This window comes from Odontesthes bonariensis, chromosome 19 (genome assembly GCF_027942865.1).
Source record: "Odontesthes bonariensis isolate fOdoBon6 chromosome 19, fOdoBon6.hap1, whole genome shotgun sequence".
Classification (NCBI taxonomy): domain Eukaryota; kingdom Metazoa; phylum Chordata; class Actinopteri; order Atheriniformes; family Atherinopsidae; genus Odontesthes; species Odontesthes bonariensis.
Genome location: NC_134524.1, coordinates 10,427,730 through 10,496,732, shown reverse-complemented (window position 1 = coordinate 10,496,732; position 69,003 = coordinate 10,427,730). Strand labels below are relative to the sequence as shown.

General features: G+C 42.5%; 6 protein-coding genes across 10 annotated transcripts in view; 3 read left to right on the top strand and 3 right to left on the bottom strand.

The window, feature by feature from the left end:
- Positions 1–11,415, top strand: part of LOC142369245 (active breakpoint cluster region-related protein) — a 17,473-nt gene extending 6,058 nt beyond the window's left edge. For 2 of the 4 annotated variants that reach the window (XM_075451559.1, XM_075451558.1), the window contains exons 9-22: positions 1–20; positions 1,116–1,284; positions 1,367–1,486; positions 1,569–1,644; positions 3,829–3,924; positions 4,149–4,223; positions 4,307–4,404; positions 4,728–4,829; positions 7,600–7,763; positions 8,015–8,154; positions 9,589–9,723; positions 10,582–10,687; positions 10,847–10,988; positions 11,197–11,415. The exon at positions 1–20 is cut by the window's left edge and continues 102 nt beyond it. In XM_075451559.1, coding sequence (XP_075307674.1) covers positions 1–20; positions 1,116–1,284; positions 1,367–1,486; positions 1,569–1,644; positions 3,829–3,924; positions 4,149–4,223; positions 4,307–4,404; positions 4,728–4,829; positions 7,600–7,763; positions 8,015–8,154; positions 9,589–9,723; positions 10,582–10,687; positions 10,847–10,988; positions 11,197–11,298 — 1,545 coding nt within the window. In that variant the 3' untranslated portion in view covers positions 11,299–11,415. Of the gene's footprint in view, positions 21–1,115; positions 1,285–1,366; positions 1,487–1,568; positions 1,645–3,828; positions 3,925–4,148; positions 4,224–4,306; positions 4,405–4,727; positions 4,830–7,599; positions 7,764–8,014; positions 8,155–9,588; positions 9,724–10,581; positions 10,688–10,846; positions 10,989–11,196 lie in introns of those variants that run through there. The other 2 variants (XM_075451560.1, XM_075451561.1) reach the window with 2 other exon arrangements.
- A 6,127-nt stretch (positions 11,416–17,542) lies between these two features.
- ntn5 (netrin 5) lies at positions 17,543–33,066 on the bottom strand. The gene is made up of 7 exons (XM_075451452.1): positions 32,992–33,066; positions 26,160–27,649; positions 25,068–25,256; positions 23,104–23,253; positions 20,038–20,088; positions 18,776–18,856; positions 17,543–18,505 (listed from the first exon to the last, which is right to left on the bottom strand). Exons 2-7 carry the CDS (start codon positions 27,637–27,639, stop codon positions 17,928–17,930), a joined length of 2,529 nt encoding a protein of 842 aa, XP_075307567.1. The 5' UTR covers positions 27,640–27,649; positions 32,992–33,066; the 3' UTR covers positions 17,543–17,927.
- A 5,610-nt stretch (positions 33,067–38,676) lies between these two features.
- On the bottom strand, positions 38,677–42,952 carry LOC142368671 (zona pellucida sperm-binding protein 3-like). The gene is made up of 8 exons (XM_075450873.1): positions 42,559–42,952; positions 42,361–42,473; positions 41,226–41,329; positions 40,567–40,744; positions 39,947–40,064; positions 39,780–39,862; positions 39,572–39,704; positions 38,677–38,697 (listed from the first exon to the last, which is right to left on the bottom strand). Exons 1-8 carry the CDS (start codon positions 42,937–42,939, stop codon positions 38,677–38,679), a joined length of 1,131 nt encoding a protein of 376 aa, XP_075306988.1. The 5' UTR covers positions 42,940–42,952.
- Positions 42,953–43,122: 170 nt separating this feature from the next.
- Positions 43,123–46,030, bottom strand: cnpy4 (canopy FGF signaling regulator 4). The gene is made up of 6 exons (XM_075451032.1): positions 45,868–46,030; positions 45,396–45,522; positions 45,083–45,179; positions 44,810–44,932; positions 44,135–44,252; positions 43,123–43,566 (listed from the first exon to the last, which is right to left on the bottom strand). The coding sequence occupies exons 1-6, from the start codon at positions 45,950–45,952 to the stop codon at positions 43,475–43,477; spliced, it is 642 nt and encodes a 213-aa protein (XP_075307147.1). The 5' UTR covers positions 45,953–46,030; the 3' UTR covers positions 43,123–43,474.
- A 1,187-nt stretch (positions 46,031–47,217) lies between these two features.
- LOC142368544 (calpain-5) lies at positions 47,218–63,272 on the top strand. Of its 2 annotated transcripts, XM_075450744.1 has the most exons (13): positions 47,218–47,838; positions 52,267–52,442; positions 54,583–54,714; positions 54,813–55,024; positions 56,930–57,122; positions 57,211–57,404; positions 57,756–57,833; positions 57,922–58,345; positions 59,311–59,433; positions 59,518–59,714; positions 60,633–60,751; positions 62,417–62,553; positions 62,724–63,272. In XM_075450744.1, the coding sequence occupies exons 2-13, from the start codon at positions 52,278–52,280 to the stop codon at positions 62,898–62,900; spliced, it is 2,151 nt and encodes a 716-aa protein (XP_075306859.1). In that variant the 5' UTR covers positions 47,218–47,838; positions 52,267–52,277; the 3' UTR covers positions 62,901–63,272. The 2 variants fall into 2 exon arrangements, with proteins under 2 accessions (XP_075306859.1, XP_075306860.1); XM_075450745.1 differs by lacking the exon at positions 62,724–63,272 and having other exon boundaries at positions 60,633–60,842; positions 62,417–62,484.
- A 1,782-nt stretch (positions 63,273–65,054) lies between these two features.
- On the top strand, positions 65,055–68,776 carry LOC142369064 (transmembrane protein 272). The gene is made up of 5 exons (XM_075451303.1): positions 65,055–65,316; positions 65,577–65,661; positions 65,754–65,804; positions 65,909–66,115; positions 67,284–68,776. Exons 2-5 carry the CDS (start codon positions 65,598–65,600, stop codon positions 67,484–67,486), a joined length of 525 nt encoding a protein of 174 aa, XP_075307418.1. The 5' UTR covers positions 65,055–65,316; positions 65,577–65,597; the 3' UTR covers positions 67,487–68,776.
- The last annotated feature ends 227 nt before the right edge of the window (positions 68,777–69,003 follow it).

Below are 69,003 nucleotides of genomic sequence, written 5' to 3'. Positions count from 1 at the left end.
TTCAAACACGCAGGAAGAGGGTGAGAGAAAAACACAGGGCATTATGGGAAATGTGGTCGGCATTTTTAGCTTGTAACAGATACAGTATGCATCAGGCTTGTTCTCAGCTGTTAGAACACGTTAGGATGGTCAAATCATCCTTGTTTAACCCTAATCCCTGATAGGGGACATTTTTGTCCACTGTGTGTGTGTGTGTGTGTGTGTGTGTGTGTGTGTGTGTGTGTGTGTGTGTGTGTGTGTGTGTGCGGGTGCCATAGTCTAATGCTGCATTCATTATAATGGATGTCTATGGGAGCCGTTTCTGTAATCTGCCATTGCAGAAAAACTAAAAAGCTGATAAAACTGATGTTGTAGCTCATCAATGACATATCCCAGACCTAATAATTCTCCATAGAATATTTCACTTTGCATTGCATATATTGAAAATACAGCAGTTTTTCTCTGTGTTTTTTAACAGAAATTGGTGTTTACCTCATATACACTAGTATTTAAAGGGTTGATTTTTTTTTTTTTTTTTTTTTTTTTTTTTTTTAAATAATTGAAAACTTGGTGGTTATGATCAGAACTGAAGTGGAAGAAAAGATTTCTGAAAAAAAAGTGGAAAAAAATATTAACATATGGTATTTTGGGGATCATCTTAGAAGGGGATAAAAATGTCCCTTTTCAGAAATTAAGGTGTTTTTTTTTTTTTTTTAAATCAGACATAGCAAAAAAATTAAAAATCCCTAAAAATCAATGTTGTTGCTAATCATTGAGATATCCCAGACCATAATTATCCCTACTCAATAATTCCACTTTGCATTCTATATATTGAAAATATAGCAGTTTTTGTGTTTTGTTTTTTTACAGAAATTGGCCTTTACGTCATATAAACCAGTATTTAAAGGGTTAAATTTTTGAAAATAATTGAAAACTTGGTAGTTATGATCAGAACTGAAGTGGAATAAAAGTTCTACGGGGAAAAAAGCGGAAAAAAATATTAATATGTGATGTTTTTAGGTCGTTTTAAAAGGGGACAAAAATGTCCCTTTTCAGAAATTAAGTTATGTTTTAAATCAGGTATGAGGGTTAAACACATAAAAGAGTCAAATAATTTTGTCTCTTTTCAACATTAGTGTTTCTTCCAGGAAGCAGGACCAGTACAGGTTCTGCTGGTATCTCCCTCTGGCTGGTCTCAGGCTTCGCTGTGTTGCAGACCAGGAACGACCACCGGACACAAACGTCCGCTTACACACCATAAGAACCAAGATGTACCTGCTGTGGCAGCAGCTGCAGCAGCATTTGGTGCGTTACTGAGACACAGAGGACAGTCTGACTCCTTTTTTTAAACCACGTGTGTGAAATATAAACATTTCTCTGTTTAAAGAAAGGTTCCAAGAGTCTGTCTATGGCAGCCCGTAGCAGGAAGAAACTGGAACAAATGGAGCTGATGATGCTCACACACTCTCCTGTTTACAGACTGGAGCTGCACAGCCCCAGTGGCAAGGTACACAAGCACGCTCACACATCCAATTTGATCAGTACCGTCGCACAGACCATAGTTAAAACAGGCTTTGTTTATCCTACAGAGTCACACTTTCCTCTTCTCCTCCCTGTACGAACTACAAGAATGGAGGGAAGCCATCCACAAACTCACCACAGACAGTGAGTTCACAGCTAATCTGGAGGCCTCCCGTATAATTACTCTTACTGTTTTCACAGATAAATCTTAAGAATCCATGAAAATGGATGGATATTTTTCTCTTTTAACTCATTTAAAAGACATTTTTTCTCAATTCAGACCAAGAGCAGGAACATTTTTGCTTTTTAATCACAGAAGCAACTTGCTCTGTTGTACTCGGAGGACTCCAACAGTTTCTCCAACATGTTTTCCTCATGCGCGGACATTTCCCAAATAGTATCGATCTCTCACTGTGCAGTTGGGCAAAGATACATCAACGAGAAGCCGACAATCGCAGACTTTTTCTACAAGCTCGTCTTCAAAGCTTCCCGCTGCCAAACCCGTGACTACACGGCAGTTTGTGAACGCTTGGCGTTAATATTTGAGGACGTGCACAAACGACGCTCTAAACAAACGCTGGATATGCGAGGCAGCCGTGATAAACACCCCTATTTATTAAAAGCAGCTCGTCTCAGAGGCAGTGCATCAACTTTCATACCATAAACACAGACGTAATGAAGGTCCAACACTCCTGTGCTCAGCTGTAATAAAAGTTAAATGTCGCCTCTCGACAGACATTCTTAAAGCTCATATAATTTAAACTTTTAACTAGTTGCCATGTGCAACAAAAGTTAATAACTAGCTGCTTTCAGCTGTTTTCTGGAGCAACTTCAGCTACTGTAGCATCGCTCACTGGTTTGTGGACGGCCATTATGAAGACTTGAGTTGGGCTGTCACAATCTTTTTTGACCACGTTTTAATACAAGCGAGTGCTAAGCTAACTTCTGGAGGAGAATATCAGGGTTAACGAGGTGCGTGTGTAATTCACTTTAACCGATATTTAAATGTGATGCTTAATTCTCATACTTCCTACACATTCTACAAAATTCTACTTAAAAGTGAGGAACAACAAGCTTCAGAACATTTAGGAAATACGTTAGTTCCGATGGGATTCCAGTAAACCAAAGAAGAAGAGGAAGCCGTGTACAACAGTAAATTTAAACCTGTCTGAAACAAGCTCATGAACAAAGCAAAGTTTATAGTTGGAGGCTTGATATTTGCTTCACTGATTGTGGAACACGTTTTCCTGATGAAACACTAGATCCTTGATATAGGGACTTGTTTGAAGACAATACATCTTGAATATCTTGTTAAATGAAAAAGTCTTGAAAACAAATTGTTTTGAGTCAAATATCATATGAAACAAGCTTTTTTTTCATTTGAAGAGGTTTTTAAGCTAATTTCAAGATCACTTTTATCTCAAAAGTCCTAAATATCACATCTTATTTCAAGAAATCTTGACAAGCCGATTTTCACTAGTTCCATTGGCAGATTTTTTTTGCTTATTCAAGCAAAAACGTCTTGTATTTGCTGTTTGTTTTACTTATTTTTGGAGGGGCATTTTTTCCAGTGAACCACCATGTTCCCATCAGTGTTAATGAATTCCAGCTGCTGTCTTGTTGGATTTTAGAGACCCGAAGAGGTTATAGGATCTGGTGTTTTTATCAGTTTTGCTGTTATCTCTTTAATCCTGTTGGGGCTCCTTATACTTTAAACATTTCCCTTTTCACACAAAAGCTGCATTTCTAAAACTTTCCCAGAGATTAGGAACTTTTGTGCTTTTCCATCAAAAGAACCAGGGTTCAAATGACATCATCTTGCCTATCAAAAGGTCTTCGAACTTGTCGGGCTGTGCAGTGATTGCAGCGTTTTATCTCAGTCGTCTCACAGTCAATCTCAACAATGGCTTTGAAATCAGTTTACTTTCAGCCAAGCATCCTTCATAATTGAATTGGCTGTGCTTTGGCTGTTGTAGTCTTTCCTCCGTTTGCAAAGCAGTAAACCACAGCTGAACTTTAGCCTCTGCTGCGCTTGCAGTTGCTGCAGAATGTCGTACAGTCCTCTGCATAACCGCTGCCTGCCAGACAGGATGGTTGGGTTTTTTTGTATATGCGTGTGTAAACGTTAGCCAAACATATTTCATGTTTCAGACTAATTTGCTCAGTCTTCACAGATCTTTAGTCTGAGGTGGAAACACAGAAACCAGCAGCCTGAAGAAACATTTTTAGTCCTTCGAAAAGACGTTTCTGAGGCTGAAAGTTCATCGGTTTTATTGTAATTTGTCTTTCTTTCAATGATCGCTGCCGATATCTGCCGTGTGTTGTCAGATATCGAAACCGTCCCTCCAGACCTGCTCACCCTCACCAGTGCCTGTGTGAAACTGAGAATGACCCAGCATCCACCTCTTCACAGCTCCAACGCTGGTAAAACCACCGTCTCAGCCGCTCCTCCTCTGTCCTCCTCTTCCTCGCCACGGAATCACATCCCGTGTTCGAAATATAATACACTCAAAGCCTGAAGTCTTAACTTTGATCTCTTCATGCCACCGGCTACCATTTTCAGGTGTTTCCCTCCTTATGTTCTTCCTCATGTCTGTGCTGGAGTGCTGTTACGTTTTCAGTCAGCCTGGTTTGGTGTCTCCCAACAGCAGGGGACGACATGTCGCTGTGTGGGACTCTGAGTGTGGCGATCCATTCAGCCTCTGGCCTCCAGGAACCAGCCTGTATTTACATTTGACACAACAACGTTTACATTTTTGAATTGTATTAATGAACAAAGGGGTCATTGGATCATTTTGGGTTTCAGGTGTGTATGTGTGCGTGGAAGTGGACGGCTTCGAGTTTTATGACAGACTGGCTCAGACGCACTCTTCAGTCCGCAGCCTCGACCCACACTGGGACCAGGTGTGTATGTGTCTGAGATTCAATCCAAATCATTTCAGTGAATGTTTTATTATTCTATAGCTGCAATAAAGAGGGCCGGCGGAAAGGCTGCGAATGACTTCTGCATGTCTAGACGGCATCTTACAGGCTTTGCTGCAACTCAGAGGATTAAAACAGTCGGCACTGTTTGATCACACACTGCTTTAAACAATGGCAGGAACACACACACTAAACCTAACCAGAAGCCACCACTGCAGGACCTGAAATAAGGAACAAATACGAACAGATTTAGGAAGTCTGTTGTTCCGTGTCAGTGTTAATGACCGGATCTTTCTTTCAAACAGGAGCTGTCTTTCCAGGTGGATGGAGCACAGAGCATGAAGGTGCTGTGTGTGAGTCAGTCGGACGGACAGGATGAAACCGTTCTGGGAAGAAATGCTGTAAAGGTACAAAGATACCAAATGCAAAACAAATGCTTCAAACAGGGTTAAAAACATGTAAAGTACAGCAGTAAAAAAAAATTCCCACAAAGTTAGCTGATCTCCAGAGGACAGAATGTTTACGCACAGTAAGTGAATCATTGTTGTTTTGTTTTTACACCGTTCATTCAGTTAATTCAGTTGTTTTCTATGTTTTTTTTTTACACAAAACTGTTTGATTTCACAGCTCAACATAACTCATGAAATCCTGAAGCAAAAAGGAAGAAAAATGAGCACTTTGTCACTCCTCCTCCGGCTTTTCTGACAGCTTAAATTCTTTTAGGACACGAATGAAAAAACAATATTCTTCTTCCTCTGCAGGATGAAGTCATTGACCAGTTTTTCTATTTCCACCATTAATTTTCAAGCAGATTGAGATCCAGTCTGTTTGCTGGCCACGTCATTGAGTTATGCTCTCCTGCACAAAGCTTTGAACGCTCTTGGCTTCATGATGTACGATCATCCTGAAGAACGACCTCAGCTTCACCAAAACCTACTTTCAGTTGACAGAATGAGAAAAGTCTCCAGAAAAGTTTCTAACGTCCACCTGTACGTGTTCTGTAGAGGAAATGGCATCAACCTCCCTACCCTCAATAGCCCCTTTCACACTGAGGAAGAACCGGCGTTTAATCCGCGAATTTAGCGTGTCCGCTGTTCCGTTCACACTGACGATCCGGTCTGGCGTGTCAACTCAACTCGACTCGCCATTCGACCCGCGTCGGACCCTAGTCTTTTTGCCGAGCCGAGTTTGATGTGAAAGCAATTGACGCGGGATGGACGTGGGCGTGGCGTGACGTTGTCGATGGATTTCCTCAACTTGGACATTATAGTGCTCTTGTATTCTCTGCATATATTCTTCGGCGGCATCCCACGTTGTGACCATCCACACCCCGTAAAATAACATCTCCATGAACTGCATATACACTTGCGTGACCGAACAAACAGCCAGCAACAAAAACAAGTCCTCAAGGTGTCCCACCATCGTTGGTTTGAAAAATTTGATCCAGACAGGTGTATTTAGGCTTACCTCCGACGCATGGCTTGTGCCTACGTCATTGTACACGCCCAGCATTTTCTGTGTTTCGTGTGACGCTCTGCCACTAGGGAACGCCCCCTGAACTCGGCTTCAGGCAACACGGGTCACCCTGACACGCCAAGCGTTCACATTGCTCGACGCGGGATGAAGTGGCAATTTGGACCCGCGATGGTGGATCTCAGTGTGAAAACAGCTAAAGATTCAGGCACTCGTCTTTATTCTTATCATTAGACCTGCACCAAACTAATGTTCCAGCATCATCTCCTTCAGCTGCTTCTTACAGATCAGTCACAAACATTGACTCCTGTTTCTGCCCATTTCTTCACATTTGGACATCTTCCTCGGTCGACCTGTACGTTTCCCATTTAGTTTGTACTTGCTCCACATTTTAAACCCAGCTGACTGGAAACAACCTCCATCTTGAGGTAATTACCTTCTTTAATCGTCTTTTCCATAATATCCACTGACAGCTCTCTTGCCGCGGCCATGTTTTCCTGCCAAGCAATCCGGTGAAACAGCTTTTTAAACCATTTTTTTTGTTAAACAAAACAAAACAATTGAATGGAAATCCTCAAAGAGGAGCCAGGGAGTGTGGAGTGGAAAATGGGCTCCTCAAAATGACTTTTACAAAGATCCCAGACCTTGATTAGCTTTTTAGGGTTATGGCTTGTTCAAATAATTATTAGGAAAAGTCAGTTGATGCTTTATGAATACTGGTGGAACAATTAGCTGCAGTGAGCACTCAGACAATTCAGATTATTTATACCCTGAAAGCAGGAGAAGATGGACAAGATCAAAAGAAGAAAGCCACACTTTTTCAGGTAGTTCTTACCTTAGATGTTAATTTGATGAAGAAAGAATAGTCGACAGGGATGGAGAAGGTCAAGTTCACGTTTGAAAGACCAAGAAAACTTCCTGAGAGAGCTGCGAGGATTTCTAGAAAGCCCGTGATCATAAAGCCTCTAAGAATCCTCTCAGAGGGCTCCTAGCATTTCTCTGGTGGAGGGAATAATGGATTCAGTCAATTCTGGCTAGCACAGAAAGATGAAGTTAAAAAGAAGATATAGTCCCTGACCAAAACTTAACTGAAAATCTGTGAAATAACCTAAATGACCTAACAGTAAATGAGCAGCGCTTGAAACAGGACCAGAGCCCTTTTTTTTCCAGGAAGAATGGGCAAAAATCCCCCAAACAAGAACTGAAAGAGTCTAACGGCTACAATAAATATATAAATAAATATAAATACTTTCGTTGTATTTCACAATTGTAAAAGATGGAAATGAGACCAACTTTGACTCATTTATCTACTGACAGCATCACAGATTCGGACCTTTGATGCCCAGATCTTGTGCTTTGTGCATGCTGCGTATTATTCACCTTTAAGTTGTCGGGCAGCTGATGAGCCAGAAAAGACTCTCAGGGAGGGGACATATTGAACTGCGGGGAGTTATTAAATGTGAAGATGGCCTTTGATGATGGCAGATGTTGCTCTGAATCTACTCCATGTGTTCACTCGAACGTATGATGATAATCTGGATTGATTTTAGCCTGATGAACATGTGTCTGCGGAGCAGGGCGGGTGCTATTTCACATGAGAGGCATTTAACCGATCCTTCAACTCTTGTATAAGTCTGAGGCTGTTTTTAAATATCCTGCCAAGTTGTTTTCTTACATGCTTACATGTAATTTGTTCGTTATCAGCTTGAGTCTAAAACCGTGAGTAAGCGATGGAGAAGACAGACGCTACAGCTGGGCCAGGTGGAGGTGACGCTCTCGCTGAAGTTCTGCCCACACCCGCTCGAACCACCCGGCTCCACAGCTCAACAGCTGCCTGTATTTGGCGTCTCCATGGAAACAGTGGCACAGTAAGTATCTGCCGACCCCATCTGGGCGACACGAACCCGTCTAGACGCGTTGAAACTGAAAGCCACGGCTCCGTTCAGTTTTATTTCCCTCGTGTGTCGGTTTTGCGACCCCTGCATTTCAAAGGAGAAGCAGTTTGTGTTGTGGGGAAAAGGGCAAAGCAGAAGTGTGGTAAAAGTGGAGGCTGACAGAAAGTGAAACGACTAACTTTAGAAAGACCCGACCGGCTTCTTAACTTTCAATCCTCTGTCAGACAGGAGGGAGTGCTGGTTCCTCATGTGGTGCGATGCTGCGTGGAGGAGGTGGAGAGGAGGGGCATGGATGAGGTGGGAATCTACCGGCTCTCAGGAAGCACCACTGACATCAACATGCTCAAAGCTGCGTTCAACAGCGGTAAGAAAACACGGCAAAAAAACAGCTGTGAGGCAGGCCAAGAGTTGGAAGGAGTATGAGAAAGGAGAAGAGGATAATTATTCTTAAGCCACGAGTGACTGACACACTGAAACGCTGCCAAAGCTGCAAGCAGCTTAACTGAAGGTGCTTTAAAATACTCGATTAGTTTCTCATTCTGGAACCATAAAGGTTTGTATGAAGGAAGCACAGCCTATTTTAATTCTGAGGTTTTACATTTCAGAGTGGAAATATAATCTAGTCTTTACCGGGTCTTAAAATATTTCAGGTCATTGGTTATTAAAGAAAAACTGAGACAAAATGCAGAAGCAGTGTGTGAAAAACTAACCCTAACCCCACGATTCTCAAACTTTAACTGATGGTTTTCTGTGTGACGTCATCGGTGTCTCACATGGTGGTGGAGGAACTTATAGGAAGACGCAGATATTTTCCTGCGGTTTGGCCTCTCATTTACACCAAAACCCCGTTTTTAATCACAGAAAACGATTATTTCTAAAACCTCCGGCCAAAGTGGAGATTTCTGATAACGCCGGTTATATGTTGCCGTGTCAACTGGGAGAAACGGCGTTTTAGGTTCTTAAACATCACATTATGCGCCAGAAAATGCTTAACGTCATGCGAGCGCCTTATGTTTACAGTTTGTTTGGCTACTGATCAGGATTATCATGGATGATGTTAAAGTTCTACTCATTTTTACGTTTGTGCAAACGATTCTGGCCTTATTGCATTTGCCACCCCAAACCTGCTCGCACAGTTCAAAATAGAGGAGCACCACTCTTCCGTGGCCGCTCCTGCGTCCAGTATGCACTGACTGTCTATATTTCCCTCTTATTGCCTTCAGTTTTGTTGTGATATTTGCTCGCGTTATCTCCTCCTTCGATTCTGAGGATTTTTATTGGCTTGCATGGCTTTATTCCTTTCCCTACACTGCCGCCAATAGGTTTGGCATAGTTATTATGGCGCTTGATGGCGTATTTATGCGGGTTGATGTAAATGACAAGTTTTTTGAAAACGATGTTGTGTGCACGATGTTATTATTGAAAACGGAGGGGGGGAAATATGCGTTTCTCTAAATAAATGTGGCCTCAGTTAAGCTGAGGTCTGGACTTTGGACCGTTGATCAGTAGCACCTGGCTACTACTTAGCGTCCTAATTTAGAAGCTATAAAGGTGCACTTTATCATTTACACTCAGCTTCTGTGTGTTGACTTGGTTTTTGAGAGATAAATAAATGACAGTGTGTTATGTGATAATATTTTGTCTGATAGAAATTGAGATGTAATCTATCACCTGCTGCTGGACAAACTCAGTGGACTGAATACTCAGATAGTTTCTTGGCCTCATTGGGAAGGGAGTGTCTATTCGAAAGAAGATGAGGGAATACTGATCATAATCATCATCTGTTGCCTCTGCTCAGGTCTGCGGGAGGCAGTAACCAGGCTGAGAAATACAGAAGTGAACGCCGTCTCTGGTGTTCTCAAACTGTACTTCAGAGAGCTGCCCGAGCCTCTCATACCTACTGTGCTGTTTCAGAGTCTGACGAGAGCTCTGGGTAAGACGAACACCTCCCCAACATAACTGCCTACTTCACTGGAACCTCCAAGGTTCACCCAGGAGGTCACTTTGAAGTTTTCACCAGTTAAACACAGCGGTGGAAAGTGACCAAGTGCACTGTATTGTACATATTTGTGTTATATGTACATTTGTAGAGTATTTCCCTTTTTTTTTTTACACACATTTCACCACATTTCAGGTGGAAATCTTTCTGCTTCATTCTGTCAGATACTGAATTGGTGCATTCAAACATTTTTGGCTTCTGACGTCTCAAAAAAGTCAATCAAATCATTTGAGAATTAATTCGTGTGGGTCGTTAAGACCGCCATCAAACGGTAAAAATCTGTGAAACTTCTCACGTGGTTTTATTGCTTTAAATGCTCAAACGATCTGGCGTCTCAACAAAAATCAAAAATCAAAGACCAAACTAATGCATTTACTGCATATGCTGGTGTACTTTGTGGAATTTAACATGCTGAACGTGTAGTGGTGTAATTTTACTGAACACTTCACTATCTGCAGCTGGTCAAATCTTTTTTCGTCCTTCTCGGCCCGTTTTATTTTCAAACATTCAGAGGTTACCTGCTGATTCTAATTATAATAAAATATAGTTTAAAAAAGTAAGACTTTGATATTGATATGTGGCTTTTTCTAATCCTCGACTTCCTGTCACAAATAACAAATAGAAAACAGAAAATCACATAGATTTTAACCTCTTTGATCCTTTTATTCATATTAATGAGGCTTATCTGCCATCAAATCTAACTATACAGTTAGGTTAATGGTTCACGAACCTCTCTAAACTTCCCACAGAGTGTTCAGTCTAACTGCATGTTTTCTGATACCTCCCCCGCAGACATCCAGGACATAAACTCACGGCTGGACTCCATGTTGTCTCTGCTGCAGTCCTGTCCTGATGTCAACCACCACACCTTCTTCTACCTCCTGCGTCACCTCCAACGGTCTGAAACCACACACACGCCTCCGCCATATTTCAGTTCTTCTGAAAGCTGCCATTGTTACCCCGAATGCTGTGAAATGACACAACTGATAACATTAAACCAAACAGCCTCAGAAACTGTGCTGCTGCCTCCTCATGTTTGCTTTCTATCATTCTTTAGAGTTGCACAAAGGCAAGACGTTAACAAGATGTCTCTCCTAAACCTGGCCACAGTGTTCGGTCCCAGCCTCTTACGCGCCCCTGTGGCCGGACTGGACCACGACGGGCCCACGGTGGACATCTCTCAGGAGGTGGTGGTGCAGGTGAGCGTAGAGATGTGGACACGAGTAAAAGCAGTGCAGAAAAGAGATTCTAGTGCTAAAATTCTAGCCAAAGACGTTAAAAAATGATGGAGAGTGAGAGTTGAGGCGTGGACAAGATATATTTACATTTAGATGTTGTGTTAAGGTTCGGACTCGTGCCACTTTCAGTGTGAACGTGTGGCTCGTCTCTCGGTGTGTTTGCTTTCAGGTCCAAGTGATTTCCTGCTACCTGCAGTGCAACAACCTCCCTGAAGCCCAGACCTCTCTGCCATACACCGAAGACCCCGAAGATGAGACCACCCACAAGTGAGACCACCATCTGTGAGGCGGCTGGCAGGAGATTTAAATAGCGAGAGTGGAGACATCTGAGTGGGGACTTTAAGACAATAAAGGTATTTATTGATAAAAGAGATGTCCACTGTGTGTTTTGGGGATTTTTCACGATATTTTAGAGCAGTCTTGGAACATTTTTCTGGATTATTTGTCAGAAAATATAGTCCCGTCACACTGGTTTGATATTATAAATAAACCTTCAAATAGCTGCAACTGAAGGCAGAGCAGTAATTATGTTTAGAGTACATAAGACACAGGTTCAAAACCTTTTTTTTTTTAACTTGCTTGAAGAAGTCGAATCATAGTTCGACTGCCATTAAAACCCAAAATCACAAGGAGTCCAGTTTGTGCGTTATTACCTGGAATTAATGCTCATTTAAAGCAAATAAGTCAGTAATCTAGACACAAGTACATGAGACTGATTTTATTGTCTTTAGTTTTACTTCAAAGACCAACTCTGCACTTCTTGGAATCCATAAATTATTTATATATATATATCCTGATTAAATTAAGTAAATTAGATTAACAACTTACTAAACTTCTGTCCGATCTGAGGCGTCCCACAAATGCTGTAGAGAAGAAAAAGAGTAGCTCAGTTCAGGTATAAACTTCAGCACATAACCGGGTGGCACACAGAGTGATGTGCAGCTGAAATGTGCTTAAAGAAGAATCAGGGGTGGGGGGGCACATGCTGTAAAAAGGTCACGGGTCACTTCTCCGAGCCTGAAATCCAATCGGTCACGGTTCAAATCCAACTAGACAAGTTCACCAAAAAAAAGTGCACGCCCCATAAATGTCAGGCACAACACACACCCGGCCCATGTTCGACCCGTCCACGCCGCAGATGGGGGTCTCTTTTCAGCCGCACCACCTGGACAGACCGGGCTAGTGTTTCCTTTTACCCGAAAACGCCCCCATCGGCCTTTTGATCGCTAATCCTGAGCCCAGAATCCAGCTAATAGACTTGAGCGGTGGGTGCAGACACCATAACAACATCCAGGGCATGCCCCGCCCCCCCCTCCTCAAAGAAAAGAAGAAACAAATGTTGGAATCGCCCCATTTCCCCCCCGCAGCATAAATCACCTGTCCCCTCTAACGCGGTGCCTGACGACTACAAAGACAGAACCAGGTTCCTGTTGCCGACTATAAAGAGGACGGAGCTGAAGGTCTGAGACATCCCAGACGTTTGTGGTCAAACGCGAGGCCGGGCGGCTGGTCGACACCTGGGACCGCTGGGAAAACGTTTAATGGGTCGAGTTGTGGCCGTGTGACGGCAGCCTGGGACCGTTTATCACACAGTGGCAGAATCACATGGAAAGTTTAGGTCATTTGTATAAAATACTGAAAGACGAAGCTCGTGGCTTCAGATTTACCTCCTGACCTAAATTCTGTTAAAGTCTCCATTTTCCTTTTTCTCTCATCACGTAAAGTTTTTATTTATCTGAGCAGTCAGACGACTTTTAGAAGTTTTTGAAGAGTCAAACCCAGCCCTGGTGTACGTGTTCTGGTTTAAAAATAAAGTGAAAGTGTTGAGACAAAGAAAAATTAAGAATTCTTCTCTTTAATCTTTTTTTGATTTAGTGGAACTGAGGATCTATTCTTCAACTTCCTTTTTTTTTTCTTTTGCTCCATTTTGTGGTTTTACATTCAGTCTGAAATAGATTTAAATACTAATACTACAGTCGTAGTAACATTTAAAACTTACCACATATGTATTTTTTAGATCACGCTAATATTTAGAATTAAAAGGGAGGGACTGTGGCACATGACTCTGGATCTCTGCAACAAGAATGATAATTTTACATCTGTATTTGCACGTTAATTCATTCATGTAACTACATAAGTCAGTGGGGTTACATGGCACTGAAAGGATCGGATTATTGGCTAAATTACAAAAACTGAGTTGCTCCTTTTTTGAGCAAGGGTAATTATCCTTGGATATATGGCGGTGAATGAATCGAATCAGAGGCACAAAGCGTGTCATACCCCGATATGATAGGTGGCGCTGTACCCATTTCAACTATCGCTAATAGAGCCACTTCCTGTTGACCTCTTCAACAACAACAACAACAAACTCAGGTATTCGAGAAAATGGCGAACGAAGAGCAAGATGAAGCTTCGTCCCTCTACATTTGGTTTGTGATGAACAAAACGTGATGCACAACGACGGCGGCAACAACAGTAATATCGTCTCTTCCGACTTCCGGTTCACGATCCCGGGAAAAAAATCTCGAGCATTCGCAGAACCCAAAGTCTACTTCACCACGTGCTTCACCTACAAGCGCGTTTAGTTTGACTTTCAACCGAGTCATCTCGGGGTCTTAATCCAATCCGATCCAATTTCTTGTCAGATTAAGGTTTCTACATGAACTTAATAACTCAATCTTAATGTAATTTAGCCAATTATCCGATCCTTTCAGTGCCATCATGGCAATGCCCAAACCGTTTGAGCCATAGCCGGGGCCTTCATTGAGCTTTGTTTAATACAATAGGCCCTACATTGTTTTATAGTTTTTGATGAGTTTACAAAAACAGGATGCATTTCTATAAAGTAACTTTCAAAAAACAGTTCATATAATGTTGTTTGGGCCTAACTTGCTGTACTTGATAGCAAATGCATTTCATTACATTTTCTGTAATGATTTGCCAAAGTCACCAAATCACCAATGTCATACTTTCTTTTTCCCTACATTTTCAAATAGGCCAATAGGTTTATTCAGATACATTTTGTTTTCCCATCCTCATTCTGTCAGCTTTGTCAACACTACTGCAATGATAATAAAGCTACCCTTGAATTGAAATAAATTGAATTGAAGTGAATTGAATTGAAATCATATTACCAGTTCACTTTAAACGGTAGTCTGTCATAGATTGGTACTGTGTACGCTGATGTGTCAGTGGGTTTGTGTGAGGTCATGCGTCAGAACATGATATGAAGGGCCTCATCCTGGTAATTAGCCCCGGGCCTCAGAAAGTGTTAATCTGGCCCTGGTGCCATGTAACCCCACTCAGTGGGGAGTTGTGCCTCAAAGGAAGAAAGAAAAATGGCAAAACAACATGTTCTACTTGCTCACAAAGCACGGCGGCTTAAACCGCCAGCAGGGGGCGACCTCTTATTTTCATTAACGAGTGTAAAATCGATGCTCGGACAGGTTGCGCTTCAGGGAAAAGATGTGATGAACAAACCACCCTGTGGATAGTTTCTGCAGCTCGCCGTACGCTCTCTCCGACGCCGCGTTTTAAATGGTGTCGCCCAAAAATGTTGAGCTGGAATAAAAGCCTCCCAATCACACACGATGCCACGACGGCTGCGATCTCGCTCCGTTTGTCGTGAGTTGCAGAAAAAAACGAGAAGTGGAAACGCTGCACATGCTCGTATGAGGAAATGTCTTTGTTGTAGATGTGTGAGTCGCCGTGTGTGCGTCATGGCGTTGCTGCCGGAGCTGTGCCATGCTTGATTAGTCCTAATCTGGCAGGGAGTCGGGTTGCCGTGTCGGCGGCGTGTCTGTATGGAAGGCATGCAGGCTGCAGATCACAGGGATTGACCCTGAGCCTCTCAGGTTAACAGAAGCCCTGTGTGTGTGTGCATGTCCTGAGAAAAGGGTGATGGGGCGACCTTTCAGAAAGTAGAAAGTTTGACTTGTGAGGAGGTGATGAACTTAAAGCGAAATGTGTGCGAGGAAGAAGGGCCACAAGGTAGAGATGAGCGTGTTTGCAGGAAGTCTCGTTGAACTTTGGAGGAGTCACCCCTCGTAAAACGTCCCCCGGTCAGGCCGTAAACATAATGCCACACACTCACAGCTGGCCTGTCACCTTTTTCCGTAAACATCGGGCCTGCTGCGCCGCGGAGCAGAAAGCGTCCGGGGCCGCGGGCGCCGTGCTACCCCGCAGCAGGGCGAGCCGCCGGCTTAAGCTGTCTGTTAGTGTCTGTGTAAGTGTGTGTGTTCGGGGAGTTTCAGGATCAAACCGACATGTCGACAGAGCCAGCACCGAGGAGACGACCACCGACAGGTGCTTCCTGCAGCAACGCAGCAGGTGCTTCATACTCAAACACACACACGGGCAGATACTTTACCACCAAGACATGATTGTACATGCACTGACACACACACTTTCCCCCCTCCCCCATCCTTTCCCCTCTGACAAACACAAGTTGTGTGCTTCAGGCTAAACTTAACTCTTATAGCTGCTGTGTGTGCGCCCGGCTGTTTTTACGAGTTTGTTTCCTGTTGCAAACCATCTTAAAGGTGCTCGTCTCACTGGTTTGTTTTTAAACAAAATGAGCTGAGCATTTTGTCTATTTATTCTTCTGCTTATTTCTTATTCCTGCAACAAAAAATTGATTTAAGCAGTTTTTGCATCCAGCTGATAAATTAGTCTTCTTTTTTTTTTTTTAAGCTCTGTTTTGGTCCTCATTTCTGTTCCACTGCTAAATGCAGCGCTTAGTTCACCAGATAGTTGTTAGATTTGTGCGTTTGCTGTGTTACAGATAGGGTTGAATCCCTTTGAACAGCTGCCTCGCTTTGAAAGCGATACTGAGAGAAGTGAGAGTGAACCGAAACAGTCACAGGCCTTAAAACCAGAAACACTGAGCTGAAAAATGGCAAAAACTATTCCTATTTCTCTCTGTAAAAGCCCACATTTACACATAATCTGTTCCCAAATGAAAAAGAATTACAGTTAAATTTCTTTATTAAAGAAAAAATTATGTTTTTTTACCTTTTTAAAATACAGCTGTTATAAACGATAGTGTACAGGATGACAGCGAATCAGCTCGTAATCTCATCAGGATTTGATCAGATGCTTTCACCCAAAAACTGAGACAAAACATGCTGTTAAAAGTCTTGGGGGGGGTAAACTTTTATGGAGGCTATGTGTGGTTTCAGTGCCAGTAATTTAATATCCAGAATCTTAATTTTTGGTGTTTGTAACTTTCTGCTTTTTGTCCCTTCATCCTAAATCAGCGCATATTTAATAGATAATAACTGATTTTGGTATTTTACGCCTGGATGTTGTTAAACATTTGTTTTAAGGTAATTAATCAAGTTGATTTTTACTTTATTAGACATAGTTTGTTTCCTTTAAGTAGATATTTTCCTGTTAAAAGTGAGTATTTTTGGCCATAAAATATATAGAGTTTGATTCATTCTGGTAATTTATTGTTTTTTTCTTTTCTTTTTAGCGGCTTTCGTTGAGTTTTTGCTTCGGTGAAGTTGTATTTGAATGAAACAACATGATCAATAAAGCAGAATAAATTCTCAGAATCTTATCTAATTATTGGGACCCGCTCTCTGTAAAAGTGACAGTAACTCGTCTTTTTCCTGGAATATTAATTAAACACAGGTACTGAGAATTAAACATGGACGCGTCACTCGTTCCTAAACTGATTTCCCATCTTAATTTTCTTTGGCTGAAAATTCTTCCGGAAAAAACAGAGGAGCTGAGCCTTTGTGATCTGCTCGTCAGGAGGCCCCGATCAGCTGCCAGCTGGTTGTTAGGATACACGGACCTCATAACTGCAGAAAGAGAGGCTCGAAAAGCACATTCCCACCCTCCCCGGTGCGCTGTATGCTCAGCCCTGCTCCGAGGTCATCACTCAGCAAGTCTATTTCTCTCTTTTTATTTTCAATCACAGGCTTCAACACGGCACCACAGCCAATCGCTGACACAGGCGCTACCATAACAACATGGCCGCTCAACAAATAGGAGCTCCTCCATCTGTCTTTAATGCACCCCACCGCCATTTCCCCTGAGCTATGACGCCACATCTCCCAAATGGAAACAGAAGTCATGACGACAGGATGGACGGATGTTTTTTAGATCTGTATCAGGGGTCCTAACAGGCTTATCTGAGGATTCCTGCACGGTTAGAAAATGAGGCTGAAGGTTTGTTTGGTCTCTTTGTCAGCTGTTCAGACAAAGATAAAGTCAATTTATCCAAATATTGTGCTGTGAACGCCAGGTGTGAGCCAATTATTTTCAATCAATGGAAAGTACTGTGCAGCTGTCGATAAATCCGCCGTTTTGGGCTTTAAAAATTAAAAACAGAAACATTTTGTATGTTCACAAAGTCGAAAAAAAGCAGATCTCAAGCTATTTTAATTTAATAAACAGAATGTTTTTCATTTGAATTAACACAAAAGTCAAAGATGCTGAATCCGTTCTGCAGCTAACGTGAGGAAAAACATGTCTAATTCTCATCATGGTGAACCTGCACAAAGTGTTTATCGTGTCCTTTTATTCTCAAATCTTCCCTCTCCACATAAAATAATTCAAATAAATAAATACGACTCAAACAATCTTTTTTTTTTAAATCTATAAGACGAAAAAAATACTGCAAGACTGTTCAGACTTTAATTCTCAAAACGGGACTTTAGATAAAAATATTAGATTTCTAATATTTATATGTCACATGATTACTGTTGGTGGAATATTTGATAACGGTCCTCTGAGAACACGCAGCCGCCGCCACCAGGACACGGTTCTGTGTTCTCTGTGGATGATGCAGACGAATCCGCTTGTTTCCACTCAGTGTTCCTGCTCGGCGTGCTGAAAGACGAAGCACAAGTCACGGGTTCTTTGTGTTCTTGTTGTATTTTTTTGTTTTCATTCAGGAGTTTGAGTCGAACACACCAGACCAGGAGCAGTGGAAGTGGTAGTAGTAGTAGAAGAAGAAGAGAGTGGCGTCTGTGTGGCTGTGACGTCACCATCTTTGTTTACCGCTGTGGTCAGACGCTCATCCATTTTCACAGAGCGTGGCTCGGTGTGTTTCTCAGTCAGCAGGTGAGGGGGGATGTACCCCGTCTGGGCCTTCGTGGGCTCCCTGCGGTGGCTGACTGGAGACTTCGGAGGGCAGCGGCCCCTTTTGTCCTGTCCCCGGAAGCCCCTGAGTTTGGGGCTCCAGTGTTCCCGCCACTGGAGGGCCAAAGTGGAGCGATCCGCCACCAGGCGACTCTCACTGGGGCCCCAGCCGCGCTCGCCTTCCTCCGCGCCGATTAGGAGGAATGTCCGGCCCACGTGGAGGGCGGGGCAGCCGCAGCTGAGGTCGCGGTCGGGGACCCAGAGGGACTGCAAGCCCCTGCGAACACGGGAGGTAGACCCTGTGCGGAAGACAGTTTGTACAGAGATGGAGAACTGCCACCAGGGACCCGAACGCTCCATCCCTTTCACGAGAACCTTCAGCACTGTTTGTTTGACACAAACACAACACGATTAGACTTTTTAAATTATAACATTGATTTATTTATTCTTCACTTTGAATTAAGCACCAAAAAATAACAAATAAGCTGGATTCAACTTCAATTTTCTCTTTTGAAAAAACAAATTACCTGATTAACATTGCTCGAGTTTTTAAATAATTTTGAATCGGCGATAAAATCTATTAGAAACTGAGAAAAGTAGAGAAAAAAAGCTTTAATTTTTTAAAAGATGTTTTAAAGAACTCAGGAACCAACCGTAATCCTTCAGACAATAGGTCTCCAAGTTCATCCTGACTTTAACCTGAGAGGGCTGGCAGTATGAAACGCACTCCTCCGCTGCAGGACAGAGGGAGAAAGCAGCAAAATGAGAGGGTATCATTTCACAGCACGCATATCAGCACATGTCTTTTACCCTAATTACAATATGGCCGCTTCTATTTGTCATCACAGTATCTTTTGCCAAACACATGATCCCAGCTGCAGCAGGTGGGACATTCCTCGAGCTGCCGCTAGGAGGAAGTGGTCAGCCACCTCATGCAGAGTGAGAGCAGCGGCTCCCGAAGCACTTCAAGGACCAATCTGTTCAACAATGTGCCCACAGCGTGCCTTCAGAGAAAGTGATCGTAAGAGCCGGGACTCTAAACGCTGTACACGAGGTGATATCAATCAGAAAAGGAAGACTTGATCGTTCAATCTGTCTTATCTTTCAGCAGCTGGAACATTCCCAGCTTTAATAATCAGACATCTTATAGTAAAAATGGTTAAATAGTAGTGAGCTGAACTTAAATCTGATTATGTTTTATTTTCTATGTCATTTCATGTTTGTTTTTCAATGACTTAACACATCATATCATTGCTTATAAAAAGCTAAATGTCCTCTCAGTTTTGCTTAATTTCTCAAGCAGTTCTCGTTTGAATTAATTAATTAATCAAATCGAAGAAGATAAACTGATGAATAAAAACATAGGATTGGGATAACCTAAAGCTATAGTTTTTAAACTTTTATACAAAAATGGGCGATTATCTCTCTGGATGAAACTAATAAACATTTAATTTCTATTTTACATATTAGAAATGTAAAATGTATTTACATTTACAAAATGTAAATACATTTTATATAAATACATTTTTAAAAAATTTATCTGTAAAATAACCAGCCAGGAATTTCAGAATGGGTTTAATTAATGGGTTGCCTGCTTTAACCCTTTAATATCCTGCTTAGTGGAAGTGAACCTACATAAACCAACTCTAAAACTTGGTTCAGATGTGAAATGCAGCTAAAACTATGTTTTTGTTTTGTTTTAAAATCTGATACTTTTACCATAAATCGTCACCCCAGAAATTTGTGAAAAAGCAATGATTCTGATAAATAGATTGTTAGATAATTATATAATAAGTGCTCTCAATAAATGGAGAAAAGGCAAAAAAAATCTCCAGGATTCCCGTGAATCAGGCTACAGATATTAGAGATAACTTGCACTGCTTACATATGATGATAATAATAGTGGAAAACTTACCTATGCTGTATTGAGGTTGGTACACGGGGGTCGGAGCAGCCTCCTGATTCTCTGTAAGCAGAAACATCACATCACTTTCAGGCCGGAGAAACTTCAGGCCTCGCTGTCAGTTTGTTGCAGTTGTGTTTTATACGCGTTGCGTCTGAACGCCTCGAACGTGGGCATGCCCGCACAGAAGATAAGCAAATGTCAAAAGGACTGAGTGTGTGGCCCTTTTATGGTTATGACGCACCCTGCGAGGTTTGCTTGAACGCATACTCAGACACTAACTTTACTTTTAGTAATTTAATGAGGTCAGACCGTCGCTTCTTGTATGGGTTTTGTCTCAAAACATGAAACAGATTGTCGTAAAGTTGCTCCCTCCCTGTATATCCGCGGGTGTCGGTGAACTTGGGGAATGAAAATGAACAACCTGGTTGGCTGCACATACGTTACCCAGGCCTCCTGTAAAAGTGTGTGCGTGTAGCTCATAAGCGAACGCTGCGTCCTCTGTCCACGTCGTGTTTTCTCTGACACAGCTGGGACATCGACACCGAGCACCCCCACCCAGCTGACAGTCCAACACATTTAAAACACAAGGACGTGGTGTGTTTTTGTCCGTATTTTCAGTAAATGAAGGGTCATAATGAGGCCGCTTCACTTCCCACATTTAGCATATTATACTTCTAACTTATGTACAGCTTATATTTTACTTTGTGGATTTTAAAAGAAGTAAAACAAAAGAAAATGTGGAAAAACAATTAAACAAATACACACTGTAATTTGTGTTGGCACCAACATGAAAGATAAATTTTGCATCTTTGATTTATTTATCCAAAGTTTTCAATGTGATTCTTAAAATTAACATAATTTAATCAGTACAATAATAACAGCTCAGTCCTCTTTTAAGTAAAATGTTTTAGGGTTTCTCTAAGATTTGTGCCCACGTTGGACATAATCCAGCAAGCAAGAATAAAATGACTGAAGTATAACAGCATCAGTCCAAGTGAACTGGTCTCCATTCAGATGCCACAACTCATCCAAATCCTGTATCTGTCACCACTAAATGGTCCTGAATTTGGTCCTGAATTTGCCATTTTTCCATTTCAACCCACACAACAACAAAGTCTCATCAAATCCAGCTACCAGTAGCTACTGAGCCAAAGGTCATAGCTCAGTGTGCCAATGTTTGCCAGTGATTTTCTCAGACAATTTCAATCTATTCGGTCCCTGTTTATGAAGAGAAATTATAAATCCATCCATAAATTTGATTTCTATTAAGGTTGAGCGTTTGAGCTCTGACCTCTGGATCAGCCCTTGGTTCTGGAAGAACAATCCAAGATGGCTTTTATCATTTCTTTCAACCCCCCACATTAAGCTTCCTTCTTAGAATTTGCCTGTACAGATTATACTTAGTGTTAACAGAAGAGTAATATACTATTTTCTGAACGCACGCCATGAATTGGCATCATTACGCCTGACTCAAACTAATAAAAGGTGAAAGAAATTATTATTTAAACCAATGAATATCGAATAAAAATTAAGTAAACAACCCTGCAGTGATTGTGAAGATAAAGTGTAATATTGTGTCCAAATAAACGTTATTTTAACTGGCAGATTCAGAGTGAATGAATTTAAGATGGTAAAAATATATAATGTGTTACAAAAAACATATGTACTTGTTATTTAAAGGTAACTAAAGTTTATGACTTTCTCTTGGAGCGAAAATCAGATCAGAATGCAAAATTTGAACTTGAAAATTTGAACTTAAATTAGCAGAAATTAGCAGTTTAGCTAGTTTTTTCTACACGTGGAAGAATTAAGTTATGCTTGATTTAGTTATGAGGACTTAACTTTTCTTACAAGTTTAAATACAAATTTATCTTGTTGCACATAATAGTCGTAACAAGTGAATTTATGTTTCAGTATTAGCAAAGGCTAGTGGTGGCTAACTCACCAGCTAGCTTTTTTTTTTTAGCTTTAGCTGTGTGTCTAAATTAAACAATATGCAACCATTGTAAGGCAGGATAGTAAAAATAAACTTAGTAGTTGGAACCTCTTGGTCTGTTCTGGGCTCAGTTAAGACATTTTAGTAGGAGCTAACTTGGGTTTTAGCCCGGCTGCTACTTTGCTTTTTATCTGTCTGATAGGAGAGGAAGCGAGGTGTTGGAGGTGGTGGTAAGGGTAGAGAGATGCTATACATAGCCTGAGATGGTCTGGCAGTAAAAACAAACAAGGTTTTCTTTCACTCACTCCTTTCACTGGGAGAGTTATGAGTCTGGGCCCTATGATGGGGGAGTTTTGAGCAGTGCAACAGGTGTGAAGCTCCCTGCTTCTGGCTCCCCATATCACCTGATTGGGGCTTACAAAGCGTCAGTGTCGGTGTAATTGTCGGCACTCGTGTAATTAGCCTGTGATGTACATGTGGATTAGTGCTCATAGCGGATTTTTTCTATCAGGCATAGAGATCTGAGTAGCAACAATCTTCTTGATCCCTGATCAGTGGGAGATGAGGTTTCCTTACATTGGTCAGCTCATATTAACGCTGCTATGGAGACTGTCTCTAGGGACGATAAAAAGGAGACCTGATGAATAATTGAGTTAAATTAGCCTTGAGAGCAGCGGCACCTTTTATGTCCAGCTAATATTTTATAAAAGGTTTAAAGACCTCGATGCGATGCTTTAATTAATTTAGGCCACGACTAAAGAAAGCTGAAGAAGTCACTTTGTCACGACCGACAGCAAACTACTACAAAGTTTAGGCAAAGAACACCACTTTACTTTGTTTAGGGACTGTTTTTCACCCAGTTAGCAGACACATTTGGGTCAAATCTGGGCCCATGTCGGCACCCATGGCTCAATGATGGCCCAGATTAGGCGAAAAATTATCATCTATTACGGTAATTGTCAAAAAAAAGAAAAAAAAAAAAAGTTAAATAATCTTAGTTGATGTTTTACCTTTAGGTTCTTAAAATATTCTAAGTTAATAAGCGGCAAGATTCTTAAAAGCTTTAGCAAACTAATTTTCCAAGCTACTTTGTCTAAATTGGCATTTTTCCCTCCATTTCACCAGACTGGTGGACTTACTTATACATGGCCTCAGAGGGGATTTGCCCTGTTTGTATCCGGGGGCACAGCGGTTACACCTGAGGCCCGTCACTCCTTCTCGACATAGACATTGACCTGATGTCTGGTTACACCAGCGACCCACAGCCCCCAAAGGATGGCACTGGCACGCTGGAAAAGAAAATAACAAGATTCAACAGGTGATACGTTTGATTTAATTGACACCTATTGGTTAAAGCACTTTTTTGGACCTTAACTGGAGTTGGCAAACAAGCTAAATGAGCTTATTTTAACATGTCGTCGCCATAAGGGGAATTCCCGGTAGCTGCAGAAGCCATTTGGGAACCACTTGGGTGTCTACCATGTGGTTCTATTCATACTGCATTCTGGGTAAACTGGACTAAAGCTTTCCATGCAATGACATTTGATTGGTCTAGAGTCCTTGTGGTCTGTTTCTCCACATAACGATTGTCCATATGATTTTTCTTCTGCTTGTCTGGTGGTTTAAATTTATCGCACCGCTCTCAGTTTGTGTGGTTCAAATTTTTTGGGTTGCACACTGTGGATCCCACATAACGGTGCAGATGACAACATTTAGGTGACAATGGCATTTCCAGAGAAGAAGACGAGGTACAACACCAGCATTAACTTCAAAATCGTTCATCTGACACATGTATCTCAAGGGTTCAGCCCTTTTTGCCTCAGTTCTGTTCTCCACACACTTCCTGTGAAGAGATTTATCTGGAACTAAAACTAAAACTTTGTGTCCTGAAGCCAATATCAGCAGAAATAGTCAACCGAAATAATCAGGCCGTAAAACTGAACAATGAGCTGAAAGATTAAAGAGGATCTCTCATCATCTCTTAGTGGACACGTGGCTTAGTGGAGGCGTATATTTAAAAAAAGTATGTATAAAACTATTCATCACTGACAGGACCCAGGTTTAATCCTGACTGACAGCAGGCATCTGCCCTTAAAGTTTGTCCTTGAGTAGAACAAAGTATACACCCGGGATACCAGGGAGTCTTTTTTTGTAGCAATCATGATGGGCAAACGAAGACAAATTCCTCTGTTAGGACAATGAGAAAATATCTCATCACGGCACAGTCGCCTCGTTGCTCCTGGTGCTTTAGAGAAGATGAACGACCTTCGTCCAAATGAAGACAAATCCTCTGTCTTAATCAATTTACCTTCTCCAGCATCGGCCGTGGTGGTGTATAATGACTAATGCCTGAATTTAGCTGTGGCTTACGTAGCAAGATTTTTTTTTATCCACTAATGTTATCACAGGATAAGAGAAGATGGATGAAGAAGGGAAGCCGCACGTCAGCAGCCCTGGTCACACTTGAATAATGTTTACACATATCCTTACAATGATACCAAACAGCCTGCCTGGAGAAAATGAGTAATAACATCACCGCTGGGCCTCCGAATGGCTCCTCTGTGGAAACAGTGGAATCAGTGGAGTAAAGCTCAGATGTAACGCTGCATTTTGTGCATAAAAAATGATCAAATATGAGGATATTTGACCACAGCTGGTATTTTTTTTTCCTCATCCCTGCACGTGTAGCGGGCTCAAAGAGCCCGTTAACTTTGGATATATCAGGCTGGTGGTCAGGTCTCCGCATGAGCATGCCAGAGTGTGACAGTCGCTTGTGACCAGTCAAAGGTCAGGGGTCATGGCAGATGCCGACCGGTGGTAACGATGTACAGGTGTCAGCTCAGTGGGTGTTTTTTTTCCCTTTGGGAGCACTGCTAACAGGAATAGCTGTCCGCTCTCACAATGTAACTACCCCATAAACACGTCCGTGTGCTCGGACAGAGACGGATTGGCGATGTAAACACGCACAGCGACGCAGTCTGACTGTGAGGTTTAATTTTCTGAAAGGTACCCATCTTCCATGACCCATTTTTCCCCATCACACACACACACACACACACACACACACACACACACACACACACACACACAACTGGTTACTGACGTTGGCAGGCCTTGCGGTGGTTGAGCAGCTTGCTGTGGTCGCGGGTGTAGCCGTTCTGGCAGTACTGGCAGTGGCGTCCGGCCGTGTGGTGGCGACACTTCTGGCACACGCCTCCACTGCGCCGACCCGACTGCTGAAACACCTCCATGCTGAAGCGGCATTTGTTTGAGTGTTCGTTACACTCGCAGGCTGGAAAATAAAGAATTAAAGATGGAAAAAAAACTGTGATCCTTGGTAAAAATGTTTTTATGTCTTAACAATTAAAAGCTGATTTGTTGTCAGATTAAGTTAATACTGAGCATCTGGATGGGCCTCAGTCAGTGGTGCCTAAGGCAGATGTCTGGTTTGAACTATTTAAAAGACTTTAGCTTTCTGGATTAAAAAAGTCAGAGTGATGAGCTGTTTTCACACCTGAAATGTTCTATACGTTCGAATATAATATTCTAATAATGTTCGAATCGGTCTGACGAGACTGCAGAGCTCGCAGGGTAAAGTCTGTAGTACAAAGTATGCACGGTAACAAACTGAGGACAGGTAATTATGTCAGATTAGTGCTGCAAAACTGTAAGGCTCACAGTCATTTTACACAGAAACACGATTGAAAGTATCTTAAAACTGGAGTGATGACAAGGTTCTTGTGAGATGAACCAAAACTGAACTCATGAGATAAATTCATGGAAAATAATTCACCAAATTAAGACTATGGTATGAGATATGAGACCGGGACACGGACACCGGAGGTCAGAGGCTGATCTTCGTATGAAAGGGAACAACCCACCTATTGATCTATCTATCTGAAAGAAATTTAAAGGATTTTATTCTGCACTTATGGCCTTTATTGGAAAGTTTGATATTTTATTAAAATGGATTATAACTATATAATTATAATCATAACTCCTCAATAGTATATATATACTAGAAGATATATTTTCTTTATTAATATTAAACATCAGGATTAAAAGGATGCCCGTCTGCCTTTTGATTTTTGTGACTTGTTAGGTAGTTTATTTCTTTAAAGACTGCTCTAAGTTTTATATTTTAGTTAAAATAACTGGAACAAAGCTTGAATAAGCTATAAAAAGCAGGACTCACCAACGCAGGGGTTTGGGTGAGTGGGTGTAGCTCGATGCCACGGCCTGTCAAAATAGAAATCCTCACACACGTCACAGTCTGGCCCTGCCGTGTGATGCTCACACACACACACTGCGCGGCCGGTGTCGTCGCGGCGACACCTGGAGGCGTGTCCGTTACATTTGCACCTTCCTCCGACCTGCAGGTCAGAGATGGCCAGAGGAGTTCGAACAGGGGAGCTCAAAGCGGAGGGCTGCTCCACCTGCAGATTCCTGACGCTTTGTCTTGTGTTGAGGTTATTGTTCCTCCTCTTCCTCAGCTCCCGCCCTTTGTTGCCCCTGCCCCGACCTTCAACTGTCCAATTACAACCTCTGTTGGGGCAGGGCGGCCAGTGACTGCTGTCCTTCTTGCGACCGTGCCCTCTGCCTTTCCCGCCTTTCTTTGGCAAAACAAGTGAGTCTATGGTGAGCCTGTCTTCCCCTTCCTTGCTGGTCACGTTGTGCCCTTCTTCATCTTGCCCCGACCCTTTTCGATGACCCTTTCTACCCTGCTTCTCCTCTTTGCTCCTCCCTCTTATTTCTGAGTTTTTTGTCTCCCTGTCAAAAAATGCCAGCGTGTTATCTCTGCTCGATTTGTCCGCCTGACCCCCAGCCTGGCCATTGTCGTCCGACCTCCATTTCAGAGCGCCCGTCCTTCTGGCGTCACGAGCACCATCCAGCACCGTCTCTCTTTCTTCTTCTGTGTTTTTCTTTTCAAAGTTGCCCACCCTGACGTCTCTCGTCACCTGGTGGAAGATCACACGGATGTCCGTGGCCGTCACCCAGTCCTGGAGGGTGGGGCTGTAGTCAAAATCGGGGGAGGATGGTCGTCCATCCAGGGTGGAGAAGGCCAGCACCACGCCGCCCCGCTGCCTCTGCAGGGGGCGAGGATCTGAGCAGAGGGGCTCCGTCTCCTGGTGCCTTGTTTGGGCGATGGTGTGGGAGGGCTGCTTGAAATACCCGACGCAGTCGCTGGAGTAGTGCTGCATCGGCCTCCAGGTGCGTCCGTGGTCCATCGATTTAAAGATGGAGATGGCGATGGGGTCTGATGGCCCCCCTTGGTTGCAGAACTGCAAACTTATGTAGGTTATCTCAAAGCGGCGTCCCAGCGGTAAGGTGAGGACCCAGTCCCCGGTGTCAGGACCCGTGTGAGCAGTCCAGCAGGTGAGGTTGTGGGGGTTATGGAGGTCAGTCAAGGTGGCGATGTTGCCATCAGAATCGCGCCCATGTAGCGAGTGGCTAGCGTTGACGGGGACCCCGTAGGCGGCGTTGATGAACTCCGACAGGCAGTGTCGAGGACGGCCATCTGGGTAGTAGCAGGGCTCGTGGGGCGAAGTCCAGCTCAACGGGGTGTGGGAGAAGGAAGAGGAGATGGGGGATGGAGGCACAAAAAGGAGGAAGAGTCGGAGGAGAACAGGAAAGAGAGCGGTGGACAGGGGAGGGGAAAAAGACAGGAACATCATGTCATCGAGCCTGTGGGGGAAGAGAAAAGATCCATTTTTAAGAGAAATCCACGAACGTTGTGTCATAACAGAAAAAAACACAAACTGACTGATTTATGCGTCTGAAGCAGAACAAAACCTAAGATGGACCACCTGTGCCTTTATTGAAAACACATGATACCAGCGAACGGCATCACTTCAGCTGCACCTTACTGGCTTCCAGTAGATGCCAGTAAAGACCTCATCCCATAAAAATGTAACTCCGATCTTCACAGTGGTGTCGTCCACTGGTCTGAACCTACACTCGTGACAACCTTTAAGAACGAATCCATCTTAAAACTCCCCTCAAACCCCAGAAAGAGATGATGAGTGAGGGTGAAGAGGGGCACGCACCCAGCAGGTCTGTCTGTTATGACAAAAAACATGCCCGACAGCTGGAGCTAAACCCTGCGCTGGACCACATCCATCACTTTTATTGCTCTCCTCTCAAATCGTTTTACCGTTGGTCGGGGCTGCAGGCCTGCGAGGGGCCTACGCATGAGCAGTGTGTCATGGTGCAGAATGGAGGACATGAGAAAATGGAGAGAAAGGGAAGACTGGAGGGAGGAAGAAGAAAAGGAGATTAGTTTGTGGTATGGTTTGGAAAGATTTATAGATTGAAATGCGAGTTTGACTTGAGCCCCTACTTTGTTACTTCCGCGGTGAGGACAAACTCCGACTTGTGTAGCCCCGGAGTGTGAACAAATCCTTCCCGTTATGTACAACTGGTGACGAGTGTAAATTATTCCTCTGTCAAAATGTGATGGCGGAGGGTGTTCGTTTTGGTATGTGGACAAAAAAAAAAGAAAGAACAATGCATCTATTTTCTCTTGAACTGGTGATTTACGGTTTTCTTTGCCGCTCACTCAAAGCCCAGAAGCAAATTTGCCAACAACTTCTTCTTTTACTGTTTCTTACGGTGATGTTTCAACACCCTCTGCTTCACCTTTAGGGACGTCTGCTTTTCCTGCGTATCATTTTCCCACCGATAACCACCTTCCTCGTGCGTTTCCAAACGACTTTCCCTCCGTCTATCACCTGCCACCTTCATTCTGCTCTGGGAATATTCTTAACTGCTGTGAGATTGATGATGTCCTAACAAGCGTTTGACACTGACAGCAAAGTCAGCAGGGCTGCATAAACCAAACTCGTAGGAGAGGATGGGGCTGAGCGCCTCTCCGGCCGCGTCATCCCGCTCAATTAGCCGACAACCGAAATATGAGGCTTCCCTTCGGGACCACACAGCTCCGGCCGTGGCACTCCCTCTGCTGCATCTGAGGAACGTCTCTGCTCCTGACCTCCAGAAAAAGCCACGGCGGGCTAGAAAGGTGAATAAGCCTAAACTAGTTGAGGACAAAGGAAGAGGCGGAGGCCTATTGTGCGGCCGTGTTTTGTGATGTTGCTACAGGAAACGCTACAAGAGCAGTGATGAGTGGTCTGACTGTGACCCTGGTTCCACTGAGCCACATTCCTGGGGTCCAGGATGCCTCAGCGAGCCATTCCTGGCATGTTGAGACATGCCCCACGGGAACCTGAACGCACCGATAAGAAGGAGGACTTATAAGTTGATGGGTGATTAATTAGTTCTCAGGTTTCATTTGGTGTCGATATCCTGGTCGCATAAAAAGCAAAATCAGCACCAAAGGGATTAAAAGCAGGGGAAAGGTCGCAAGTGGCGAAGTGTGGAGATTTTACTGAAAACTTCATTCCGGACGGGGAATTTCAGCGAGTGTAGGCAGGTGGGGGCTCTGGGTTGGGTGGGTGAGAACACACAAGGCAGGAGGAGAAAGGGGGGAGGTTGTTTAACATTCCCATGACATGCACTTGCTCCTGTCTTTGTCACATTACACGACTAATTAAACATTGGCCCATTACAAGCTCTATGATAAATGGATGCATCTGAGAGAGGCCCCCTGAGGTTCTTTAATTCAGATCCAGACTCTGCTCCCCTGAAACCAGATCATCCGTCTGGCACCGCCAACCCAACCCACCGGATCTGGTTTCGATGGTTTTTAATCGGCCTCTTTCCATAAATTCACACGGCGCGTCGGAAGCACATGTCGAGGATGAGCAGCATTCCCCCGTTAAAGTGTCTTTTGATGGGAACAGTTTTCTGTTGATGCACACTGGGTGTCGACCCATTTTTATTATCCCCGGCGGTGCCAAACTAACGTCCACAAATCCCCTGCAGCCATCTAAACCACGAATGCGCGGTTATGTGCAGGAACTCCGTGTGTAACCGGGGACGTTTTGAAACAACTTGGCAAGTAATCCGTCTTTCAAAAAACTTAAACAGCCAAATAGTGGTATGATGAGATCAACAACGTCTCCGGCGGGTGATCTTTAGAAGCAGCTATGCTTGGCCGGCGAGGGGCTGGAAAAATACTTGCTGACAACCTGAGGGCATGTTTACAGCATAGCCGAACAGATGAGAGCGCCGCTCGTGTTCGTGCTCTGCAGTCCTCGTTTATTTCCAAATGAGAGTCTCTTATTCTTCGTTAGCACCAAACAGAAAGCACTTTATGATGCACACACTTTGTTTTTCTTTGTCCTGTGATAGTTAATCAAAATGGAAGCAATTTTTTTTATTTTTTTTGGTTGGTTTTAAATCGACAAACTTAAATAAAAAATTTACTTTTTAGAAATATGAATCCACTGCAGGACAGTGCAATGCAGAGTAATGCTGTATTTTCTTTGGGAGATGTGAACGTATAAGCTGCAGTCATTGGTGATCGTGTTTTTTGGTTTGTGTCTGTTTCTGTAATCCACACACGTTTGTCTTGAATGACTGAAAAAGGAAGTGCAGATTAACTCTTTTTTTCTGAAGCAGCAAACCTTTCTTTTGCGATTTTGGCAGGAGATGGACGCGTCCCGTCCCTTTGAGTAAAGCTTGATGTTTGCTTCTCCCTCCTGCTACCTGTTAAGCCGCTCTGACCTGTTCACACTTCAGAGCTGCGGGCCTGTCATGGCTCCGGAGCAGTTCTGCTCAGCAGATGAGCTGGATTTGGCCTTTCTCACACATTTTAACATTCCTCGTCATGGGCAGCAGCTCTGGCGGGCCAGGCGGAGGCAAAAATGTCGAACTCAAGCTGCCCTACGACTTTGTGATGAGTTGAAAAAAAATACTCGTGTTGTGTAATTAAACACAAAGCGGCGCCGTTTGATAAGGCTGAACGGGTTCTGCATTGCAGCTCTGCAAGACACGAAGCCTTTAAATAAATACGATCAATTATATGAGCCCTCTGTCACACCCTGCGTGTTTGAAGCTGCACCAAAGCACCTGCTGGCGCATGTTACCAAACTGACACCTTTGTTAATTTGCAATTGTCCTCAGCGCCTTCAGAAATACAACACTGGACTCTGGGTGAGAAAAGGACGGCCATGCATGCGGTCTGTATTCCCAAGCGGCATTCCTGCCCGCTCAGTCGAAGCCCATGTGTGTGTTATTCCACACGGAGCAGATTCCTGGAGCTCTTTTTTAGGTGTAATAATCTAATTTTAGTGGGGCAGCCCGGGAGGTGGAAGCGACAGACAGCACAAAATGGATTATCGCTGCTTGTATCTTTAGCTAAAGGCCGCTGTCCTTCAAGTTTGCACCTCCAACAAACTGCCACTTGGTGCAGGGCCCCAAATGGGGCCAACCGGACCCCCACAGGCACTTGGAAGGTTACCTCTGACTCCGCACTGACCCGCGCTGGAGCCTCGCTTGCTTCATTTTTTAGAACAAAAAAACACATGTTACCCACTCGATATTTAAAGGCGAGTTACCTTGCAAAACTCCCCCTTTACAGCCTCATACCAGTTGGCAAGAGGCTCCGCTCCGCTCAGCTCCAGCTCCACATGATGATATTGAAAAACAGATGGAAATTAAATCATTGTGATTCCAAGCTGAAGCCAAGCCAAAGACAACCGAGGGCATGGTGGTGGGAAAAAAATAAAAGAAGAAAGGAGAGGGAGGGGTGGGGGGCAGAAAGCCTCTGGTTGCAATTGTGTGTCAATTAAATCCGCCATACTGCAGGTTGATAATTAGAATCAGGCGGTAAAACAAACAGAAAACACCGCAGGCCTGAGTCTGATATGAGCAACAGAACTAATGAAAAACACCCATTACTTATGTCAGCTAATTTATTATCAAGAAAATATCTTTTAAAAAGGGATTATAGAAAGTAAACAGGCTGTGCAGCTTGTTTTTATTAAGTTTCACAACAGCTTTCAGACCCAGGTTGTAAAATTTACGTCCCTGTATTGCAACAATAAAAAACAATCGCCTGTGTGACTGTTAAAAAGGCGTTTTTTTTTTGTTTTGTTTTTCTTTTGCTCTCGGATACAAGAGCTGCAGAGGGGGGAAGAAATGAGGAACAAACCGACCTTAAAAAGACAAGCAGCCCGCGGTCACACGCAGCCTGCTGAAGCCGCATTTATAGGCAGAAACTCTCGGTTCGTTGAACACAAATATTTATCATATTTAGTGGGATTACTTTGGCAGGAGCTGAGAGTGAAACCCGGAGTGTAATTGCGTCAGTTCTGCACAGCTAATTGCACTTGTTGAGTAGAAATTGGCTGCAGTCAATTAGTTTTATCTCCCAGAGAAGAGGAATAATATTTACACAGTTAGGCTATCGGACTGATCAAACAACCTAATTCACATGTTTAATGTGGGTCATTAAGCCGGCATGTGTTGGTATTTTGGATTAATTCTGGGCTGCAAATAAAGCGCGGGCCAAATAATAATAATTGAAAGGTTTTATTTTATTTTCTTATCCAAAGCTGAAGGGTATAATGACCAAAAAACAACAAGCTTAATATTTTAGAAATAGCTGCAGCCATGAGAATGATAAATAAAAAAATAAAAAAGCTGTCCAATGTCATAGAGACAATTAAGTTATTTTACAAAAAAGAAATGTAATTTCAGGTTTTTCAGGGATTAAAATGTCTAATTCACAAGAAAAATAATTCATTAAACTTATTCAGGTTTATCTATCAGAATAAAACGTTAAATTAAAGAATAATTTACTGATAATAAAACCTGGATTTTTTTAAGGATAAACTAAGCCGCGACGTCTATCAAGAAAAATCTGGCTGCATTTGTCCGTTTGATGAATTAATTTGTATTAAAAGTCCCGCAACGTGTTGATAGATATCCCTAAAACCAAACCTTACTGTATCGGCCACATTTTGCGCACAATTTTCAGCCTAATTTCTGCCTCCTAAACTTCCAAAACACGCTCCGCCGAATGGCTCGCTTCTCCACTTCAGCAGGGATGCAAAAACCTCGCCAAACAAGTCAGCCATCACAGCAGGGAAAGGATGTGAAAAGTGGCGTCAGGGGCTCACCATGTGCGTCCCAGCGAGTCTCCTTCTCCCGCAGCCCCCGCGGTGCCTCCGGATCATCAAGAGCAGCGCAGCAAGTGTCCGCACATCCAGCTCGGAGCAGAAGACACACACCGAGAGGGCGCAACACACCGGGTGCTGCTCCAGGAGGAAGAGGGGGAGGAGGAGGAGGAGGAGGGGGTGGGGGGTTGCAAATTAACGGGGATCAGCTGGGAGGTGTCTCTTCCAACAGCAACCGAGCAGAACCAAGAGCTCCCACCTCAAACCGGTGCACACAGCAGAGTTCATCTTAATTCAGGCTGAAACGGAGACCGACAGACTCGCTTAGAGTTCAGTATTACTTAGGATTTCAGGTTTGAAATGTCTGGATAAGGTTTTGCATGTAGTCTAAAGTTGCTAACTTACCCTTTGGCAGCTTTTTTCCTCACCTGAGCTTTGCCTTAAAGCTCCTGTTCAACTGATGATGGAATAACAAAGAAAAACATTTTATTACAGTTTGCAGTGGAGACAATAAGCGTCTTTTTTTTCTAGAATTTTCTTCCTTTCTCAATTTGCATGAACTGGATAAATATTTTCACTGTAGTTCTAATTTTTACTAAACCAAATGTACTTTAATACAGGCAACGTGCATTTTATCTAACATTTATCCTACTGTTAAACACCTATCTGTCAGACAAAAGTTAGACCTTTTTAATACATATGAAACCAGCATGTGAAATGGTTCAAACTGGCTCCACTGTGCCGAACATTAACATAATGTTTCATTTTAATTTTAACCTGAAAATGCCCTCTCCACACAGCCTACATTTAAGGCTCAGATGCATTTTCCTGATGATAGGTTTAATGCAAATTTACTCAGTATGCATGGTAAAAAAAAAAATCCTCCTTCTCAAGACAAACCAGCTGATCTGCATCCCAACCAACAGTTTTCCCCAAGTTTAAAAGAAAACTAGCATTTTAAGACCCGGTTCAGTATTTCATGGCTTGTTGAGGACTTCAGGTTTATTACCACTGGCGGGCAAACTCAAAACATAGAGGAAACGCAGTTGCTGCAGTCTTATCTTGCACTGACCGGGCGAAGGTCTCACCCTCCGGTTTGCTCCAATTATCCCTCAGTGGAATTAAGGGTGGAAGTTAATTGGTTGGAGTGGATGGTTCTCAGATGTGAAGCAAAACTGATACAGATGGAAATATAAGAAGAGGAATTGAGGCGGTAGGAGGAAGGGAAGACGCTTGATTGGAGAGGAGGAAACTTTCCCAGAGAAGGACATAAAACTGATTGATGGCTTCCCTCGAGGAATGTTTCCCCAGGTGTGCTTTGTGTGTATGTCTGCGCAGTTGCTTTGCACTTAAGAAATGCTATCCTTGGATGCAGGACAAGTGCAATAAAGTAAATTGAGGGGAGAAATAGCACGTTTATGCGTCAATAATGCACTTTGGCAACATAAATGCAGAGACACGAGAGATTTCCATGGGCCGGGGTGGAGGTGGAGGCAAATTGGTACCATTTAATGAAGAATTTAAGAAACACAAATGCTAATTGGTAACAGAAAACATCCCCAAAATGATAGAAGAGAGTATTTCACAACTTCATCAAACTCTTCAGGTGGTCCTTGACAGGTGCTCAGTGCTGCCAAACTTTTCACCCTCCGGCTATTGCAGTGTTCTAGGAGACCGAAGTGGCAATAAACAAAATACCAGCGTGGCGTAATCATAAAAGTCAGCATGACTGAATGGGATTTCACAATACATGGCATGACTGTTTTACAGATGAGCTTTGCCTAAATATCTAAAGCACTACAGTATGGTATTGTGGCTCGGTTTGATTATATACTGTAGATGTGAAGCTGAAAAGACCAAATGTGGTGCTATATACTCTGAAAAGTGAATTTAACAAATGTGAAAGGACAATTATCACCATGAGGCTGAGAGCTAGGAGGAAAAAAGAGCATCTACACAACTTATCAACTTATACGCTGGTTTCATGTAAATCTGCGGAAAATCAACAAAGATTCCAAATAAAACGTTTTATCTAGATTAAATGAAAATGGAAGAATTCAACTCCTACAAGATACAAAATGTGTTGCAACTTTTTCCAGCAGAGTAAGGGAAAAGTTAAAAGAATGGGTGTACCTCAGGGCCGGGTGTTAGGGCCCCTAAAGTTTAGCTTGAATAAACTAAATGAATAAATCTTAACAGATCAATTCAAGTTGAATGTTATCAAACAATATGATTAATCTTTTTTTCGTACATGCCAGTTTAAACCACAAAGTCTTTTATCCTAAAACTAGTCATTTTCAAAACTTTCTTGCTTATCTATAAGTTCCACAAATTACTTTGAGACTGTGTACCAACCATGTATGCATAAAGCAGAAAACATCCAAGAAGACAAATAAATAAATTAGGTTTTTTTGCAGATTCATAAACTGCCACGGCATGTTTGGAAAGTGTTGCATCTCATGTCTACATCAGCCAATTGGTCCTCATGATAAGAGCAGGCATGATAACAGCTCATGATAGGAAGCAGATGGATTTTAACTTGGAATGAAAAGAACAGGGGCATTTATTGGTATCAGTATGTGACTGTACAAGATATTTTGCATCTGTAATTAAGAACAAATGGATGCATCATGGCAAACAGATTGCAGATTGTCGCTGTAAATGTACCCCAGGTGTTTCTGTACGTTACATTTTACCCTCACATGAGATTTTGAGCCACTACCATTTATATCTCCTGATATTTGTATCCTAACGAACCTTAAAGTTGTGAATATAAAGCTGAAGTAGCATCATAATTATAGGACTGATGGTAAAAAGTAATGTAAAGAAACAAATGCAATACATATCTGTCAGCACAACAGCGTCTTCTGGAAGTAAAACTTAAGCAAAGAGAATAAAACATTAATATAACTCATTCATTTGTTCCAGGAACACACAGTATCTCCTTTCAGGTAATTTTTTGTTTTAATATAACAAGGGAGATGTCTTAAAAAAACATACACTCATAGTTGTGGCTGAATGCTTTGGCAACAAAACATAGTTGGCACAAAGAGCAGAGTGGAAAATTATCCTTGTTGCCATGAATCCAAATGCAGTGTTTTTGTTTTTCCAGAGATCCCTCACTTCATGTCTGGAACAACTGCTGACAGGTGGTGATGTGGAGCAGATTGTTTCTCTGCAGAGAAGTAAAACTAAACAATAAAATGCAAGTTAACCTGCAGAGTTCAGCGATCAATGCACAAGAGACTAGATTAAAATGTGCACGGGATTTAGCTTCAGCATATGATGACATAACAGTATTATCCTCAGGAAGTCCAGACTTTCTTCAGGTGAAGTATTTATCACTGTGGGGCGTCCTGGTGGGCCCGAGATGCTGACCGAGCTCTGTGCATGTCAAAGCCCTCACTGGCTCATCCCTTATTTCCTGTCACATCTTGTTTATCCTTTTTCTAATAAAGACACTGCTGCTAGATAAATGGCTGTTTCAGGATAAAATGAAGCTTTGGCAAGAAGTTTTCAAGGCTTAATCTTCTGTTAGTACACAATGTAAAGACAGGAAGAAAAGAGAGAGCTTTGTCAAATGAAAGTTTAACGGGTAACTTAAACTAATAGTAGAGTATTTGGCAAAGTTTTTGCTCTTTGGTTCTCCCTTCAGTTGTGGGATGTAACACCAATATGAATAGTACTTCCTACTTCTTATATTCCAAACAAACTGCACGACACCCAACGTAGACAGCCCTTTCTTAATGTATTATGCTAGTCACCCAATCGCCTCAGATACCTGTCACTCCTGCTGTTGTAATTTTAGCGACAAAAGCTGTTTACGGTCCCAGCTAATTAGCCAAAACAATGTTAGCATAGCTTGCTAATGAGCTAGCTTTAATGTTAGCAATATCCATCTTGCTTTTTGAAAGATATTATAGAATTTTTTGGAATATTTTTGTTTTGAGATAGCTTCACTTCTTATGTCAATAATGAGAACATTAACTGCTGTGAAAAGAACATTTTTCAGCTCGGAACTCAAGTAAGCTGCTGTAACTGATAGATAATCCTTCACTCAGCTGAATGTGAAGTGACTACTTATTGTTTAGTTCATCTCTTTTCAGTGTTTCTGCTTCCTACAGATGGAATCTTAAATTCAGACTGTGCAGTGCACTTCATATGGAGCCAATATAAACACAGCTATGGTCTTTTTAATGATACTGTTGGCTGCTAAATGAGCTGCAGTCCCGTTTCTGTGTCACAGTAAAAGGGCCAAATATTAGACTACTGAACAAAGGTCAGAGGCTACATCACTGCTCTCGTATGCAGTTACAAGTCACTTTTTTACAGTGTCTGGTTATCATTGGTTGTATCCGTAGCTGTCATTGGCAGGGATGTAGCCTCCTGCTACCCTCTGCCAAGTGCTCAGTAGTCTTAATTTGGCCATTTTACTGCACCAAAGTTAAAGATCGTCATTTGGACTGAGGACAATGGCAGATATTGATTGTTTCTGTGCTTTATTTTCCTTTTAATCCTCAAGGAAACAATGAAATATGCATTATAAAAAAAGCAACAGAACAGTTTTTAACTATTTGAGCCCAAATTCCTTCATACAAATGTATCCAAAAACCTTTTAACATAAAAAGATTATTTGCATGTCATTTTTAGACCAATTGCAGTCATCAAGCCGACTATCAGCCAGTACTGATGTTAGGCAGATACATCGGTGTAGCTACTAACTCTCATGTTGTTGATGGATGAAGAAACTAAAGACAAACCATGTTAAAGGTTAACTATAAACTATTGTTGAGTCAACAGACTTTGCTTGACTCCGTAGCTTTTGCTACGAATCATCTGCCCTGCTGATGTTAAAGGGGAACTCCGGGGCATTTGAAGCGCAATCCCATTGCTAGAGGTTGTCAAATAGTGATAGTAGGACACAGAGAGGTGCAAATCTGCGCTCCCTGTGTGGAGATTGCGCTGTTCGCGCAGCCTGTCATGCGAGGCTAATACGTGGTGGCTAAAGGGCAAGAGCTAACCCTTCCACGTAAAACAACAACTTATACACTGCAGAAACGTCACACCACTTTATAAACCATCCGACAATAAAGTCACAAGCCTTACCATCAAAACCATATGCATGGTTCTCACATTACTGGCATGGGGACGTTACAAAACAACTTTATAAACAGCATGTAACTCACCGGCTGGTTGTAGGCTCGCGCATGTGAAAGCCCAAAAGAGTCAATGGACGATAATCCCATATACAAAACAATTAATCTTCTCTAGAAAAACTGCGTTCAAGTATTTAAAACATTACAACAATACATGCCCAGTAATATTGTTGTAATGTTTTAAATACTTGAACGCAGTTTTTCTGATGGTAAGGCTTGTGACTTTATTGTCGGATGGTTTATAAAGTGGTGTGATGTTTCTGCAGTGTGCAAGTTGTTGGTTTACGTGGAAGGGTTAGCACTTGCCCCTTAGCCACCACGTATTAGCCTCGCATGACAGGCTGCGCAAACAGCGCGATCTCCACACAGGGAGCGCAGATACGCACCTCTCTGTGTCCTACTATCAGTATTTGACAACCTCTAGCAATGGGATTGCGCTTCAAATGCCCCGGAGTTCCCCTTTAAGCCTGTTTTCCTCTGAAAGTCTGTCATAATTATAGTTGCCATAACAGAGTCCATTTCTAAACTACTGTCAGCTCTCGTACTGTCGGTGCTGTTCAACAGCAGAAGGGAGGCGTTCAACAGTGAGCCTGAATGCCTCCCTTTCTCATATATAACACTTTTAAAAATGGAAGCTATTTTCAATTTTACTTGCACCGAGAAGCCAACATTCTGTATATTCTTGACATGGTTTCTTTGAAGAGATTTCTGAGATGAAGCCATATGCAACACATTTCAGATGAGTGATTCAGAGGAGTAAGTCTTGTTATGAAAAGAATAAACACCTTTCAATCCTCTAAGTGCTCTCACAGCCATTACACAGCGCTTCACACTGGATAATATGACTTCTCTCGTCACCTGGAGCAAGTGGCACGGCGATGACAGCGTCCTAATAGAGTAATCAGGCTGTACAGATTGGTTTTGGGTAATTATTCTCTGATGCCCAGCGGAAAAGGTTTTAAACAAGAACGCATCACCAGCAGCTGCGTTAAGCCGTGAGCGAAAACAAAATTGATTCCTACATATCCGTCCGCATTTGTATCATTACATCACTACATCTGGAAATCGTTTATCCATTAACTGTTAGATAAGGATCCGGTTGTGTAAATATCCAATATCTTAACAGGTTACATCACGCCAGTGCATCAAGTTTCAAAAGCAAATAAACCAAAAGGAGCTTGAAATTCATGTAACAAAGCCTTCGTCTGCCCCCCTTTTTCTTTTCTTGTCTTTATTAAATTCACGTTCCTCATTACAGAGACAAGTGATCTTCATGGTTGTCAGCATGTTCTGGCAGAAATACGAGTGGACCCAAAATGGTTTTCCTGTGCAGCTCTGCAAGAATACAACATCTGAGTTAATAACCTGATGATCATATCCCAAACTGCAAGTTTTACATTTTCAGAACTGAATACAACACAAGTTACACCATGTTGTGCGGGCCCTCCATTACTCCTCTGCACCCTCTCGTGGCCGAACTCGTCACCACCAACGTGGGCCATCTCTGCGGCGCTGTCGCAGCTCTCACACACATGATGGTCACCATCCACCGACCTCCACCTGACGGGAAATAAATAACGCTTACACGTACAGTATATTGGAGAATAAATTCAGCTTGACCTTCCAAACACCGACCTCCCACTTATAAAAGAGCAGGCCTTTTTCTCTGGGTTCCCCCTTGAAACAGGCACAGCTTCCAGGTGACACGTGACGTAGATCTGCAGGAGAAAATAAGAAGCGGGCTCAGGCATTTGTGTTCCTTGCAGAAACGAAGAGGAGAAAGTGGCAGATTTGGCACCGACATTGTGTCTGTGGTCCTGATGGAAGAGGAAAGGCTCCAGCTGAATCTGGAGGAGTTTGTTCCGGACTCGGGGCAGGAAACGCGAGCTGGAGCCGCTCAACTGGGAGTCCGTAAAACATCTGCAAAAAGCAGGCAAATCCTTATCAGATTCAACTTCGGTACACAGCTTTTATTAGCATGTGAAAACAATGGGACACGGGAACTGGATGGATTTATGACAGCAGGAAGTGGTCTTCATTTGGAAGATAAAGTGGAGGAACTACTGTGGACACCACTGGAAAAAATGCCCCTCAAAAAAATAAGTCAAGATTTCTTGAAATAAGATGTGACATTTAGGACTTTTGAGATAAAAGTGATCTTGAAATCAGCTTAAAAACATCTTCAAATGTCAAAAAGGCTTGTTTCATATGTGACTCAAAACAATTTGTTTTCAAGACTTTTTCCTTTAACAAGATATTCCAGATGTATTGTCTTCAAACAAGTCCCAATATCTGGCTGAAGTAGTACTTGTTAGGCAGTTGTGTCTTATATTAAGTGTAATGAGATATTTGGACTAGAAATGAGAGAAATATACTTGGTAAGACTTTGATTTTTTTCAGTGTGTACAGATGCAGGACTCACCCCTGGTGGTCTATGAAGGGATATCTGGGGTCAGAGTCCACATCAGGGGTCAGGGTGGCCACACAGTCGCCTGCATACAGACGCAGAGGAGGATGATGATCATGGTCCACCGAGGCCTCCATGTTGACCATTTCACCCATGAAGTAAACGGTTGAGCTTCTCTCTCGACTCCAGTCGCCTGAAAGAGAAAAACACACGACACCTGAAAAAACAACCGTGTCTCTGGATATTTGAGCATGTAGTGGATCATTCAGGGAAAAGGCATTTATACTTCATTCAAAGCTTTCAGATTTTTCACAACACTGGGCTCCTGCTCAGCATTATTTGGGTTTTAACAAGATGAATCAGAAGCAGTTTTACGGTGATACTAAATAGTTTTTACACATCATGTTCATATAAAAAAAAAAAAAAAAAAAGTCTTATTTGCGTTAAAATGTGGCAGAAATACAGAAATCTCTTGGGTGTATTGTAAAACTGGAATATTGTTTTATTGGCTTAATGTAAGATTTTCTTTCAGCTCAAATAAAACAAGTTCATTTCCACAGCCGATTTCTACCGAACTTCAGCCTGGTTTACAAGTGTTCCCGTTTCATTTTTCCAGATACTGTGTCAGAATAACAGCCGTTTGTATTTGGTGAACCACGCTGAAACAAACCCACTCGTCATGAGCCTGAGGTGGAAATTGAGGTTGAGATGGGCCGACTGGACGGAGACGAGGGGATTCCAGGTCGGGCTCAGCGCGCCACTGCTCACCGTGTACCTCCTGTGGGTAGGAAGAGAGCTTTTTACAACCACAAATACCAAGAAACCACTTCCATCCCAGCTTTGTGCTCCAGAAATAAAGTTATGTTACTTCGTTAATGACACAGAAGAACAATTATTAGTTTTAAAGCTTCACTTGGTTCTGTATTAATGGATTAAATGTAATTAAATCATAGAAAAATGTGCACAGCACAGATAACATTTTAAAAACTATGCACATGTCAAAGTAAACAGCTTCTCGCACTGTGGAGGGAATACACACACAAACTATGTGCCAGCAGTTTCCTTTTTATTAGCTCAAGGAGAAAACTTTCAACGTTTCGACAGAAGTAAATTGGAGAGTTTCCCGTAATCCAATGAAATCAATAAAAACCACCCAACTCACTGAGCGACAGGTAATCTGACTGAACCCTGCGAGTGTTAAAGCTCCGTGGGTTTGTTCTAGTTGCTCAACTTAAACAGCAGAAACACTAAAACCAGAAGGAACAATCACTGATTACATGAAACAGGTTTTTAATGCTCCTTCTTCTTTCGTTGTCACCTTTAGGATTGATTTTTAACATTTGACTGCATCTTCTGTAACTTCTGACTGTTCTAATGTCAACACTGAGAATTAAAGACTGCATTTCTGCTGAAGTAGATTCAAGATTCAAAGTTTTATTTGTCACATGCATTGTTATACACGGTACAACATGCAGTGAAATGACCTTTGACCGCCGTCCACAAAATACAAAATATAAAATACAAAATATAAACTAGGTAGCAAAGTAACATTAATGGAAAGTTAAAGTAAAATTAAAAATTCCTAAATTAGAATAGTAGAATATCACATAAAATATATAAGCAAGATTACAGTACAAAATAAGATTAAAAATATATACATATAGAATAAAATAGAGTGCAAAATAAAGTAAAGTAAATATACGTATGTGCACAGGTTAAAGTCCGAGATATGTGCAAAAATGTGCAAAAAAATGCATTCCGGTTGTGTGTGTGAGTGAGGTGGTGGTAGTGAGGTTGTTGCCTGTGCACCTTTTATATTGACACAGCACAGGAATGGCAGCGCCCGTCTGAAACGTGTCACCATGCGATGATGGAGGAAAGAAGAGCAGCAGGTTGTTGTACAGCACAGCACTCTCTGTGAACTGAAGGACACACGAAGCACCGTCAGGCGTAACCACTAGGTGGCAGCATTAAGCAGCTGGGATCCAGGATCTGAGGCTCACCGACCATCACTTTGCTGCCGCACTCGGCCAGCGGAGCTCTGATGACGTACTCTCCGTCAGAAGACAGTCCGGCTGTGCAGCCGTCTCCTGCAGCGCTGGGGGGTCCAAGCCTCCATCGTGTGGGCTCCAAAGGAAGGCTGGGGTCAAACAAACTGGCTCTAATCTTAACCTCGATGCTGTCCTGGAGACATTTCACCACAAAGGTCTCAACCTGATCACTGTCAGCTGTGGTTCCGTTTCCTTCAGGATCCTCAAACTGAGAGTTTGATTCCATGTCAGAGTAAGACAGAAAGAGAGGTTTGGTTTGATAAGTGTGGCTCTTGACTGTCACTAAATTAGACAGGATACAAAGAGCAAAAAGCTTAGAAACGGAAACACGAGACATTGTTTTGGTCCTTTAACAGTTGTTTCTTCTGTTAAGGTTGGGCTGTGAGAGCCAGGAGGAGCACACCTGAGGCCAATCAGCCTTGATTAGAGACCAGCAGCATCACCGTAACACAGGTCTGTTTTCTTATTATCAGACATTTCCTTTAATTAAAAAAAAAAAAAGAGCAATCAACAATATGGTAAAAAAAAATGCACTTTATTCAACACATAAAAAACTGTACATATTGCAGTTTTGTGTAAAAAATACTGATAATATTGTCATAAAAAGAGCACAAGTCACAGGTAAAACTGAAGCTGTCCCATGAGATTTACAGACTCTGTACAGAGCTGTGAAAGCTGCAGAAGTTAAGCATCAAACTGTATAAAATGTCCTTCATTTAAAAGCTAAAATACATCAATGTAACTTTCTGCAGAGATGCATCAGGATCAAGTTCCAGGAACTCTGCAGAAAACATGTTTGAACACATACTTTCACTGATATGCAGCCACAATCTAAAGCTGAGGTGTAGTGTTGTCTTCTCTGCTTCTTTCCCTCAAAGTTCTCCACCATCGTGCGTCCTTCCCTCCTTTGTGCTCGCCGCCTCCTCTCCCTTGTTGCCTCCTCTCCACACCTCTCTCAGACATTCTGGGGGAGAAGAAAAACACACACTGATGGAGGCGGAGGGGGTCGAAGCAAAGAGAAGTTTGGGCTTCCTTCAGATTTCAGTGACTTTCAAATCAAATCAAATATATTTATATAGGACATTTCATGTACAAAACAATTCAAAGTGCTTCACATAAAATAAAAGCATTGCAGCGGGGAGTGGAAGAAGCATTAAAAAGACATAAAAGAATATGAAGAGAAACAAATAAAATAATATAAATAATCGTGCAGATTTCATGCATAGACACATGAGAACAGAAATGTTTTTAACCTGGATTTAAAAATGTCTCCATTTGGTGAAAGTTTAATCTCCACTGGCAGTTTGTTCCACTTGTTTGCAGCATAACAGCTAAATGCTGCTTCTCCATGTTTAGTCTGGACTCTGGAGTCCTTGAATCTAAGAGCTCTGCTGGCTTTATATTCTCTGAACATATCACAGATGTATTTTGGGCCTAAACCGTTCTGGGATTTGTAAACTTTACGTGCAACAAACCAGGACACGACATCTCAGCGTGTACACCTGAATCCTTTGTCTCTCGCAGCCTCATACCTCGCTCTGACGTCTGGAGGACGTGGTTCTCACACAGGAAGTTCTCCAGCCTCTGGTCCTGGTGGTGGAAGTACCAGTCCTCCACCACGTCCTCGTACAGCTCCAGCATCGTCTCACACTGAACACACGACACACACTCGTCTGAGACTTCAAATCAATGGACACTCCTATTCCTGGTTTTTAATAAATTCTTACGTTTTTGGGGAAAAACACTGAAAACTGGTTGTGTTTCAACATGTAAAACAGGTTCAGGCACACGTTTGCTCTCCTACACTGGAAAAAATCAAATTCTTACCAAGTATATTTGTCTCATTTCTAGTCCAAATATCTCATTACACTTAATATAAGACACAACTGCCTAGCAAGTACTATTTCAGCCAGATATAGGGACTTGTTTGAAGACAATACATCTTGAATATCTTGTTAAGTGAAAAAGTCTTGAAAACAAATTGTTTTGAGTCGCATATCATATGACATTTGAAGAGGTTTTTAAGCTAATTTCAAGATCACTTTTATCTCAAAAGTCCCAAATATCACATCTTATTTCAAGATATCTTGACAAGCCGATTTTCACTAATTCCATAGGCAGATTTTTTTGCTTATTTCAAGCAAAAGCGTCTTTTATTTGTTGTTTTTTTTTACTTATTTTTGGAGGGGCATTTTTTTCCAGTGTACCTGCTTTTTCATGGCTGACACCTCCACCGAGGGCTCGTCCCACAGCTCAAACGGCATGCCCAAGTCCACCTTAACTCCTTTGTGGACCAGATTCTTCAGAGTCGACATGGTCTGACTGGAACCCTGCAGTCACAGATATTCCAAAGGAGAAAATGAGACGCTGAACTCATTGAGTCGACTTACTGAGCGCCTGCTTGGGTTTAATTCCAGGCGGGGTAAATATCGGGCTTTTAAACGTGTTAAAAGCAGATATTTGATAAGAAGGACGCTTACCTTGGCATATCTGAGGCTTCCGGGTCTCTCAGCATGGACATTATACTGCAGGATGCCCTCACATATGTTGTCCACCGCCTCAGTCAGACGAGTTTCCCTGAATTCAAACACACACAGGTTTAAACAGTCCCAGCTGTGGGCTCCTACCAGAAGTTTAAGCAACGATGAGCATCCAGATGTTTTAACCAGAGCTCAGGTGAGCAGGTCACCTGACCCCAGACAAAAGTTCCTCAGGTCGTGTCCTGGGTTTTACTCAGAAAAGTACTCAGCCTACTACCTAATCAGTTTGTCTCGTGAGGGCAGAATCACTTACGAGGTGTTGTATTTGATCTTTCTTCTTCTCTTGCCTGAGTCCAACACTTCTCCAACCTCCAGGACTTCTTTGGAGCGGCCAGTTTTTTCCAGAGCTTCCTGCAGCTCCACGGTCAGAAACTTACACACTGAAAGAGCCCAAAGTACGACTTTAAGGCAAGGCAAGTTTATTTATACAGCACAATTCAACAACAAGGCGATTCAAAGTGCTTTACAGATACATTGAAACCATAGAAATAAAAAGCATGATTTAAATTTTAAACAAAAAAGAAAGAAATAAGAACAATAGATAAAATCAGATAAAATCAGTAGGTAAAATGTGAATAAGTTTTGAAACTCAAGCTTCAGATTTAAGGGCTTCTTTCTGTTTACGTTTAAAGAAAGGTTACACATGACACGCTGGGCGTTCAGATGGCACATACATCTGTAAACAAACAGCTGGAACCGAGCCGGGGTCACTTTAGTCGTCTTACCTTCGCAATTATTCGGCAGTCTTTCATCTTCGTCTGCTGACACGAAGCCGAAGACGCAACACAAAGCCAGGATCAAACATTTCATGGCGGCTGTTTGCTTTAAAACGTGCAAACTAACTCAAAGCAGCTGAACGTTTGGTAGTTTTCAGCCACATCGGCATTGCCGCTGCGCATGCGCACTGTTAGCAGAACAGACGCGACTAGTCGAAGGGTGATTCTCGATCAAAGAAGAGAAAAATGTCTCTTTTACTAAAGAATAATGAACAAAACAACAGCTAGACAGTCATAAGACGCAGACAACACGATACAGATGTTAATGTTTTATTAACATACCATAGTTAATTACACATACACTCAATACATTTTACACTGGACGACACAACTCATGAATATATGCAAAAACATAAAGGCACAGAGATAAAAACAGGATATAAAAGATAATAAAGATAATAAACAGATAATAAAAGTAAAATGAAAGTGTAGATAATAATTCATCAAAGCCAAACAGAAAGTAGGCTACTGATATAATTTAGATATTTTATGGTGCAGCTGATTCTGTCTCTGTTGTAGCAGAGGCTTTCTGCAGGTATGCTGCTGAAATATATTCTGTATTTTTGCTGAAATATATTCTGTATTTTTACAGAAAACTGCACATTTTAAACCCATGTTTTATAAAGGATGCATGTCCGTACATTTTGTGAAACCATGGCTATATATCCAAGAGGAAGAAATATGAAGAATGATTATTTATCTGTGCTAGGTTATGTTTTTGTTTGTTTTTTTACATAATTTTGCATATAAAACAAAATCCATATTTTTATGATCTGGAGTTTAAATCTACTAGCTGGTCGAAGGATACTTCTTTGAATTTTTTCTGCACGTGGCCACATAGATGCTCTGACTCAGATTAAAATAGGAATCTAAGAAAAGCACAATCTGTTTTTCTACAGTGTACGATGTAGGTTATTTTTAATGCTTTTGAGGCTATTTTATTCACACTTTTCTATATCAGCAACCTGTCAGTTTTCTTTGTAGCTTCCCCACTTTGTCCCTTGAGATATTACTTTAATAATCTCAGTCTGAAGTTAATTTGAAAAAAGGGATGTCCTAATTTAGAAACATTTCACTTCATCAGCACTGAGCTGTTGCTACAAACTGAGCACATAAGAGAGGGCGATAATTGGCGTGATATTCAGCAGTGAGGCAGTTAAATCGGAGGGTGCTTGCGTTTCGGTTTCTCAGGTGTCAGGGGTCTCAGGGGCAGCACATTTGACAGTGAGTCTGTGAGGAAGAAGAAGGAGAAAAAGAGAGGAGCAGCAGTCACAGGCCATGTTAAAATGAAGACAGAAAGGGAAGGATGTGAGACAGAAGAGCAGAAGAAGACAGTGATATACTCATGCATGGTCCTGCAGTTGAGCGGTCGGTGTTGTGGGATTAAGTGTCTGAAACCCAAGAGTAACGGCTGTAACTGTAGATTTCCCCGGTGTGAGGCTCTCCCTGGTTATAATCGTTTGTTATGTCACTCAGTGTAGTGACTGTCTGTCTATTGTCTGTGCGGAGGCAGATAAAGTTACACCGGCACACGCACTCACACACACCAACTTTAGAGGCTGTTACATAGACACACGCTGAGGTGATACACCGTCACAAGAGATGGTGTAAGGAGACCTGCGGCACTCGCATCATGCTCTGCTCTCAAGCTTCATTTTTGACATCCAGGTCCAGTGAAACAAAAGAGGACGCCGAGTTAGGAAGCCGGTGGAGATGCAACAAACACCCCTGACAGACTCAGAGGACAGAAGAAGAAAGAGGCGTCGTGGAGGCATTTAACAGCCGGTTCAAAGACGAGCTGACAAATGCTGCCTGTTTTCTTGTGACAGATTATGAGAGGAGGGCTCCTAAAAGGATTTCCTTAACCACTCCTTAACATCTGAAAAGAACAAGTGGACGAACCTCTGTTGTGACCAAAAGGTAAAAAGGTACATTATCCAACATAAGCTGATCTACAGTTGACATTTGATGATGTCATGTTCAGCTATACAAGTGTCTCATGCTTGTTTCCACATCAGTAATGCATACTTAATTATGATTTATTAATGAATGAAAATGGCTTAAAGACTGAGGTTTTCTGCAAACATGTCAACATGTTTGTCTTCCTGACAACCCGAGGGTAACCCTAACATATCAGCATATTTTGTGGGTTTATTTTGCTTGTTTATTACTCTATAAACTGTCAAAAAGTTGTCTCCAGCCGAGAAGTAAATTCCATCTAACGTTTTGGCTCCTTAAGCTACGTAAACCGACAACGAACTGTTTGTTGTTTGTGTAACTTCAACATTCATTGTCCCATATGGTACATTTGGCTTACAACTTTTATTAGTCTAATTATCCAGCAGCAAACTCATTATACAGCAACATAAAATCCTGGATCCAGATCTGGATTAAATTGACATTTGAGCTACAAAGCCGCCCGTGACCTTTTAAATAATCCTGCAACAAAGCAGACAAGCATGTAACCGTTTATTTGGTATTAAAATATAACTAAAAAGCAAAAGTAATGGGCAACAACAAGTTTTGAACAGGTGGGACCAATAAAAGCAGGCAGGGCGTATACTTAAAATGTTTTCAGCTCATTAAATGACAGTTATCCATGGTTATCACTCCAATAATATTGGTTGAAATTGCTCAAAAACACTGGTAGGTTTTATAGGGAGTTATCACAGCCACCGGACTTACATTGTTTTGTCAGGTCTTCGAGTGTCACTACGAGCTCAGACTGAAGCCTTTAAATGTGAAGAGAGGCCATCTAACACAGCTGAAATATTAACTCTCCCAAACTGTTTGGTTTCGTGGTTTATTTAGATTTCCATGTTTTTTTTCCTGTGTTTTTGGGATTCATTCTTTGTTTGTATTAGTCTATTCTTGATGTGACTTTTTGCTTCTAGTCTCTCTTTTATGCGGTCTTAGTCTGCTCTGGTCTCAGTTTAGTTTGGAGTTTTTAGTCATTTCCACGTCCTCACCAGTAGTTTTCCCCAGTTCGCCGGTTTGGTCCACAGCTCCTCTCACACCTGTTTGTTGTCAGTCTGTCGCAGCTGCAGTCACTCACTCAGTATATTTGCTCCTGTGATTGTTTCTGTTACTCTCAACATTGATCAGTTCTGCTCCCTGCTCGTCTGGTATTTCTCACCCACCTGCCCTACGGCCTGGTTTGTTCTGTTATTTAGTCTGTTGTTTTCCCAGTTTAGTTTATGGTTTCTAATGTTCTCATGCTGCAGGGATCTGACGCCATGTGGAAACCTCATGTGTCTCGCGTTGACAGAGACGGGTCCAAACGAAATGATGATTCTAGATGTCTTCTGGATCAGCCTCGCAACACTGTGCCCGTACACACATCAAGCCAGCGTTGTGGGAGCATCTCAGTGACGGCTGCATGGTTGGCTTGAGTGGCGTGTTCCACAATGCTGGCTTGATGTCTGTCACTGCTTCTCCTGCCGACTCAGAGGCGTACCAGCTGTGGATCGACTTTTAAACGTGCACATCTGTCCTGGCTTGAAAAGACATACGTGAAAGAGGCTATTGGAAAAACATTGACAAGCCACCGTCATGATGAGCATCAATGCGCAAATTAGAACAAGCAAACAAGGAAAACAGAAAGAAACGAGTCTCACACTGGACACCAACTCCTCCATCTGCACGATCCTGTGAGGAAACAGTAATAAGTGGCAAGACCTTCCAGAATCCAGGAAGGTTGAGGCAAATCAAAGGTTAAATCCTGCTCCATTTGGCACATTTTCACTGACTTTACTCTGTTTTATCAAAAATCAATTCAGTTCAATTTTATTTATATAGCGCCAAATTACAATAAATGTCATCACAAGGCTCTTCAAAGATACAGTCCAATACAAGCCAAGTATAATCAAATTCATTGTAATACAATTAAATCCAATTAATTAGATTCCAAATTAGTCCAGTTTATACATACAAAGCCGATTTTTAAAAAAAGTATCCTAACTAAGGAAACCAACAGATTGCAGAGAAACTTCTTTTCAATTTAATCTCTCGCCCTGAGCGTGCACGAGGCGACTGTGGAAAGAAAAAACTCCTTTTTAACAGGAAGAAACCTCCATCAGAACCGGAACCAGAAAGGGCGGCCGTCTGCTTCAACCAGCTGGGGGCTGAGAGGGAACAACAAGCACCATAACACCAGACAACAATAAATTCATACGTACATGGAGAGTAAAGAGAGCAGAGGTGCATCATGGGAGGTCCTCCAGCAGTCTGGACCTTTGTGGAAGTGAACCTACCTAAGTTATGACATCTCTAAAAGTGGCACTGATTATCATCGTTATTGGTCCAAGGAAATAAAAAAATGCAAAGAAGCATTTTTCCTTTGCTTTCTTCTCATTGTGGAAGTTAAAAAACAAACTAATCCAACATTATCAAACCAAACCTGAAACATTCGCAGATAACTGTAACTTCAACATTAAGTGTGTTAACTTCATGCGTCCCCCCCCGTCTCCCCCGTCCCCCCCGTCCCCCCCGTCTCCCCCTCCCCGGTTTGTGTGTCCCTCTGCTTTAATCTGATCCAAGAAAAAACAAAATCTCACTGATAATTGATCACGCTGACCTGTGAAGCATCTGCCAGCGGCAGCACCTGCACGGTGTGAGTTTTTCCTTTGCACAGCAAAGCCCCCCGTTTGACCCTGCCATGGTACACACACACGCCAGCTCACAAATATGCATGATGCTGACTCAGGGACCATGACTCAGGGTGTCATTACCTTACTGCTGTGTTAGTGCTGCCTCCTCAAACACACACTACTTCAACCAGGAGCCAGTGTGCCACCTTTTACAGAAAATCATTGTCCTCATGCAGTTTTTCTCAAACATTACAAACAATTCCCTGTATGCATTCTGATAAACAATGTAGGTTTAGTTTAGTTTCAACAGATGTATTTGAATAAAATCATTTCTACATGCGGCCTTACCTTGGCACAACATTAACTGTGTCTGAAAGCAAAACTGTCTCCCAGTGAAATGTTTTATTGCTTTGTTTTTTGTTTGGTTTACAGCTTTAGCTGTAAAACATTGTGATGTTCTCATTACCAGGCTGCAGTGATTTATATCGGACTTTTTTCTGGGCTACGAGAACACAAAGTACCAATACTTTATTCTGATTTTACATGTGCCTTAAGCCATTTAGCATACGCTTTTATCCAAAGTGACTAAAAGCTACTCCAGAGAAGTTTGTGAACCTTAAAACTATGACCATGACTTTGGTTTTTCTGGGCTTTTGATAGTGTCTTTGTGGCGTCTTCCACATGACAACAAATTCAGGAGTCAATAGTACATGAATTGAAATGCCCACGTGCTAAGTGCAGCATCCCACAACTGTAGAGGGAGCCAGAAAGCAAAATATTTACCAAATTATCGTGCGTTACTTTAATATTTAAGCCTCAGTTTCAAATCCATTTAGTGTCAGCTCAGTATGTGGTTAATAATCGGATATATTTCTAATATGAGTTTATGCAACAGTAAGTGAGGACGCCATGCGGCTTTGCTGATAAACCTACACTGCACTACTACCACAGAGTTAGCAATAGCGGCTAAAGCTAGCTAGCTTTTCTTGTCCCTCTCGCTCTTCTCCTTTTGTAGCTGGACAAATATTTGAAATCCTCTGAAGCTAAATGTCATCCACAAACTTGCTGTGATAGCTTCCATTTCATAATAACTCATGTCTCAATCTAATTTCAGAAGGGTCTCAAAAATATGATCTTTTCTGTCTGTTGTTGGTACAAAAACACACGCAAAAAACGGCATCAAGTGCACGTGCATGAGGCAGGTGCAACACTTGTTTAGATGCTGAATTATTATTTTTTTTTGACGAGCACTAATTTTTTTTAAGTGTGTCGATAGACGTCCATAGAATATGTTTGAACCTCTGATTATCATCATATTTACTTTTATTCTCAGTCATTATTTGAATATGTTTAGGCACCGAAACTTTCTGGTTAGGTTTAGGAAGTGACTGTGGCATAAACCACGTGTTAAAAAGATCAGGAGTGACAAGTCTTGACCCCAGAATATCAAGAGGAAACATAGACATCTCAAATGTTCTACTGTGTATTATATTTTGATGTAATATTGCCCCGTTAAAGCTCAGTTTTACAGCTACTAAATGTCAGGTAGTATTTATTACATTTGTCTGGTCCAAACATGTAATTTGGGAACCCTTTGATGGACTGGCAACCGCTCCAGGGTGTTCCCCACTTCTCTTTCTGTGACAGCTCTATTTATCTACTGTTTTAACAGAGCATGGCTCCACCTTCTAACATCCATCCAGTGATTTAGCTTATTCATTCATCTGTCTAATTTACCATTTTCTTTCCATCTCACCAGGCCCAACCAGAATGCTGGAACAAGTGACTGACTTCCAGGGCCAGAGCTTCCACAAGCTGAGGCGGGCCTGCCTGCGTCGCGGCGCCCTCTTCAAGGACCCTCTCTTCCCTGCCACAGACCAGTCCCTCTTTTACAAGAGGGCACCCCCGCCAGGACTGACGTGGAAGAGGCCATGGGTGAGTATGATGAAGAGTGAAAAGCTCCTAAAGTAACAGACTCTTCTGCTTTTCTTATAAATAAATAAATACCTAAAAGCAGTTCAAACAACTGCAAAGTTATAAATATGATGCCTCTCTTGTCTAATCTAAATTTAATAGGTGCCTCAACGTAATTAAGGCACTTTCTATAATTAGAGTGGCGTCAGGCAGTGAAACCTAACCCCTGAGGAAGTGAGTTGCTGATGGAGGACTATACTGGTGTGATCATGTGTGTGTGAGTGCGTACAGTTGGGCTTACAAAAAGCACCATCCGATGTAAATAGCCCAGGTGTTTTTAGCACAGTGTTGTGATGGGTGTAGTTGTCTTTACTTGTAGGTGTTAATTGCAGCTACGCCCAGCCATGTGGACTTAAATAAAAGCAGCGAAACCTGAGGTTTAGATTCAAGGTTAAATTTATTATTGTCCAGTGCAGATGGACAGAATACAGATCTGATGGAGGGCTTAAAAGGAAATTATTCAACTTTGCACAATTCAGAATGAATATATTATAGTAACAGTAGTTGTTTCAGATGTGATTGATTAATTATGCCCTATCTGACACATTTTACTGATGAAATTTGGCTTATTTCAGCACATGTAGTGATCAGAAATACCTGGTATTTCCCACCAGGATCAGGAGTTCAAGGAGTTTGTCCAGTCTGTGTGTAAGCTGCACTTAATGTAAAACCCAAATGGTGATTAGTCTGCTAATAGTCTGCAGGGCTGAAGAGAAGGGGTTAATAATATTGTGTTTCAAATGCTACACTCGGGTATTTTTAAATGTGTCTCAGCGGGGAGTTGAATGATGAAGTGACATCTGTCATCTAACTTACCTGATGAACACACACACACACACACACACACACACACACACACACACTCACTAAACTCACTTATTTCCAATCATAACTGTCCGGTTCACTCTCTAGGTGGCCTAATCTGCACTTGAACATAACATCATCCATCTTAGAGATGGTTGATATCTTTCCTCGAGTTACAGCTTAGGAGGTTATGACCTCCGAAAGTGTCTTTCTGCGTGTGTCTAAGTGCGTTAAGCACTTCTACAGTTACCTGACCCTGATATCAACCGGTCCACATGGACAGGATCTGCCCACTCAGCGGTGTTCTGACACTCTGAATCACCTCGCAGGCCTCATAAAACTATGTGATGATACTAACTGCTGCTGTCAGTAATGACACAGTTTGTTCCACATCACTGCGAGTGTTTTTAAAGCTGCAATAACGAATATTCGCATCAAATGTGGAGGTGTTTCTTGTAGAAATGAGCATGCTGGTATTTATCACCTAAGTCAGTTGTGATTCAGCTACTTCTGTATGTTTAAGCTGATTGTTTTGGTTTAAAGGCCGACGTGTTTTGGTTCTCTGATATCAGTGCCTGTTGGTTTCCGTCTGCGGCACTCTCAGCCCACGCAGAGTGAAGTATTTTAGGTATTCAACCAATGCAGATGGGCGTGTGTGAAGTCCCCCAAAAAACAGCAAGTAGCCGTGAGTGATGACGCCGCATGTAAGTGGAATGCTGATTGGTTGAAGCTAGGTTCAGTTAGTTTGAGTTGGAAGGGATGATGTCACAAAGCATGAAAAACAGTGATAGCTCAGATAAACGTTGTTCAATCTTAGTTATCCTTTATTATTAGCTATTATTAACAATAATGACACCAAGGAATAGCTGTCTGGAGCTTTGGCTGTTCCACATGTCACACAACATGCAGACAACAACCAACTTTATTTAGAAACCAAGCGCTGCACAGAACAGAATATTAAAAACTAAAGCAGATAAAAAACATCACACATATTTAACACAATAAGACCAATTAAAACAGTTAAGATCAAACAAAGAAGCAAAGTCTCGCTGAGGTTGGAAAGTAAAGCAGAGCAGAACATGGTTGGACCCTCAGAAACAGCAGGCAGATCTTCAGTCTCAGAGTGTTGCTTCATGTCTGCTTAAAGCTTAAAAAGTCACACAGAGTGACAGCAGCCTGATGTCGTTTGAACCGTTTATTGTCTCTAAATAACAAAATATCACATCAACTAATTCGAGTTTAATGTGTTTTTTTTCTGTTGAACTTGGTCTCTCTTTTTCTGTTGATGCTACTTTAGGAAATCTGTAAGGACCCTCGTCTGTTCGTGGACGGCATCAGCACCCGTGACTTGCACCAAGGCAGTCTGGGTAACTGCTGGATGGTGGCAGCTATTTCCTGCCTAGCGTCTGAGCCATCGCTGTGGAAGAAGGTTGTGTCTGTCATCCTTTTAAATCCCCCATTTCTGTACTCCCCACTTTTCCTTGAAGCTTCTCTTTACTGTTTTTGTCCCTCTTTGCCACCTTTCAGGTCATTCCCGACCACGTGGACCAGGAATGGAACCCAAAGCGTCTCGATCTGTACGCGGGAATCTTCCATTTCCGCTTCTGGCGCCTTGGTCGCTGGATGGATGTTGTGGTGGATGACCGCCTGCCAGTCAGCGGGGATGGAGTGCTGCTCTTCTGCCGCTCTGCAACACCCAGAGAGTTTTGGAGCGCCCTGCTGGAGAAAGCGTACGCCAAGTGAGTCGCACCAGAAAACACCGAAACAGTTTCTGATGGACAAGCAGAGTTTCCTATCGTGACCATTTTTATGAGGAGCTTTGTTAAGTGAGAGCAGGTCAGTTGCCACTACTCTTACTACTGATAACACCTCTGTTCCTCTTTGTAATCCTGTTAGAAGCTCCGGGACACACCTTTAATGTAGCCTCTGGTGAGGGCTTCAGTTGCTTGTAGATTTCTCATATTCTCAGGACAACTTTGACTCTTGAAGTCGCCCTCTGCTAAAAAATTAAGTTTCTGCCCTTGTTATAACACCATGAGCAGAGCTACCAGTGCTATGGCCAAGGATTTCTGCTTTGAAGCAAGGAGCTGTGGCACTCTGCCGGCTATGGGAGACGACCAGAGGCTCACTGAAGGCAGAAGCTAAGAGCTGCAGGTCAAGGAACTCCTCGTTTTCTCCTGCTTCCAAGTGTAAACAGCCACAGAAAGGAAATATATTATCATTCCAGTACTTTCCATTTGCAGATAACCTTGTATTATTCCTTTTGCTTCTTGCTAATCGCTTTCTGGTATGGCTGATATGACCTTTAGTGCGAGCATTAGTCATTGCTTAGCGTAGCAGAGCCAGAGAAGGCCGGTGTCAGCTGCTGATGAGTGCAGATGGAGACCAGGCCAGATTAGCAGATTCTGAAATAAGGAATACCTTTTAAAGGCATGAGAGGTTTTTATCCCCTCGCAAAAACCTTGAAATTCGAGAAATTCCTTGAAATAAGATTAATAATCTTAATCTTGCAACATTTCTTTCAGTACAAAAACAGAAGAACTAACGGGCCAATTTCAGCCCTGCAGAAGACATGGGAAAGGGATCTGAACCTGACATTTAGGGATCAAGATTGGAACAGAATTTGTAAAAATATTAAAGTAGTTTCAAGGGATGCAAGAGTGCGCCTCAATCAATTCAAAATTATACATGCTTTTATGCTTTTATTGGACTCCTTCCAGATTATTTAGATTAGGATTATTACCCACATCAAACTGCTGGCAATGCAAGTCTGAGGAAGGTAGTTTAGTTCATGTTTTATGGTCATGTGATAAAGTCCAACAATTTTGGACTGATATTTATGATAACTTATGTGAGATTGCAGAGATACAAATGCCATTTAGACCTAGATTATTTATTTTGGGTGATTATTCAGTTCTGACAGGACAGGATAAACATATCAAAAGTTATATCCAAACCAGTATCATGATTGGCAGACAAGTACTTATCAGGGGATGGAAGACTAAGGGGGTGCCCTCTCTTCAAGGGTGGGCTGTGGAGATGGCACGAGTTGCAGCATTCGAAAAAATGTCATATAAACGACTGGGCAGACTGGATCTACATGAAGCAAAGTGGGGCAAATACTTGAACTTTTTAAAGGGCTCCTGAAAGGGGTCAACTTTCGACCAACTTAATAATTTCACACAATGCGTCATTGCTGGACATTAGTGAAACGAAGCAGACTGGTCTCCTGGTAAATTGTGAAATAGTTCTGACTTGATAATCTATTTATTTTTGACAATCAGCACATCTTTAAAAAGAATAGAGAGAGAGGGTTTAATGTAAGGAAAGCAACGATGGCTTCCAAAACCAAACCAAGTTAAAAGCCAAGATTAAGAGATTGGCATTTTTCTGATTTTGGTGTCTAAACCTTGTCAAACACTGAGTGGAAGTGAACTGAGAGTGAAACAAAAAGGCTAAATGGAGAGCAAACTCGGGTCTCCTGGATGTTTGTCTTTTTTTTACTCTGGACTTCTTCTACTCTTTTTAATCTACATTTTGTTGCATCCATGTACAGGAAAAAGAAAAAAGTTGAACATGCAAATGGAGAAGATGGACAACGATGAATCAAACATTCGATCCATCTGGTCACTTCTGTCTTTCAGAATAAATGGATGCTATGAGGCGTTGGAAGGAGGAAACACAGCAGAGGCCCTCATTGACTTCACCGGTGGGGTCTCGGAGCCTCTCGGCCTGGATCGCGAGGCCCTCAGCCTGCACAACGACCAGAGAAAAGCTCTCTTCCAGACATTAACTAAGGTCCACGAACGCAAATCCCTCATCAGCTGCTCCATACGGGTACGGCTCCTTATCCTGAAACTCTTCAGCATTTGAGATGCTGTTGGACTGTGGTTTTGAATCTTTCCGGTGTGTTTCACATTCCCAGCCGGCTGAGGGAGAGACTGTGGAGTCGGTGCTGGACTGTGGGCTCGTGCGTGGACACGCCTACGGGATCACAGCAGTGAGGAAGGTGAGGCTCGGGGAGAAGCCGTGGAAAACAAGCGGGAAGTTCCGACTCTTTATGGTGCGGATGAGGAACCCATGGGGGACCACGGATTGGAGGGGTGCCTGGAGTCAGGGGTGAGGGCGCTTTGTTCTGGCTTCTGCCGCACGTCTGACTGCTGAGAGCTTTTTACGGGAGCTCTGGGACCAAAGCCTCAGCTGACACTTAACAGTGTCATTGCGCTTTACAACATTTTACAATGCCACTGCAACTTTTCTGGACAATTTCAGATAGTTTACAATAGTTAGGGAATTGTTTTACAAGGGGACATCTGCTGTTTACATTACGAAAGTCTGAGAAACTCTGAAAAAGGCCAAAATGGACCAATAAAGCTCTCCAGAAGTTGAAACACTGCTTATATATTTCTTGTTCCGTGTCATCTGTTTAACCACATAGCTCTGCTTTTTGTCCTTGTACGCCCCCTGCAGGTCAGAGCAGTGGCAACAACTGAGTCGAGCAGAGAGGGAGAAGATGGGGCTCGTTGTTCGGGATGTTGGGGAGTTCTGGTACAACTGTTTTATCTTTCAGATCAGAAACAACACCGTACATGGTCTGATTTCTTTGTTCTGACCACGCTGATTGCTTCTCAATCAGGATGGATTTCCAGGACTTTTGTCGCTACTTCACAGATGTGGTGGTGTGTCGGTTGGTGGAGAGGGCTCTGCTGTGGCCCAGCTCGCACTGGAGAGAAACACAATGCTACGGGGAGTGGGCTCTGGCTCCCCCCGCCTCTGGAGAAGCTCCACGCAAGGTGCTCCACGGCAACATCGCTCTGAACCTGAGTGAAAACAAGTCTGGAGGGGCCAAGCAGCGAGGGAACCGAAAAGAAGCCCGACTCAGGGAGAGTCAACAGAAGGGAGGCAAAAGAGGAATCTGCAATCCCCATGAGAGTGGGAGGAACACCAGGAAGCAGGATGAGGGTGGAGGGGCGAGTGGAGCGTGGGAGGCACAGATGGACAGGAGGAGTCGGTGTGGGGGGTGTATCAACCACAGGGACACCTTTCTGCACAATCCACAGGTAAACCCTGAGGCGGAAACTCGTGGAAATGAGCACAAGAATGCTGGTGTAGTAAATATGCCGAGCCGACTGGGCAGACTGGATCTACATGAAGCAAAGTGGGGCAAATGCCTGAACTTTTTAAAGGGCTCCTGAAAGGGGTCATATAGTGGAGAGATGCAAGTTTTAAGTAGTGGTGGATAAATACACAACAGTGCTTCTTCTTATTGTTATTTATTTATTTTCTGTTAACCAATTATTTCTCTGACGTAGCGCTTATTTTACTAATTTGATGTATCGACCTTGTTTGGAGCTATTTTCTGTGTCTAATTTTGTTATAGTTCATTTATGTGTTGTCTACATTGATGCACATAGTGCAGCTACATGAAGTAGCACAGTAGTAGATGTTGGTAACCAAAAAGGGATCAGCATGGATGGTGGTGGCTTGGGAGGGGTTTGAAATGAACACAAGAATGCTGGTGTAGTAAATATGAGGGGAGTAAATATGCCGAGCCGATGTGGAGATAAGTGATGCTGAGACGGACTTAATCGAACATAGAAACCTTTATTGCATTCATCAGGTCCGTCTCGAATTTACAGAAAAGATGCATCGAGTCTGGAGAGAGTAGCCCAAATGTTGGAATGGAATCTCTCTGTCTTTCAGAGGGTGAAACTCCTTTTTATGGGTGTTAATTTATCCCTATATGGTGGAGATGCTGCAGGTCTCTTCTTCTCCAGGCATCTAGCCAAGAGACAACGTATATGGACTTCATGCCTTTGGAATGTATTTTCATCCGAATCTCCTTATTTGACTATATGCTATCTCTGGTTGGGACACATGCACTCAGTGGCCTTCATTAGTAACGTGTTTAGATATATATGCATATGTACTCCATGACCTTAGAGATGGTCCTTTTTCAACTGTTTCTCTTGAGTATCAGACACCTCACTGGAAATACACACAGACTTTTGTCTTTTTTTGTCAGTTCATGTTTGAGGTACGAGGCAAAGAGGAGGAGGCGCTGATCTGCCTGCAGCAGGAGGACCGGAGGATCTGGAGGAAAAACGGAGGAGGAGAAAACCTGCCGATCGGCTTTGAGGTGCTGAAGGTGAGCGGCCCACAGAGCAAACCGTGACCGCGCGCTTTTCCTGTTCCACGAAAGTAACCTCCTTTGCAACCTGGTCGTCCCCAGGTGGAGGTGAACCGCTGCAGCCGGGCGCAGTGTGTGGTGGAGCAGGCGGCCAGCTCCGTCTACATGGACTCCCGCAGTGTGACGTGGAGGGGGACTCTGGCTCCGGGCCGCTACGTTGTGCTGCCCACCACCTTCCTGCCGGGCGCCACCGGGCGCTTCCTGCTGCGCCTCTTCTCCCACGCTCATGTCAGACTCTGGTATGTTCAAGTCAAATAACAACATGGGTTCTTCTTCTCACATATTAGATAAATAAATGCATGTCTTTAATTAAACAGTGAGTCAAGCTAGATGTGTGGTTCTGTGATGGTTAATTTGATCTACAATATATATATATATATATATATATATATACATATATATTGGAATCAGGATATAATGTCAGTGTTGTATCCTGCCACACAAGTTGTTATACCAGCTGCAATACAGTACATTTATTTTGTGCATGTAACAACCATTTCTCCTGGTAAAATGTAAAATAAAAAAGGAAATCATTTCACTCACTACATGGCTTTTAAAGCACAGTAAATGTATCCCAGTGGGACACATTTTGTGTCTTTTGAAAATGTGGCAGAACTCAGAATTCATCACCTGATAAACCAGAAAAAACATGTTTGTAACATGCAGTATGGATGTTTTGCAAATATCATATCTTGCCTTAGAAACTCTAAAATTCGCAAACCAATGGTTTCTATGCTTTCTCAACCAATGTCTTTCTCTTATTCCACTCGTCACACAACTGTTTATAGAACCAAAAGATGCTCAAATCTCAGGCTGCACTCAGTGTGCTTCAGAAGTTAAGATCTGGAGCTTTAAATGACGTCACGTTCAGCCTGAACACATTACGATAACAAAGTGGGGGAAAGAAAAAGGCTTCTTCAGTGTTCAGTTATGGAGTTCACTAACTTTAATTTTTCTTAGCAGATGATGGAAGTTCAGAGTTCCCAGATTATTATTCTCTCCCAGAAATTCTGCTTATTCATGTTTCCACAGATGAAACTGTGTCTGTGACAGTGAACTTTGAATTTCTCCGTTTCTTTAAACTTCTCAAACTCTTTTCTACTCGTGTGGCGGTCCTCTCCTCTTTAGTTTTGTTCTTTTTTTTTTCCCCCATGAAGGGAACTGAGGGAGGACCTGCCGTCTCCCTCCTTGTTCCAGTGTTTTCTACCTCAGCCCGCAGTGGTGACCACGGTGCACCTCCGCAGGGCGTCGGGACTCCGCCCTCCCAAACAGACAGGTGATTCAGCGCCATCAATAAACCTCCTGCAGAGAAGCAGCTGGACACGTCACACTTCTGTTTGGTAGAAAAGAGAAGAGGGTCAGCGTTGGTAAATATCTTGAGACTCGGGACCTTACAATCACTGACCAAGTTCGTAACCTCGGAGTGTTGATAGACTCAGATCTGACTTTCAGCAGCCACATCAAAGCTGTCACCAAGGCAGCTTTTTACCATCTCAGAAACATCAACAGAATTAAAGGTTTCCTCTCCTAAAAAGACCAGGAGAAACTCATCCATGCATTCATCTCCAGTAGACTCGATTACTGTAACGCTCTTTTAACTGGACTTCCCAAAAAGAGCATTAAACATCTGCAGCTCATCCAGAACGCTGCTGCTAGAGTTTTAACCCGGACTAAGAGATCTGAACACATCACACCAGTTTTAAAATCTTTACACTGGCTTCCAGTCAGTCACAGAATAGATTTTAAAAGCCTGCTGATGGTTTACAAATCCCAGAACGGTTTAGGCCCAAAATACATCTGTGATATGTTCAGAGAATATAAAGCCAGCAGATCTCTTAGATCCAAGGACTCAGGGCAGCTGGTCCAGTCCAGAGTCCAGACTAAACATGGAGAAGCAGCATTTAGCTGTTATGCTGCAAACAAGTGGAACAAACTGCCAGTGGAGATTAAACTCTCACCAAATGTAGACATTTTTAAATCCGGGTTAAAAACATTTCTTTTCTCATGTGTCTATGCATGAAATATCTTTTAACTTATCTAGACTGTTGCCTGATTTTAAATTCATTTAAATGATTTTATTTGTTTCTCTTTATATTATATTATGTATTTTTAATGCTTCTTGCACTCCCTGCTGCAATGCTTTTATTTTATGTAAAGCACTTTGAACTGTTTGTACATGAAATGTGCTATACAAATAAATTTGATTTGATTTGATTTGATTTAAAGGGATAGTTCGCCTCTTTTGACATGAAGCTGTATTAAATCCCATATTGGCAATATCATTTATGAACACTGACTTACCCCCCGCTACGTCCTGTGAGCCGAGTTCCAGCCTCGTTTTGGCGTTGGCGAAGGTAGTCCGGCTCGTTGGCTGGGGCTTAAAAAATAAAGCGTCTTGCTTCTCAAAACAATATGCGTTCAAAAGAGTAATACATTTGCATCACAAAATCGTCCATCCAGAAAAAGTCAGACGTCACCTCACAATCGCTTGGAGCTATTTTTCTCTCCCTTCATATCACTACGGCTATGTAAACCATGCAGATCGAAGTGCAGACCGAGCAGTAAACACCGTAACAGGTGCAGCTGTCGGCAGGCGGCTGAATGTATTGCTATAAAGGGAGAGAAATAGCGCCAAGCGATTGTGAGGTCTGACTTTTTCTGGCTGAACGATTTTGTGATGCAAATGTATTACTCTTTTGAACGCATATTGTTTTGAGAAGCAAGACGCTTTATTTTTGTAGTCCCAGCCAACTAGCCGGACTACCTTCGCCAACGCCAGAACGAGGCTGGAACTCGGCTCACAGGACGCAGGGGGGGGTAAGAAGATGTTCATAAATGATATTGCTAATATGGGATTTAATACAGCTTCATGTCAAAAGAGGCGAACTATCCCTTTAATGTCTCGGAGATTTCATCTCTTTATTGGTGTTGGGATCCACAGCTCCAGATGTTTACGCTGTCTTGCGATGTGAGAGCGACACCATCAGGACGCGGGTGTTCAGGGAGGAGGGAAACCCCGAATTCAACCTCAGAACCATCTTCTACAGACGATACCCCAACGCACACATCTCTGTGGAGGTTTGACCGTCACTTTTCCCGTGAAAAGATGAGCAGACACACATGCACACCATCTCAGTCAGACTCCTCTGTGTGTGTGTGTGTGTGTGTGTGTGTGTTTGTGTGTGTGTGTGTGTGTGTGTGTGTGTGTGTGTGTGTGTGTGTGTGTGTGTGTGTGTGTGTGCGTGCAGCTGTGGAGCAGAGGTCTGCTGTGGGACTCGCTGCTCGGAGACGCTCGACTCCAGACGAACGAATCCGAGAGGAGCCGGAGTCAGGTGATCGATCTGCGAGGCGGCCAGTCGCGCTCGTTATTCAGAAGTTGCATCTACGTTGAGACATCCTCCAGTGTCTGCCTCACAGACTTGTGACAGCATCTGTGTGGTTGCCTTGGTAACCGCTGTCCTCTCAGGTGGGAGCCGACGGACAAACAAGCCCGAACAGGTGGAAAAAAAAAACTTGCACACATGAAGTAAAACTGACTGGAACAGGCCTTGAAAATGGAAACAGACTCAGCAGTGCTGAATCTGAGAGTTCAAAAGTCCAGTTTGTGTTGTTTTAAAGACGCTCTGAGATGATCTGCAGGTCAGACACGCCACCTCAAACAGCAGCTCAACAACATTAGAGAAAAAGCTGCCTGAGCTCGGTGTTGCATGATATTTTACTGTATTTGGTACATTTCTGATTGTCATTGTGTCATTTTGTGCCTTTTTTTCTTTTTTAAATACTAAACTTAATTTGCATTTTCCTACAAACAATAAACATCTTAGGTTAAATGACTGAAATAATCCCTTTTTTTTTTTAAGAGAACTTTGGGCTTTTAAAGGAGTGAAACCTACACAGACTAAATCCAAAGATTTGGCCAGACAAAAATATACTTTTGAAAACTGAATTAAATGAGAGTTTGTTACGGATTGGTAGAAAATGGCAGAAGCCAATCACAGAAGCCGAAAACCGTGGGTTGAAATGGGATTTATTGTTTCAACTGAAAGAGAGCGAGTTGAGATCCAGTGGAGTTGCAGATTGTTTCTCTGGGGCAGTAAATCCAGGTCTGTGTACAGGTGAGTACAGGTAGGTCTTAAAATAATCCAACAGAAAAAAACTGATCACTCTTGGAGATCAACACAAGTTAGTAGAGTTGATCTTCACTGAGACACAAATTAGTTTGGCCGAGTAATCCCGCTTCAACACAGATGAAGTGGCGCCGGTTTTTTAAGCAGGAGGAAATCAGTCCAGCACAGGTGAGTCGGATCATGAAGCCACTCTGAGAATACAGCGGTGGGATAATCATAGGAGCGCTTTCCTAGGTTTGGATGGAAAAATGGTGCCTGTAGAGTAAAAACTTTGGATGCTGCAGCAGGTTAAAGAAAGTTTCAGCTTCTCTAACTCTCTTGAACTCAGTTACACTGTAACACATTCTGCTGATTCATTTCAATGGGAGATTCCTTCATTTTAGTGACTAGAATAACACTTTATCAGTGATGTAATTGTTGTAATTCTTCTAATTCAAAGGACACAGAAACCAAAACACACTTCCATCATGAGTACATTTTGAGCACCGAGTCATATAACATTCATTGTGAGGACCCATTGAGTGAACAGTACCACAGAGGCGCCACAAAAATGTCAATCTACCATAAAGCAACACATTGTGGTGCGAGGCTGGAGAACAAAGTCTCCTGGGTGACCTTTAGGGCGGCCTCGGGCCCAGGACCGTGCACAAGAGAGCAGCACAGTTTTAAGGTTCACTAACTTCTCTAGTGTTGTTTTCAGATCAATGCTTATGTGTTTCCTCCTTGGAATTAGCAACCTGACAAGCTTTTATAGAGGTGCTCACACTTACTTTAGATCAGTTAATCATCTTCATTTGATCAGCAGCTCCTGGCTGCTTCTTTCCCTTTTAGTTCCTGTAGATGTAAAAGGGGGTGTACTTATTTTTCCACACCTTTTTTTCCCATGCACTTTGGCTTAGATTTGTTAAATGAACAACGGCATGGTGTAATAAATTGTGTGCTGTTGTTAATCCGTAGTTTTTATTTTATTTTATTTTATAAGACCGGCTCTTTTTCTTATGTCTTAGTGTTTGAAATCCAAGAATTTGAAGAGGGTGTACTTTCTTTTCCATGTTACCGTCTGTGGTTGGAGCTCCACAGCACTGTTTCAATGCAAAGTTTAGACAAACGGTTCATTTAGCCCTTATCTGTTCTGCCAGCATTTGTTTATCAGGAGGATCAGTCACGCGCGTTGCTCTTGAAAGTGGAACTATAAACTGCATTTGAAGAGGAAAATATGATCCAAGAGGAGTTTTTACAGCTGAAATGTTCATGCCATAAAGATCCTTTCTTTCTTTCTTTTGTCGGTTTATTCCTTTATTTAGGTCATATATATATATTGCCTTAAGACGTGCGCATACTTTTATAAAAGCTGCTTTCTGTCAAATGTTAGTGTTGCATTGACTGTCATTTTTAAACATGAGCAGAGAAAGACGCAACGTGAACGAGCTTGGCGACGGCCACGATTTACAAATCATCAGACCGCGTGACCGCGATCCTTCCTGTGCACACGCGCAGGCCGAAGTCCAAACTGGGAGCGGCTGTTATAGACGGGATACAGAAAGTGAAATCTGAACTATCTAAAGCTAATTGTGGAGCCTTTTTAAAGGAAGACGGGGATCTTTTCACTCAGAAATCTCCTTCACCGGACACGTCGAGACTTTTTGCTCGGATAGGAAGACCTTTATCGGACATCTGAGACGAACTGCGCAGCGGAGTTGTTTCCTTCCAGAGAGTAAAGACTCTTCACTGCATTCTTCCTGTATGCTTTGTGTATTCCAAAGTTAGGAACATCCGAGCTTTGTTTTTGAGGGAGCTTGTCTTATTTTAGTGGAAAAGTCTATTTACTCTCACCTGTTTGTTGTTTATCGCTGTTAAGGTTTGTTTATATCCTGTGAAATGGGACCAGGCTGCTGCTTCTGCCAAATAACATGTCTGCGGTCTGTCTTTTCTTTTTGAACTTTGGTAGTCACAGTGATTTGTATTCCTCTGCAGGTTAGTCACTCTTTACTGAACATGTCAAACATCCAGCTCATTCAGCACATCCACAGGCCTCCTCAACCCTCTGCGCCGGTGCTCGGTGAGCTGCACTCAGCGCGCGCGCACACATCTCATAGTTTCTGTTCTTGTAAAGAAAGTTGCCATTAAGTGTTTGATTATTTCTTCTTGCAGGATTTTCAAAGCTGTTTGTTTGCGTTATGCCCATTGCTCAGATTTCAATTGGTGAGTCACAGAACCAGTAATGAATCAGGCAGATGTGTTTTTCTATTATGAAGTAACGATAAAATTTGGATTGCTCTCCTGTCCTCTCCCCCTGTGTCCACCAGGGGCAGTACACCTGAATGACTGTCCGCGGCAGCCCTACATTCCCATCTATCTGATAGTGGCGGGGGTCTTTGGTCTGGCGCTGGCGGTGCTCTCCTGCCTCCCCTGCGCGCAGGAGCTCGATGACGGCACCACCAACCCGCTGAGCCGGCCCTGCGCCGCCTGGAACTCACTGACGTCTTTCTTCCTCTTCTGCTGGTTTATCACCGGTGAGCGACTCATTGTGCCAAAGCCAAAGGAAAAGCATGTCTCTGGTTGGTTGGCAACTGTTAAAGCTGTGTAAACAGCTGCGTTCAAGGACAAATGAGATGAGGTTAAGTATTAACATCTCTCTGTGGAGCTGATGAACTGTTGGGGTTCATACGAACTGCAGCCTCCAAAATAACTGAATCAACACTTCTTTAATACGGCTAACAGGTCAAAACCAGTGTGGAGCTTAATGTGAACTCCCATTAAATTAAAACCAAATACTAACATCAAGTAATGAATAGTACAGTTTTATAATTAGATTTTATAAGGGATCCTTTTATCCAGTAAGAATACGTATGAAAACATAAACCCTTGAGCATAAAAACACAACTTGGGTAGCTATAAAGAAGTTAACTGGTAAATTATTGTTCTGGATTAAAAAACACTCATCAGATCCTTGTGTTTTAACAATGCAACTAAAGTGATGAATAGAAGAGTTGTAAAATGCATCTGAACATCTTCCTTTTTCATATCAACGCAGTGCAAAAACATCATGAAATGGATTTCTTCAAAAGATTGTTAAGTTCTGCTCAAGCCTGCTAAAGATGCTTTGATCTGAATCAGGTGTTTCAGTGAGAAACATCTAAAACCTGCAGGACAGCGGCCCTCGAGGACCGGGTGTGGACATCCCTGCTTTACACCCTTTAGGATTTATGTAAAATCTGAATAAACTTTAAGCTTCAGCAGCAAAACCTGCGTGAAGTCTCACAACTGAAGCAGCATGAGGGCCCTGCAGAGGAAAAATACTCCTCCTCCAAACTGTCCATTCCGTCATGATGGCAGACATTATCTCTTCCATGATAACCCTCCCCCAAGCTGTAATTTCCCAAACTACCTCCATTACAGATTTCCTGTGCAGCAAGCTTTACCTGCTTTGGAAGTAACTTTGAGGTGTGCCAGCTGTTGAACGGACCGATTGTAGTTACACATGTGAGCCACTAGATGTCCTGATTACTCCTTTTTTTTAATTGTTAGCCGCTCACAAACAACTCCTGTTTTCATGTTTCATTCTGCATTTGATTTTGCCAAAGTTGGACGGAATCACACCGCGTCCACTCTTTAACATCTGTTCCTGATCTTAAGACTACATCACATGCATTTCTATTTTTCTCTCGTTTTCTTTTCTAGGTAATGTGTGGATTTACTCAATTTATGAACCGAACTACAACAAGACTACAACGAACGTGGATCCCTACTGTGATAAGACAGTTTACCTGTTTGCCTTCTGGACCACCACGCTGGTCTACATCCTGATTGGTTTCTTCATGTTCATTGGCTGCTGCTTGTGCTGCAGGAGCTTAGTCGTCCCCAACCCCAGCGACAACGTCTAGAGACTCTGAAACAAAGTTAATGACAGGATGCATTTCGTGGGGCTGCGTAAGACGAGCGTGCTGCTGAAGCTGGTGGAGTTTCTGCGTCTCATGTTCCACTGTTGTTGCATGACATGCACTTTAACGATCAGATATGAGCTCCTAAATCCTAAAAGCAGAATAAGTCTGACAGCCCCGCTGGATGCATAATTGATTCTTAGATGATTTCTGTTTTAACACTGATTAGAAATTGTTATCTGCATTGTATTTTCTGCTTCTGCAAAAGCTCTGATGAATGTGTCTGTTGGATTTGAATTCAGCTGTATTCCCAAAAGATGCACAAAGTGTATGCTTACATTTAGAGTCAGGGTTGGGTTGTAAAAAAATGTCCCAATCTTTGATGATCCCCCAGAGCTCCATCAAATCCATCATCTTCAAATGGAAAGAACATAGTACCACAACAACCCTGCCAAGAGAGGACCGCCCACCTAAACTCACAGACAGGAGGGCATTAATCAGAGAGGCAGCACAGAGACCAAAGGTAACCCTGAAGGAGTCCCACAGCAGAGACTAGAGTATCTGTCCATAGGACCACAATAAGCCATACACTCCATAGACCTGGGCTCTATGGAAGAGTGGCCCAAAAAAAGCCATGAAGGCACGTTTGGGCGACTCCTCAAATGTATGATGGAAGGTGCTCTGGTCAGATGAGACTAAAATTGAACTTTTCGGCCACCAAGGAAAACGCTATCTCTGGTGCAAACCCAACACATCCCATCACCCCAAGAACACCATCCCCACAGGGAAGCATGGTGGTGGCAGCATCATGCTGTGGGGATGTCTTTCAGCAGCAGGGACTGGGAAACCGGTCCGAGTCGAGGGAAAGATGGATAGTGCTAAAGGTTCACCTCCCAGCAGGACAATGACCCGAAGCATTCTGCTAAAGCAGCACTCGAGTGGTTTAAGGGGAAACATTTAAATGTGTTGGAATGCCCGAATCAAAGTCCAGACCTCAATCCAATTGAGAATTCGTGGTTAGACTTGAAGATTTCTGTTCACAAGCAAAAAACATCCAACATAAAGGAGCTGGAGGAGTTTTGCCTTGAGGAATGGGCAAAAATCCCAGTGGCAAGATGTGGCAAACTCATAGAGACTTATCCAGAGCGACTTGCAGCTGTAATCGACACAAAAAGTGGCTCTACAAAGTACTGACTTTAGAGGGGGGGGTGAACAGTTATGCACGCTGAAGTTTTCTGTTATTTTGTCCTATTTGTTGTTTGCTTCACAATAAAAAAATTTAAAAATACATGAAATGGTGCAAACCCTCAAACAATCCATTTTAATTCCAGGTTTTGAGGCAACTTAATGGGGAAAATGCAGAGGGGGTGAATATTATTGCAAGGCACTGTAGGTCTTAAAATAATCCAACAGCAAAAGATTGTTTATGATCCAAGACGCAGGATGACGAATAGGGATGGGAATTGTTCAGAATTTAGCATCCAGTTATAAATAGTACAAATATAATAATAGGTGAAAGA

Excerpts from the sequence above, each read along its gene's own strand:
- ntn5 (XM_075451452.1), bottom strand. The coding sequence starts at position 27,639 with ATGATGTTCCTGTCTTTTTCCCCTCCCCTGTCCACCGCTCTCTTTCCT. Across the intron at positions 23,254-25,067 it reads CCACCGCAAGGCCTGCCAAC|CGTGCCAGTGCCATCCTTTG; the intron begins GTCAGTAACCAG and ends TTTCTTTTCCAG. Across the intron at positions 20,089-23,103 it reads CCCTCTGAGGCCATGTATAA|AGAATCAGGAGGCTGCTCCG; the intron begins GTAAGTCCACCA and ends TTCTGCTTACAG.
- LOC142368671 (XM_075450873.1), bottom strand. The coding sequence starts at position 42,939 with ATGTCTCGTGTTTCCGTTTCTAAGCTTTTTGCTCTTTGTATCCTGTCT. Across the intron at positions 40,745-41,225 it reads CCACCTCAGGCTCATGACGA|GCGACTGGAGTCGAGAGAGA; the intron begins GTGGGTTTGTTT and ends TTTCTCTTTCAG. Across the intron at positions 39,705-39,779 it reads TGCTCTTTTATAAGTGGGAG|GTGGAGGTCGGTGGATGGTG; the intron begins GTCGGTGTTTGG and ends ATTTCCCGTCAG.
- cnpy4 (XM_075451032.1), bottom strand. The coding sequence starts at position 45,952 with ATGAAATGTTTGATCCTGGCTTTGTGTTGCGTCTTCGGCTTCGTGTCA. Across the intron at positions 45,523-45,867 it reads ACTGCCGAATAATTGCGAAG|TGTGTAAGTTTCTGACCGTG; the intron begins GTAAGACGACTA and ends GGGCTCTTTCAG. Across the intron at positions 45,180-45,395 it reads AAGATCAAATACAACACCTC|GGAAACTCGTCTGACTGAGG; the intron begins GTAAGTGATTCT and ends GTTTGAATTCAG.
- LOC142368544 (XM_075450744.1), top strand. The coding sequence starts at position 52,278 with ATGCTGGAACAAGTGACTGACTTCCAGGGCCAGAGCTTCCACAAGCTG. Across the intron at positions 55,025-56,929 it reads CTGGAGAAAGCGTACGCCAA|AATAAATGGATGCTATGAGG; the intron begins GTGAGTCGCACC and ends TCTGTCTTTCAG. Across the intron at positions 59,715-60,632 it reads CACGCTCATGTCAGACTCTG|GGAACTGAGGGAGGACCTGC; the intron begins GTATGTTCAAGT and ends TCCCCCATGAAG.
- LOC142369064 (XM_075451303.1), top strand. The coding sequence starts at position 65,598 with ATGTCAAACATCCAGCTCATTCAGCACATCCACAGGCCTCCTCAACCC. Across the intron at positions 65,805-65,908 it reads CATTGCTCAGATTTCAATTG|GGGCAGTACACCTGAATGAC; the intron begins GTGAGTCACAGA and ends TGTGTCCACCAG. Across the intron at positions 66,116-67,283 it reads CTTCTGCTGGTTTATCACCG|GTAATGTGTGGATTTACTCA; the intron begins GTGAGCGACTCA and ends TTTCTTTTCTAG.